At 37.5% G+C, this 72089-nt stretch overlaps 1 long non-coding RNA gene across 1 annotated transcript; it reads left to right on the top strand.

The window, feature by feature from the left end:
* The first annotated feature begins 26598 nt into the window (after positions 1 to 26598).
* On the top strand, positions 26599 to 66889 carry LOC134484712 (uncharacterized). Its single transcript, XR_010062402.1, has 3 exons — positions 26599 to 27623; positions 59613 to 59670; positions 62206 to 66889. It is a non-coding gene; the product is annotated as an uncharacterized LOC134484712 (long non-coding RNA).
* Positions 66890 to 72089: the final 5200 nt, after the last annotated feature.

The following is a 72089-nucleotide window of genomic DNA, read 5'->3' as shown; positions in this document are numbered from 1 at the left end:
AGTCTGCTAAGGGTTTATATATCTTGTTGTTTTTCTCAAAGAAACAGCTTTTGTTGTTGTTGATTCTTTGTAAACTCCTTTTTGTTTCTACTTGGTTCATTTCAGCTCTGAGTTTGATTATTTCCTACCTTCTACACCTCTTGGGTTCACTTATTTCTTTTTCTTCTAGAGATTTTACGTGTGCTGTCACGCTGCTGATATATGCTCTCTCCTGTTTCTTCTCCCAAGCATTCAGACCTATAAGTTATTCTCTTAGTAGTGCTTTCATTGTGTCATATATGTTTGGGAATGTTGTACCTTCATTTTCATTAAGTTCTAAGGTGTCTTTAATTTGTTTCTTTATTTCTTCCTTGACCAAGTTGTCATAAAGTAGAGCATTGTTCAACTTCCATGTATACGTGAGCTTTCTGTCATTATTATTAGTATTGAAGACCAGTCTTTGTGTGTGGTGGTCTGATATAATGCATGGGATTATATCTATCTTCCTGCATATGTTGAGGCCTGTTTAGTGACTGATTGTATGGTTAATTTTGGAGAAGGTTCCAGGAGGTTCTGAAAATAATGTATATCATTTTATTTTTAGGATGGAATGTTCTATAAATATCTGTTAAATAAATCTGGTTCATAAATTCATTTAGTTTCTCTACATCTCTTTCAAATTCCTATTTTCAAGATCTCTCCAGTGATGAGGGTGGGGTGTTGAAATCTCCTACTATTATCTATCATGTGAAGTGCAATGTATGCTTTGTAATTTAGTAAGGTTTCTTTTATGAATGCAGGTGCCCTTTCATTTGGAGTATAGATATATATGATTGAGAGTTCATCTTGGTGGATTTTTCCTTTGATGACTACGAAGTCATCATCCTTCTTATCCTCCTTAGAAAGCCATGTCCATCCTTACCTTTTTAAAGACTTTTGTTTGAAGTTCAATTTTATTTGACATTATAATCCAACTTCAGCTTGCTTCTTCAGGCAATTTTCTTGGAAATTTGTTTTCCAGCCATGTACTCTTAGGTAGTATTCGTCTTTGTCTCTGATGTGTGTTTACTGCCTACAGCAAAATGCTCGATACTCTTTATGTATCCCTTCTGTGAGTCGGTGACTTTTCATTGGGGAATTCAGTTCATTGATGTTGAGAGTTATTTATTTTTCTAGTTAGAGGTAGAATTATGTTTGATTACCTCTTTTCATTTCATTGCAAGGAAATTATATTCTTGTTTTCGGTATGATGTATTTTCTCTCCTTGTGTTGGTGTTTTCCATTTATTATCTTTTGTAGGCCTGGATTTGCTGAAAGTGATTTCATAAATTTGGTTTTTTCATGGAATATCTTGGTTTCTTTGTCTCTATTACTTGAAAGTTTTACTGGATACAGTAACCAGGTCTGGGAATTGTGCTCTCTTAGGGTCTATTTGACATCTGTCCAGGGTATTCTCAGTTTCATAGTCTCTGGTGAGAAGCCTGGTGTAATTCTTATAGATCTGAATATATATATATATATATCACTTGGACTTTTTCCCTTACTGCTTTTTATATTCTTTCTTTGTCTTGCACATTTGGTGTTTTGACTATTATGTGATGGGAGGAATTTCTCTTCTGCTCCAATCTATTTGGAGTTCTGTGGGCTTCTTGTTTGTTCATGGGCATCAATTTTTTAGGATAGGGAAGTTTTCTTTTTTAATGTTGTTGAAGATATTTACTGGCCCTTTAAGTTGGGAGTCATCTCTTCTTCTATACCTATTAGCCTCAGGTTTGAACTTTTCATTTTGTCCTGGATTTCCTGTATGTTTTGGGCCAGGAACTTTTTGTTTTCCATTATCTTCATCAGTTGTGTCGATGATTTCTATGGAATCTCCTGTCCCTGAGATTCTCTCTTCTATCTCTTGCCTTCTGTTGGTGATTCTTGTATCTACAGCTCCTTGTCTCTTCCTTGGTTTTTCTCTCTCCTTCTTTGTCAACTTTTTGCTTTCTTTATTATTTCTATTTCTATTTTCAAGTCGTCTACTTGTTTGGTCATGTTTCCTGTAATTCTTTCATGGATGTTTGTGTTTCCTCTCGAAGGGCTTCTACTTGTTCACTTGTGTTTTCCTGCATTTTTCTAAGGGAATTCTTTAGGTTTCTCTCAAAGTCCTCCATCATTATCAATGACTGTGATTTTAAATCTAAATCTTGCTTTTCTGGTGTGTTTAAATATCCAGTATTTTCTTTGGTGGGAAAACTGGGCTCTGCTGATGCCACGTAGTATTGGTTTTTGTTTCTTAGGTTTCTATGCTTGACCCTCTTCATTGGGTTGTCTCTGGTATTTGCTTGTCATGCTGCTTCTGAGAGTGACTTGACCCTGCTGTAGTCCTCTGTGTCAGCACTGTTGTAGAACTTTTTTCCTGTTTTCTTTTAGACTTTCCTGTGAACAGGTGTTCTGTTCTCATGGGTGTAGGCACTCCTGGAGACATTCGTCCAGCTCTAGCTGCAGGCAGGAATCAAATGATCATGACCCTGGTTGTTTCTGTATGACCTTGCCCTCCATGGCCAAAGTTGGACTGTGGGAAACACTCTTGGGACTGTACGGTGGGAAGGTGGGTATTCTCCTCTGACTTTTCAGGAAATCCACACTCTTGAGGGTCCAACTCTCACCCCTATGGGATTTGGATACAGGGAACTGTTTTGCCATTCAGTGCAGTCCTTGGTACAGACCAGAACTGTGGGTACAGGTAGCTGACTGTTCCTATATCCCAGTGTCCAGAAGCACTGTTCAATTTCTCCTTGCATCAGGGATGTGGGCTGGGGTGGGCCGATGTGTGAACCTGTCCTGCAGCCTCAAGATTTCCTGCGAATAATTTTTATTGCACAAATTTAAATGTAAATATAACATTCTGGTTCTTGAGGTGATTTTCTGGATATTTAACTGGCAGAGGAAAGGCCTTACTCTCTAGCTAGAGAGCTACCTATACAAATACAGAAACTACTTATGAAAAGGAAGTTTCAGTTCTCTGCACCCAAATCCTGTGGGAGGGAGAGCTAAACCTACAGAGAGGCAGACACGCCTGGGAAACCAGAAAAGACTGCACTCTGCGCACATCCAGATGCCAGAGGAAAACACCAAACGCCATCTGTAACCCTGGTGCACAGAGGCTCCCAGAAAGAGCGGCGCAGATCTTCTCGGTTGCTGCCGCCGCAGAGAGGACTTAGGCAGTACCCCACGAGCACACTTGATCCTCGGAACCTCATGTAGGACCAACTTTTCCCCTGCAAGTCACCTGCTGGTGAACTCAAGACACAGGCCCACAGGAACAGCTGAAGACGTGTAGAGAGGAAAAACTACACGCCCGAAAGCAGAACACTCTGTCCCCATAACTAGCTGAAAGGAAACAGGAAAACAGGTCTACAGCACTCCTGATGCACAGGCTTATAGGACAGTCTAGCCACTGTCAGAAATAGCAGAACAAAGTAACACTAGAGATAATCTGATGGCGAGAGGCAAGCGCAGGAACCCAAGCAACAGAAACCAAGACTACATGGCATCATCGGAGCACAATTCTCCCACCAAACTAAAAATGGAATATCCAAACACACCAGAAAAGCAAGAACTAGTTTCAAAATCATATTTGATAATGATGCTGGAGGACTTCAAGAAAGACGTGAAGAACTCCCTTAGAGAGCAAGTAGAAGCCTACAGAGAGGAATCACAAAAATGTCTGAAAGAATTCCAGGAAAACATAAATAAACAAGTAGAAACCCTTAGAGAGGAGACACAAAAATCCCTGAAAGAATTCCAGGAAAACACAATCAAACAGTTGAAGGAATTACAAATGGAAATAGAAGAAATCAAGAAAGAACACATAGAAACAACCCTGGATATAGAAAAACAAAAGAGGACACAAGCAGCTGTAGATACAAGCTTCACCAACAGAATACAAGAGATGGAAGAGAGAATCTCAGGAGCAGAAGATTCCCTAGAAATTATTGACTCAACTGTCAAAGTTAATGTAAAGCAGAAAAAGCTACTGGTCCAAAACATACAGGAAATCCAGGACTCAATGAGAAGATCAAACCTAAGGATAATAGGTATAGAAGAGAGTGAAGACTCACAGCTCAAAGGACCAGTTAATATCTTTAACAAAATCATAGAAGAAAACTTCCCTAACTTAAAAAAGATATACCCAAAGGCATACAAGAAGCCTACAGAACTCCAAATAGATTGGACCAGAAAAGAAACACCTCCCGTCACATTATAGTCAAAACACCAAACACACAAAATAAAGAAAGAATATTAAAAGCAGTAAGGGAAAAAGGTCAAGTAACATATAAAGGCAGACCTATCAGAATCACACCAGACTTTTCGCCAGAAACTATGAAAGCCAGAAGATCCTGGACAGATGTCATACAGACCCTAAGAGAACACAAGTGCCAGCCCAGGTTACTATATCCTGCAAAACTCTCAATTAACATAAATGGAGAAACCAAGATATTCCATGACAAAACCAAATTTACACAATATCTTTCTACATATCCAGCACTACAAAGGATAATAAAAGGTAAAGACCAACATAAGGAGGCAAGCTGTACACTAGAAGAAGCAAGAAACTAATCGTCTTGGCAACAAAACAAAGAGAAGAAAAGCACAAAAACATAACCTCACATCCAAATATGAATATAAGAGGAAGCAATAATCACTATTCCTTAATATCTCTCAACATCAATGGCCTCAACTCCCCAATAAAAAGACATTGATTAACAAACTGGATATGCAACTAGGACCCTGCATTCTGCTGCCTACAGGAAACACACCTCAGAGACAAAGACAGACACTACCTCAGAGTGAAAGGCTGGAAAACAACTTTCCAAGCAAATGGTCAGAAGAAGCAAGCTGGAGTAGCCATTCTAATATCAAATAAAATCAATTTTCAATAAAAAGTCATCAAAAAAGATAAGGAAGGACACTTCATATTCATCAAAGGAAAAATCCAACAAGATGAACTCTCAATCCTAAATATCTATGCTCCAAATACAAGGGCACCTACATACGTAAAAGAAACCTTACTAAAGCTCAAAACACACATTGCACCTCACACAGTAATAGTGGGAGATTTCAACACCCCACTCTCATCAATGGACAGATTTTGGAAACAGAAATTAAACAGAGATGTAGACAGACTAAGAGAAGTCATGAGCCTAATGGACTTAACGGATATTTATAGAACATTCTATTCTAAAGCAAAAGGATATACCTTCTTCTCAGCTCCTCATTGTACTTTCTCCAAAATTGACCATATAGTTGGTCAAAAAACGGGCCTCAACTGGTACAGAAAGATAGAAATAATCCCATGCGTGCTATCAGACCACCACAGACTAAAACTGGTCTTCAATAACAGTAAGGGAAGAATGCCCACATATACGTGGAAATTGAACAATGCTCTACTCAATGATAACCTAGCCAAGGTAGAAATATAGAAAGAAATTAAAAACTTTTTGGAATTTAATGAAAATGAAGGTACAACATACCCAAACTTTTGGGACACAATGAAAGCTATGCTAAGAGGAAAACTCATAGCGCTGTGAGCCTGCAGAAAGAAACCGGAAAGAGCATATGTCAGCAGCTTGACAGCACACCTAAAAGCTCTAGAACAAAAAGAAGCAAATACACCCAGGAGGAGTAGAAGGCAGGAAATAATCAAACTTACAGCTGAAATCAACCAAGTGGAAACAAAAAAGACCATAGAAAGAATCAAGAGAACCAAAAGATGGTTCTTTGAGAAAATCAACAAGATAGATAAACCCTTAGCCAGACTAACGAGAGGACCCATAGAGTGTGTCCAAATTAACACAATTAGAAATAAAAAGGGAGACATACCTACAGATTCAGAGAAAAATTAAAAAATATCATCATATCTTACTATAAAAGCCTATATTCAACAAAACTAGAAAATCTACAGGAAATGGACAATTTCCTAGACAAATACCAGGTACCAAAGTTAAATCAGGAACAGATAAACCAGTTAAACAACCCCATAACTCCTAAGGAAATAGAAGCAGTCATTAAAGGTCTCCCAACCAAAAAGAGTCCAGGTCCAGACGATTTTAGTGCAGAATTCTATCAAACCTTCATAGAGGACCTCATACCAATATTATCCAAACTAATCTACAAAATTGAAACAGATGGATCACTCCCGAATTCCTTCTATGAAACCACAATTACTCTTATACCGAAACCACACAAAGACCCAAAAAAGAAAGAGAACTTCAGACCAATTTCCCTTATGAATATCAGTGCTAAAATACTCAATAAAATTCTGGCAAACTGAATCCAAGAGCACATCAAAACAATCATCCACCATGATCAAGTAGGCTTCATCCCAGGCATGCAGGGATGGTTTAATATACAGATAACCAACAACGTGATCCATTATATAAACAAATTGAAAGAACAAAACCACATGATCATTTCATTAGATGCTGAGAAAGCATTTGACAAAATTCAACACCACTTCATGATAAAAGTACTGGAAAGAATAGGAATTCAAGGCCCATACCTAAACATAGTAAAAGCCATAAAATCCAACCAGTTGCTAATATTAAACTAAATGGAGAGAAAATTGAAGCAATCCCACTAAAATCAGGGACTAGACAAGGCTGCCCACTCTCTCCCTACTTATTCAATATAGTTCTTGAAGTTCTAGCCAGAGCAATCAGACAACAAAAGGAGGTCAACGGGATACAGATCAGAAAAGAAGAAGTCAAAATATCACTATTTGCAGATGACATGATAGTATATTTAATTGATCCCAATAGTTCCACCAGAGAACTACTAAAGCTGATAAACAACTTCAGCAAATTGGCTGGGTATAAAATTAACTCAAATAAATCAGTAGCCTTCCTCTACACAAAAGAGAAACAAGCCGAGAAAGAAATTAGGGAAACGACACCCTTCATAATAGACCCAAATAATATAAAGTACCTCGGTGTGACTTTAACCAAGCAAGTAAAAGATCTGTACAATAAGAACTTCAAGACACTGAAGAAAGAAATTGAAGAAAACCTCAGAAGATGGAAAGATCTCCAATGCTCATGGATTGGCAGGATTAATATAGTAAAAATGGCCATTTTTCCAAAAGCGATCTACAGATTCAATGCAATCCCGATCAAAATACCAATCCAATTCTTCAAAGAGTTAGACAGAACAATTTGCAAATTAATCTGGAATAACAAAAAACCCAGGATAGCTAAAACTATCCTCAACAATAAAAGGAGTTCAGGGGGAATCACTATCCCTGAAGTCAAGCAGTATTACAGAGCAATAGTGATTAAAAACTGCATGGTATTGGTACAGAGACAGAAAGATAGACCAATGGGATAGAATTGAAGACCCAGAAATGAACCCACAAACCTATGGTCACTTGATTTTTTACAAAGGAGCCAAAACCATCCATTGGAAAAAAGATCGCATTTTCAGCAAATGGTGCTGGTTCAACTGGAGGTCAACATGTAGAAGAATGCAGATTGATCCATGTTTATCACCCTGTAGAAAGCTTAAGTCCAAGTGGATCAACGACTTCCACATCATACCTGATACGCTCAAACTAATAGAAGAAAAACTAGGGAACCATCTGGAACACATGGGCACTGGAAAAAATTTCCTGAAGAAAACACCAATGGCTTATGCTATAAGATCAAGAATGGACAAATGGGATCTCATAAAACGGCAAAGATTCTGTAAGGCAAAGGACACAGTGGTTAGGACAAATCGGCAACCAACAGATTGGGAAAAGATCTTTACCAATCCTACAACAGATAGAGGCCTTATATCCAAAATATACAAAGAACTCAAGAAGTTAGACCGCAGGGAGACAAATAACCCTATTAAAAAATGGGGTTCAGAGCTGAACAAAGAATTCACAGCTGAGGAATGCCGAATGGCTGAGAAACACCTAAAGAAATGTTCAACATCTTTAGTCATAAGGGAAATGCAAATCAAAACAACCCTGAGATTTCACTTCACACCAGTGAGAATAGCTAAGATCAAAAACTCAGGTGACAGCAGATGCTGGCGAAGAAGCGGAGAAAGAGGAACACTCCTCCATTGTTGGTGGGATTGCAGACTGGTACAACCATTCTGGAAATCAATCTGGAGGTTCCTCAGAAAATTGGACATTGAACTGCCTGAGGATCCAGCTATACCTCTCTTGGGCATATACCCAAAAGATGCCCCAACATATAAAAAAGACACGTGCTCTACTATGTTCATTGCAGCCTTATTTATAGTACCCAGAAGCTGGAAAGAACCCAGATGCCCTTCAACAGAGGAATGGATACAGAAAATATGGTACATCTACACAATGGAATATTACTCAGCTATCAAAAACAACGGCTTTATGAAATTCGTAGGCAAATGGTTGGAACTGGAAAATATCATCCTGAGTGAGCTAACCCAATCACAGAAAGACATACATGGTATGCAGTCACTGATAAGTGGCTATTAGCCCAAATGCTTGAATTACCCTAGATGCCTAGAACAAATGAAACTCAAGACAGATGATCAAAATGTGAATCCTTCACTCCTTTTCTAAAAGGGGAACAAGAATACCCTTGGCAGGGAACAGAGAGGCAAAGATTAAAACAGAGACTGAAGGAACTCCCATTCAGAGCCTGCCCCACATGTGTCCCATACATATACAGACACCCAATTAGACAAGATGGATGAAGCAAAGAAGTGCAGACCGACAGGAGCCTGATGTACATCGCTCCTGAGAGACACAGCCAGAATACAGCAAATACAGAGGTGAATGCCTGCAGCAAACCCCTGAACTGAGAATAGGACCCCCGTTGAAGGAATCAGAGAAAGAACTGGAAGAGCTTGAAGGGGCTCGAGTCCCCAAAAGTACAGCAATGCCAAGCAACCAGAGCTTCCAGGGACTAAGCCACTACCTAAAGACTATACATGCACTGACCCTGGACTCTGACCTCTTAGGTAGCAATGAATATCCTAGTAAGAGCACCAGTGGAAGGGGAAGCCCTGGGTCCTGCTAAGACTGAACCCCCTGTGAACTAGACTGTTTGGGGGAGTGTGGCAATGGGGGGAGGGTTGGTAGGGGAACACCCATAAGGAAGGGGAGGGGGGAGGGGGATGTTTGCCCGGAAACCAAAGAATTATTATTAAGTATTAAATAAATAAAAATAATTGAAAAAAATGGGTCACAATGTATACCGACCTTTCCATGCTGCTATGCAAATGGAATATTTTGATAATGTGACAGGTTTATAACTATTTCATCTTAGCTTCTCAGTAGTCTGTACTTTATGCCTCTGAACAATAAATATGTTGCCCTATTATACACACAGAATAAAAGAAAAGGAAGTTTCTTTAAAAATATTTCAAATTATAAAAGTATTCATTTTCTGTGTTAGCTGTGGGAAGGTTGTTTATTTGTTTTTGTTAATTTGTTTGTTTTAATTGAAAATTGAGACATATTTACAATACATCAAAATAAGTGTGAAATCCATCACAATAGAATCCTCTGCATTCCAGTAATTTTTCTACAAGAGCAAAGTCCACTGAGAGGTCAACTATGTACAACAAACCTACTGCTTAATAATTGTCAGAGCTTTAAGTCTGTCTCATGTTCTCTACACTTAGATTTTTATAACTTTTGCATGAATGGGTGCAGATCTAATGTAATAGATCTAATAAGCTAGTATACGTGATTATGTCTCCTGCCCCCATGAGAAAGTACGTATTGTTTTGCTCTTTAGTTGTTGATGTTTGGGGAGCTATCTTTTTCATTATCCCCAATAGAAAATTAATCTAGTGATGAATTATTGAATAGAAACGAAAATTATGTATGATGATGAGAAGTTCCCCAAAACAGAGTGTACACAAAGTTAAATCTGAAATGTGTGTTGGTAGACATGCACACATGCTCTTGACTCATGTAGCTGACAAGCATTCAACTCCAGATCAACTTAAGTGATTTGGGAAATTAACTTATTTCACATAGAAGCAATCCAATGGGGAATATATTTTTTCTTAGTCGCTTCTTTAAGTGATCTAATGGTGAAATGGGATGTAAACAAATACTGTTACCCTGCATTTTTGTTTATACTAACATTTTAATTCATGTACAATCTCGATGTGCTCTTTCTCTATTTTGTTTCTCTGTGTCTGTGTTTTGCATGAATATATAGGCACACATGTGTATGTGGCATACATGTGAGTGCATGTGCATGTGTATGTGTGTGTGTGTGTGTGTCTTATATGGTATTTGTAAACATAGGTAACATGTGTATATATAATTTGGATATACTGAAACTCACGTTTGATTTGTGGATCAACCATGTGACTGATCTACTCACAAATCTCTGAAATCCCATTATATCAAGTGAATAGAGAGAGAAGCTAATAGGCAGGTGGTATCTCCTATTCTACCCTTGTAAGGAGAAAGTATTTTTTGTCAAGAAAAGCCAAACTTCAGCAAAGACATACACACCCCAAAAAAACAGGTAAGGTTATGTCATTTGAAGAGAAAAGATATCAACTGGGAGAAAAATGAGTTTGACACATCTTCAATGCTTGAGAGACATGAGATTGAACTTCAGAAGATATAATGGGATGGGACCGACAGAATCTCTAAGGAGCCAAAATAAGCTAAACACTGGAAATTCTCATTACATGAGAGCTCACGGATTGGTAAGTATGGTAAAAATAATGATAAGAACTTTGCAGACCATATTCAATATCCATATAAGGCTACAATTTGAACAAGGTGAAATGTAGTCACCACCACAGTGCTAACAACTACTTTATCAGTTACAGTGTGAAATACAGAGTTTAACTGTAGACAGAAGAGAAGGATGTTATCTGAAAACAGACAAGGCTGTGCTGGAACTGAACAGTTTTCCATGTAAGTAACCAAGCAAGAATACAGCAGCTGCCTGATGCAAAAGTGAGCAAAGAGGAATGAACTGCATAGATACTATGTGTACAGAAATACAGGCAATTTGGTAGAATTTTAAGATGTTGAGATGAAAGAATAGGAAGAAATTTCTATCAAGCAAGGCACCATGTCTTGCTCTTACAATACCCACATTTAAGAGACCGATGGAGAGGAACTAGGAATTTCAGGTTAGCCTGGAATACATATCAAGACACCACCTCTTTTTTCTCTTTTTTTAAATATAAATCAATAGTCTGATTGATAGAATATCATGAACAATATTAAGAAAACAGTAATTTAAAGCCTACGCAAGCATACTCTCTCTAAGAAAACATGTTCTATAAAGAGACTGGAGGGGTTGGGGATTTAGCTCATTGGTAGAGCGCTTGCCTAGGAAGCACAAGGCCCTGGTTCGGTCCCCAGCTCCAAAAAAAAAGAACCAAAAAAAAAAAAGAGAGACTGGAACTATTAAGTTACAGATAACAGCTGCCATATTGAACGATGCATCATGAAGAATTATGGTGTTGTTTGGTTGATTCTTCTTCTCTTTCATGGCTCATTTTACACTTCTTAAGATTTGTTTCTGTCCACATCATTATTGTGCAGACATCTAGATGTTCACTGCCTTTAAATTTATGTATGTAAACCAGTAATTATTTATTTATCCAATGATTATTTGATTTTAATTCATCTTCAAAAATGATGAGTCTTGAGGAAATGATAACTTTATTGTGTGGGTTTGAATATTCATAATGGCAAACAGAGAAAAATCTGGGCCCAACACACACACACACACCCACACACACACACACACACACACACACACACAGACACACACACAGGGTGGTTGGAGAGACTATACCTGTGGCATCAGGAAAGCATAGAGATGAGTGGGTGGATCAGTTTTTCTGTATAACATTGATAACTAGTTAATGATAAGAATGTGTAAAAATCGAGATACACTCAAGGTTTTCTTTTCCTTCGTTTGAATGATAGCTTATACAGCCTGTGAAACTGAACTTAAGCCGAAGGTAAATCTTCCGCCTGAGCATCATTAGTCCAGGACTACATGTTTCCAAATTCTTTTGTAAATATTTGGACACTTGGCTCAATGCTTAGCACACTTTGAAAAATTCCCTGGTGTTAAGAGAGAAAGTATAAGATATGAAATTATGTGAGAAAAAATTCTTTTCTAAGCTTTGATTTTTGTAACTGCAGACTGACTTTGACTCTGAAGTAACTGAGGCTTTAAAATACTAAAAAATTAATATCTCTCATCTACAATAATCCTAAAAATTGCTTACTGTTCTGTGTTTCTGGAGATGAGTGTCAATTATGTCAATTGCTCTTTGTGGCAGGAGAAGGGCTTGACTGTCAAATGCTTTGCAAATGCCAAGTTCTCTGAGGTCCCTGGAGAATGCTTCCTTCTGTTCACCCACATTCTTCTCTCATTGCCTTAGCTATCTTCACCAGTCCATCTCTACACACCCCCATGTACTTCTTTCTGGTGAACTTATGTATCCTGGAAATTGGTTACATGGGCTTTGTCACACCTAAGGTGTGGAGAGCCTTGTACTTACGACTCTCTCAGGAGGGATGTACCACACAGATGTTTTTCTTCACACTTTTTGGTATAACTGAGTGATGCATATTGGCACCCATGCCTTTGCCCAGAGTATGGCCCAGCTTCACTATGCAACCCAAATGAGTCGCGGTCTGTGTGTCCATTTGGCAATTATTTCATGGAGAATGGGATGCCCTGTAGGTTTGGGACAAAACTACTTGAGGCCCAAATCTAATCACCCATCAGGAGTTGATAATCTCTTGGTCTATACAGCAGTGACATTCATGATGAACACCATCATCTAAAGCCTAAATAAACAAGAAGTCAAGGCTGCATTGAGAAAAACTCTGGGTCTGAAGAAAGTTGTGATAACAAATAGGTAATTGAGGATCACAAAGTGCTTTTTCAAAAAGGTGCATAGTCTGTGAAAGAAAGAAAACAAAACCACTGTGCTCTTTCTGGCTGTCTTGAAACAAACTTTTAGAAACATAACTTTGTTTTAGAGTGTTCTCTACATTCACCATCATTCTTAATTGCAAACAGTGGTAAAGTACGATTACTATTAAATAAGTTTAGTAGATTAGTCCAGTACTTAAATATTTTGATCTGGGCAGAGTTTAAACCACATGCTAATGTCTCAGGGTCCTTGAAAGTTCTCTGTATCCTTTCTTAGCTATTTGGAGATCTTCCAAGAAATACTTCCAAGTGATCTCAGCTCATTTTGCTACAATTCCATACTCCTCAGTACATGTAAATTCATTTCACTGGACTGGAACTCCTAAGTAGTTCTCAGGGGAGTGAATTGTTAGACTCTGCTTTGTGTACCATTTGGTCAGTCCACATGTCAGATTTGGGCACCCAGCGCCTATGATTTTGGAACAGGAGTAATCATTCTTCCCTTTTATGATTTCTAACAGGGTGTTGGAAAAGAATTTCAGCCAGGTGATTCTCAAAATCAACATCATAGTTTCAGATAAACACAAACACACACACACACACACACACACACACACACACAAACACATCTGCATGCATGCACACATTATAAAGGAAAATAAGTGAGTTTACAAGTGACAGAAGACTAATATAAAAGGTCAGCTAGTGTTAGAAAATTAGATACTGGTTGTTATTCCCCAATAAAATAAAATTAGAATCTTGGGTCTTTATGTGTATAATGAAAGAAAAATAGAATTCCATTTTGGTGTGCAGACAATATGGAAGATTTTAAAATATAAATTACAGTGATACTAAAACTAGAGTATTGTTTGAGTCATGAGTCACCCAAACATTAAGACATTGATTATATTTTCCTCAGAAGTCTTGTTTTGAGTCTACTTAGAGGTAGGAAGGACCATTAAGGCCAAAGTTTTGGAAAAAAAATGACCGAGAAACTGAAAACAAAGCCTAAAATTTTGAAGAGACACACAGTCTTTTCATAGTATTTAAGTAATTCTTCTAAAACTTCTATTACTTTAAAAGGAAATCCAATAGAAAAATACATTAAAATATTTTTTAACTATCAAAGGAAAATAATTTAAAATAATTTCATTGCTCCCTAATGGGGCGATATTAAGATGCCAGGTGTCCACCTAGTGCTGAACTGAGACAAAAAAAGCAGGAAACAATTTTTGGTATCTGCATCAAGTACATACAATCTCAACCTAAAAAAGAAAAAAAACGCTAGGCAAATCCAAAATCAGAGACATTCTACCAAAGTAATTATTTCTCTTCAAAGGTCTGGTCATAGAAGATAAAAATAGTAATGAATTATCACAGAATAGAATAACGTACAGTATGTAATAATTGAATGTCAATGGATTTCTGGATTGGATATGGGCATAGAATATAGAAAGTGTACAGTAGTACAAACATTGCTTTTATGATTTGGTCAACCTACTGTGGTACTTGTAATATGTTTTTTTTCAATTATCTAATTTTTGAGAATTAGTTATTAGATGGATTATGTAATATAAAATTCAGGAGTGGGGTACTATACAAAAGAGTATTGTTTCCTATCAATTAAATCTGATATTTTTCTGTATATTTTGACTTCTGCTTATTTTTTGTATTTATTCATTTTATTAATTTCTTTATGTCTCAAATGCTGCCCTCCTTCCTATTTTCCCCCTCAGAGTCCCTTACCTCAACCCCCATCCCTTTCACATTTCTTCTTTTAAAAAGACAAAACAACAGTAACTAAGGCATGTTTACTCCCTGAATAGCCATTCATTTGAACATGTATTAGAAAGTCTACAACATTGATAGTGCAGATATCAGAAATAGTTCCTAAAATGATCTTCAAAAATTATATATTCTCCAGTTATCAGCTATCAGCTATCAGGTATCAGCTTGACAAAACTGGAAGAATTCCAGAACATGAATATCCTTGTTCATATATACATAGAGAAAAATGATCAGACAACAAGAAAAACAGATAGCAGCATTCCTGGATTCAACAGAAGAGGACCTCAGTTCCTGTAATATATTCTGCATGAGTTTAGAGAGTCTATGAGCTAATACCTGAAAATAAACACCTACAATATCCAACAAAAACTAACCACAAACTGTAAACTTTATAAAAGTTAAACAAATATGTGGAAAGTATAATTTTTCAGCTATGTATGAGTATACTAAGGTATATTATATGTATATTAATAAAATTTAAATTTTATTACTGCAAATTTTTATTACAATTTTTTTAAATAAATAGATTTAAAGTGACTCAGGTGATTGCTAACTTTTTCTGGCTTTGATTATTATGGATCAATACAATGTTTATTTGACTGTGATTATCACTTTGAATATTCACGTAAATCAAATGATTTCAACAAGGAACAGCTTAGTACTTTTTGTTGTACTTATGTAAGTGTATTACCTGCTTGTCTACATGTGAGACATATGCATGCCTTCTGCCCAGGAGGTTGAAGAGCATATGAGATTCCGTGATGCTGAAATTACAGCCACCTGTAAGCTGTAACATGGGAGCTGGGGATTGGCCCTGGGTCCTCTGCAAGTACAGACAGTGCTATTAATCACCGAATCATTTCTTCATATTCAGCAAACGCCATTTTTTTGTAAATATAGTGCCTAAGCTGCCTGTCTTTACACTTTACATCCAAAAATCGGTGCTCCGTCTTCATGGGATGGCAACACTCATTTTCGATGGCACCTGTAAAAAGACAAAGCTACACACTTGCTACCTATGTCATGGGGGCTCAGGTTCTGTCCACTTTCACTCTCTGATTGGTGGTTCAGTCTTTGGCAGATCACAAGAATCACTGTGAGTTGACTCTATAGTTCTTCCTGTGGAGTCCCTCATATCATCTGGGCCTAAATTCTTCACCTGTTTTTCTTTGTTTTTTTTTTTTTTTTTTTTTTTTTTTTTTTTAAGATTCCCCAAGCTCCAGCTAGTGTTTGGTCATGAATCTTTACACTTGTTTCTCTCAGCTGTTGGGTGGAGTCACTCAGAGGACAGTTATGCTAAGAATCTGTCTACAATCACGATAGAGTATCTTTAATAGTGTCAGGGATCGGTGCTTGACCACGAGGTAGTTCTCAATCTATGCTAACCATTGGTTGGACGTTCCTTCCATGTCTGTTGTATCTATATTTGTCTCAGAAGATCTTGTAGGCTGTGTTCATTTTGGTTTGAACGTTTTGTGGGTGTGTTTTCTTCCGTGTCACATCATTGGGAGTCATGCCTGGCTACAGAAATGGCAAATTAAGGTTCTGTATCTCTATTTCTAGAGTCACCCCAATAGACACCCTGGGGATTTGCCTTTTACCATTCTCTGGCAATTTCTAGAGATGTGCACCCCACACTTGTGATTTCCATTCCAATTTCCCTGCAATCACTATACCTAATTCTTCCAAACTCACTATACTTAATTCCTCCTACATACTCCCTTCTCTACCTCCCCTTCTATTCAGTTTCCTCCCTCCCTCCATCCGAATCAATATCTATTCTGCTGAATGCATTTTAAAGTCAATATTTAGGAAAAAAACACTAAGTAAGTATAGGAAGTATTCCATAAGTACTTGTGGTGGAAGTTTAGGCAAGACATGAACATATTTAATTTTATAGAGGCCAAAATTACAACATATATTGTTAGAAGAGACACTGTCTACATTATATTCAACATGAAGGAAAACCATTTATATATTCTTTTAAGTTATACAAGAGAATCTATTAAAAGTGTTACACACATCACACAACTTTATTACTTTGAAAACTCTCTTTATTGCAAATATTTACACAATGAAAAGTACAAAGGTTTAAACTCATGTGAGTGTACTTTGTTGTAAAGTTAAAGTTTATATATACGGGTTGATGACAACAGCCATCTCAGATTCACAGGGGATAAATACATCAGGGAGTTCTCTATTACCTTACCTGTCTTCTTTCCTTTATTCCTGATGAAGACTCAACTCATCGGCAGCCCCTGCTGTGAGAGATAGATCATAAAATGCCTAACGGTCTACAACCCAGAGTACATCGATAGAAAAGATAAAAGACAACATCTCCAAATAGTATATGCAATCGAAACTTTCTTGTAGTTTTAAAAAAAAAATTCAAAGAACAAACCACATCCGAGGTTATAACCACATATTGGAAACGGTAGCTGTAGGAAGCATTCAGGGGATTTTAAACATCTGCACCTAAGATCGAAACTGCCTCCGTGAACATGAAGATTTATTCCTTTGGCAAGAAAGTCAGTCTGTCTCTTGACAGTCGTGCAGTCTGTCCTTCACTAGAGTGACGGCCATGCTCTATGAATGTGTACAGATAAACACATACCGGTTTTCACATCTTCAAATAATTTCAAGAAGAACCTGAAAGAGAATATATAATGTTCCAGAGAAAAAAATACAGGAATTTAAATTAGCCAGCATTAATATGTTGTTAAAATTTTCTGCCTACAATATTTTAATAATTTTGACTCTTCCTGCTATGAATGAAAAGATGGTTATGTAATGTCTACCAACCCCCAAAACCTGTAATATTGTGAAAACTGTCTTATTTCTCCATAACTTGGGTCTTTGGTCACCAACCTTCTCATTGCCTATCTAAATTCTGTTCCTCAAATAGATCAGAAGACTATGTGAGGGTGTCACTCTCATGTAGAAGACCAAGGAACTTTCTGTACTTGCATGTATTTGCTCTTGGGAACATGTAAATGAAACTTTCAGTTTCAAGAACTAAAACATGGCCGTCGAATGGGACACACATGGAAAATAATCTTCCTGCCATCAGTGAACATTAGCACACTGGTAACAGCACAGACAATAAAATAATGTAATAATCCTGGAATAGTAATAATAATAATAATAATGATAATGATAATAATATAATGATGATTATTTTAATAATAATAATAATAATAATAATAATAATAATAATAATAATAGAATAATCCCCTCAAGGGATCACAGACTAAGTAAAGTAAATATTGAGACATGTTTTTCAAGGGTTATTTTACCCATGAAAGCTATTTTCACTAGGACAGACTCCTCATACTTGAAAATCACTCAACCTGTCATGACTTCACAGAGAGATTTGAGAATCAGGGTGGTCTTTTCTTAGGACAGGAGAAAGATTTGCCAACTTTCCAAAAAGAAAAGCAAACCAGACAGTCTGTGTGAGGATGGTTAGCTTGTGCATGACTAACACACACACACTCACACACAAACACATACACACACACACATAAACACACATATCCACACACACACAGACACACAGACACACACACATACACACAGACACACCAAGAGAGACACAGACAGACAAACAGACAGATACACACACACAGATACACACACATACACACATAAACACACATACACACACATAAACACACATACACACACAGAGACATACACACATACAAACACTCACACGCATAAAAATACACACACAGAGACACAACACAGGAACACACATACACACACATAAACACACATACACACACATACACAGAGATAGACACACACAGATGCAAACACACACAAACACTCACACACATAAAAATACACACACACAGACACACAGACAGACACATAGATACACAGACAGACACACAGATACACAGACACACACACAGACAAATAGACACACACACAGACACACACACACACACACACACACAGACATCTCTGATGTATGCTTCTTAGAGTGTCCAGGTGCAAAAGGATGAAGTGGCCTCTCGAACTATTCGGTCAACAGAATCTTGGTCTGCCTGCAAGTGAGTTGGGGGTTGCTCCAAGGTATTCAGTGTCACAACTCTGTTAGAAGGTATTCAGGGATGCGCTGTGTGCATATATTTTACTCAGGTTGAACAAGGGCTACACAAAACTTGAAGAGCAGGAAGGGGTTTTCGGGTGGATTTACATAGATGGAGGCTTAAGGTACCAGAAGGGCTCATTTGCTTGAGCTTTTATAATCTCTGTCCCAGCATCGGTCTGTTATTCAGGGATCTCCATTTGACCTCCTCAGAAACCGACTCCACTGAATGTGCCCCATCCCAAAACCTGAGGTTCCACTTGCTTGATTTCAAAAGATTGAAGGTTCGGACTCTGCGTTCTCTATCAGATTAAATACTCGGGAGGTTGTTCTCTAGACGCCATGAACTAACAAGTGCATCCATTGAGTTTCTGCATTAACCCATATGTCCCCTAATTCTGGCCGGTTCTCTCTGCACAGCGCTATTCCTCCATCTTCCCCACCAACCTTCAGCTCCTGTCTCAGTCGTCCGAACTTCAATCACAGAATCTGTTACAGTTTTCCTTTCAGAGAGGTTGATGCTTTCCCTCTCACCGGCCTTCTCCTTTCCTTTGTCCTCTCTCCATTTGTGGATTGTAGATAGAATATGATTTGCCTCACACCTGATACCATCCATAGGTAAACACGCGCCATGTTTGTGTCTCTAGGTCTCAGCTCGCTCTCGGGCTGTTTTTTTTTTGTTTGTTTGTTTTTTTGTTTTTGTTTTTGTTTTTGTTTTTTTTTTTCTAGTTTCAACTATTTTCCATGAAGCTTCATGATAGCATGACCCCATCCCCATGAGGATATGCCCAACTCCCATGATGTCATGCCCCACCTACACGATGTCATGAGCCACACCCATGATGTCACGCCACCATCCCCGTGATGTCATGCCTTTGCCCCTTGCAAGAATGGTTGTATATATTCACCAGGTAACAGTCTGAATGCTGCACTGTCACCACACTCCTCCAGGCTCCCACCATTTACAGTCCCTCTTTCTATCCTCTCCCCACCTTCTCTGAGCGAGTGGAGTGCCCTAATGAGTGCACCCTCTCCCCTGGCACATCAAGTCTTTGCAGGGTTAGATTCATCATCTCCCACCAGGTCCTGAAAACGAAGCTCGAGTAGGAGAACAGGATCCAAAGACAGGCGACGGGTTTAGTGAACCCTCGTGAAGACCACTGTGCTCCTCTGCCTCTTTCAGTCCTTTCCTCAGCTCTTTGGTTAGACTCTCTGAGCTCTATCCGATCTTTGGCCGTGCACCTCTGCTTCTGTGTCAGTCGGCTGCTCGGTGGAGCCTTGCAGAGAACAATAATGCTATCCTCCCGTCTGCAAAAATGTCAGTGTTTGAGGTTTGCCCGTAGGATAAGTCTCACATCCGGCTACTTATCCTTTGTCCATTCCCTCATTTCTCTTCCATCTCTGTACCTGTGTCTTTTATAGAGAGGGCAATTTCTGTGTCAAAATTTTGGGGGTGGCTTTGTGTCCTTATCCTTCCACTTTTGGTCCTCTGTGGCTATGGAAAGTGACCATTTCAGTATTTGTATCCCCACTGCTCCGAGTCTCAACTAAAGTCACCCTCATACACACTAGGGTAGCCTCACCAATCCCAGATTGCAGGCAAATCTTAGAGATAGCACCCACCCTGGACAGTCACTGATTTCTCTTTATTCTCTTGGCCCTCTGTCCCTCTTGCTCGTCTCTCTCAAGAAATGATTCTCAAACCCCATTTCCCGTCCCATCCCCTCAGCCACCCATTCCTTTCCTTCCATCTGCCTCCTCTCATTATTTTATTCCTCCTTCTGAGTGAAATTCAATAATTTTTCTTGGGTCTTTCTTCTTGTTTAGCCTCTTTGGTTCCTTAGATCTTAGTGTTTGAATTCTGTACTTTATGGCTAATACCCTCTTTTAAGTGAGTATGTACATGTTATTTTGGGACTCAGTTACCTCATTCAGAACAATACTTTCTCATTCCATCTACTCCACTGCATCTTCACAATGTCCTTATTTTTCATAACTGTGTAGTATTCCATAGTGTAAATGAACCACATTTTCTGTAGCCATTCTTTGGTTGAGGGGCTTCTGGGTTATTTATATTTTCTGCTCATTATGAAGAAAGCAGTTAGAACGTTATGGAGCACATGTCCTTGCGGTATGGCAGAGGTTTTTTCAGATATAAGGCCAGGAGTAGTATAGCTGGGTCTTTAGGAAGAATATTCCCCATTTTCTCAGAATACACTGGATAGATATGCAAAGTCATTATTCGAATTTGATCTTCCCCCAGCAAATGTTATTTGTATCCTGATATTTATCTGCTTCCTCAAAGGAGGTTGCCCCTGACTAGTCCTCTTTCATGGATTAAGGAGATCGCAATTGAACCTTCTGTCCCTTTTAACTGTTCTTTAAATGTTAAAGCCTATGACAGTGAGCCAGAGGGGAAAGTTGATACTGGAGTACTGAGGGTGTGGTTAGGTAGAGAGTCAGAAGAGGGTAAGAGAGGTATAGTTTATTACTATATAATAATTTAATATACTAACATAATATATTAGTATCAATTATATTTTATTATGATATAAATATATAATAATATAATGTATTAATAAAATATGACTATATTATTTATTTTAATAATAATATTCTTTAATATGTTAATATAGTATATTATTAATTATATTATTATAATGATTGTACATATCACTTTAATATATTAATTTATTATAATAATATTTTATATATGTGTATATATATATGTATTTATATACAATATAAATATATATGTGTATATATATATACTGCATGGTATGCAACATCCACAAAGTTAACTCCAGGTGGAGCTCGCACGTTAATGTGAAATGCTGAGGGCAGAATATTTTTTTTTCAGTTCAGTTTGCTTATATAGTGGATCACTTTGATGGGTTTTCATAGATTGATCCACTCCTGCAGCCTCAGGAGGTAGCCTACATGATGGCACTGAATGGCGGTTTTGATATGCCCTTGGATTTTATTTTCGAGCATTTTACCTAGTATTTTTTCCACCAATGTTGGTAAGGGAAATTCTTCTGAAATTCTTTCTTTGTTGTGTCGTTTGTGATTTATGTGTCAGGGCGACACTGGTGTCATGGAATCATTTTGGCATTTTCCTCCTGTTTCTGTTTTTTTGGTGTAGGTTGAGAATTCTTTGAAAACCTGGTAGGAGTCTGCACTCAAACAATCTGGCCCTTGGGCTCTTTCAGTAGGGAAACTTAATTACTGTTTGTGTCTCATTAGGTGTTGTAGAGCTATTTACAGAGTTTATCTTACCTAAATTTACCTGTGGTCAGTGCAATCAGTCTACACAATCATCCACTTTAAAGTGAGAACTAATGATTATGTGACTTTCATCATTGTACATTGATACGGCTCCCTGTTCATTTCTGAATTTGTTATTTGGATGCTCTCTCCTCCTACTACATTATCTGTCTGAGGATTTGTCTGTCGGATTGATGTTCCCAAGGAACCAGCTCTTGTTTTTTTTTTTTTTTTTTTTTTTTGATCTTTGTATTCTCTTTGTTTCTGATGGATCACTCTCACCCTGAGTCTGATCATTTCTTGCTGTCTCCTCCTTTAATATGTATTTGCTTCTTTTTATTTTAGAGATCTAGGGTGTGCTGGGAAGTTGCTAGTGTGGGGTCTCTCCGGTTTCTTTATAAAAGCACCCTGTGCTGCATATGCAGGTAAGTTTGGAGAAGTTGTGCCTTCATTTTCATTAAATTCTAGGAGCACTTTTTGTTTTTCATCTCTTCCCTGAACTGGTGGATCTTAAGTTGCCAGCTATTGAATTTCAATGAACTTTTTCTTATTGTTGAAGTCCAGTTTTAATCCATGGTGATCTGAGAAGATCCAATGGTTAGTGCAGTATTTCTGTATCCATTGTGGCTTCTTTAGAGTGGGAGAACATGTTCATTTTAGGATAAGGTTCCATGAGGTACTGAAAAGAGAGTGTGTACTTTTGTGTTTGTGTGAACTATTCTGTAGATATCAGTGAGGTCAATTTTATTGAACCCCGTGTTTGTTAAATCATTTATTTATTTATTTTTTTTAATTTCTGTCTCAATGGCCTGCCTTTGGTGAGATGGGACATTGATGTCACCCACTATTAATGTGTGAGGTTCGATGTGATATTTACACTTTAGCAATATTTCTCTCACCAATATTTCTGCTTTTTGTCTTTGGCCTATAGACATCCAGAATTGAGATGTCATTATGGTGGATTTTTCCTCTGATGCATATGAAGTATCCTTCCCCGTCTCTTTTGATTACTTTTGGTAGAAAGTCTGATTTGCTGGATGTTAGAATGGCTACACCATCTTGTTTCTTGTGTCCATTAGGTTGGAAAACTTTTCCAACCCCTTGGTCTGAGGTTGTGTCTATCTTGGTTGGTGGATTGTGTTTCTTGAGTGCAACAGAAGGATAGATCCTGATTTTACATCCATTGTGTTAGCCTGTGTCCTTTTACTGTTGAGTAGAGGACATTAATGCTTAAAGATATTAATGAGATGTTGCGGGAGCAGGGTTTTTTTTTTTTTTTTTTTTTTTTTGCTTGCATGTTTTTTTGGTTTTTGTGTTTTCGATTAGGATGTTTGAGTATGTATGTGAGTATTACATCTGTTCAGTAGGGTGCATGATTTTTTTTGTTTGTATTTTTTTGTTTTTTGTTTTTTTTGGGGGAGCTATTGGAGTATGCATGTGAATGTGAGATCCTTTCTGTAGGTTATGCTGTGTAATTATTAATTTCTCGGGGGAGGCAGAGATGTTTCAATTTCTGAAAATCCATCAATATAGTTCACTATATAATGAAACTGAAAGAGAAAAATCACATGATAATCTCATTAGATATTTAAAAAGCTTGCAAAAATATTCCAACCCACCTTCATGTTAAAAGGGTGAGAGCAATCAGGGATACGAGTCCTATGCAGAAACATAATAGAGGCAATGGACAGCAGGCCGGTACCCAGCATCAACCTAAATGGAAAGAAATGTAAAGCAATTCCATTAAAGTCAAGGACAATGTAAGGCTGCACACTCTCCCTAATTAGTATAGTATTTGAAATTATATCTAGGGTAAAAGCATAGTTCAAATTTGGTTCTGAAATGGAGTATTGCCAAGGCCTGTGAAGGAGAAATGGCACAGAGCTTTAGAAATCCTGGGGTATGGCCCACTCTTCAGCACAGTCTCGTTGGACCTTGGTGAGTCATGAACCCCACGAGGATTTCAGGCAGAGTGGTGCTCAGTTATTGCACTCATTCTCTCTTAATCTAAGAAGTGCATGAAAATACTCATGGAGCTTTCTACCACTCAGAGGGCAGTGCCATTGGCATTTGCAATAAGAGTGATACAGGTCTTTTAGCAAATGCCTCTGGGGTAGATCATTGCTTCTATCATTGCCCAAGGAAATGTAGAATGATTAGCGAGGACCACAACCCATTAAAAGCATTTGGAAAAATAAAATTGTTTGTGAAGCTGGCTAAGATCTTTTCCCTACTGACTCTGATATAAAAAACAATGTATGGAACAATTTGTTGTTCGGAAAGGCTGGGATCTTTTAAGGTCAGGGATCAAGAACAATGGCGGCACAGACTAATGGTGTGACTGTCACAAATGCTGGACTCTTGATGACTGCTTTCTGAACCAGTTTTACCCTCAGCTTCATGATAGGATTTAATAAGGTTTGCCAATCACAGATGTGCATTCTGATCATTTAAAGCAGGTATAACATTTTTATACAGATGTTTAGATTTCTGTTTCTAAAAGATTCTTACAAGTATCCTTTTAAGGATAAATAATACAATACTTTAACATTTCTCTGTGAATTCAAATTGCTTACTTATGAAGTTACGTTGACCTTGGGAGCAATTTGTTTTCTTTAGGTGTACTATATAATGTTTGTTCTAATACAGTACTGGGTATCACTTTTTTCATCACTAAGCAAGAGAAGAAAACTAGAATATGATCACATTTGTAATACAATATTCAATAAATTAAAGGTCTATAGGGAAAATACTGCCCGTTGCGAAACAGAGAAAACCTAGAAAATTGAACTGTATGTCACAGGAATAATCCTGGGAGTATAAATATTATCTAGAAGAATCACCTCCACTCCATCTTCCTAAATCTTTTCTACCCGTGACGTGCCCCAGACTAACTTTCACCATTCAGAGCATTTAACCACTAATGAAGAAAAGAGAAGTATCTAACTTTATAGAGAGATGGAGTACGTAAATGTTTCCACTGTGACAAAAGAGACTCTCCTGGAAAAGGCACTCTTGAAACTGGTCAATGTAAGGAAAGCTGTTCAGCATGTAGGCCATGGGCGTTCTAAGAGACATTATCATTAGGCCCTCTCTGAAAAATCTCTTGTAACCTAGAGAGCCCTAGCTCCTTTTGTGAGGTCACAAGTGTTGTCCTGATAGCATCTGCCTCTCAGATATTTCTTCAGTACCCCTAGAGCTTACTAATTGGCCTTTAATTCAGAATAAACAGACATTTTTGAAGGGAGAACAAAGAGGATGAAGAAATCAGAGATGTGCAAAGAAAGCTTCCCTTCTGTTTTGGTATCAAAAAGGAAGAATTACCTGGTCCATTTGAGAGCTCAGTGAGTCCGGGGTAGGTGTTTAGTGGGTTCCCTGAAGAGACAGCCTTCATCTCAGCTTTCCACATATGGGAATGAGGACATGGGAGCCTCTCAAAATCATCTGGACTTACCTGTTCTTATGGTTCCTGGAAGTCAGAGAGTTTATATCATTCATTTCTTTATTCCAAAAGCCAAGGGATGGAAAGGGCACAGTTGTTTTCCTGAGAGTGCATGGCCTTTATTCTTTTTGACAAGAAGAAAAGGGACTTAAAGAACACGGGAAGGACAAGTTTTATAACCCTAGCTCTGTGTAAACTCCTCCATGCTTTAGATTCCTATAGTGCAGTTTGTGCCTGACCCTGATATCTGGAATAGAGAAGAGCTTCTATTTTAAACATCATCACCTCAGTCCTTCAACTATTATTTCTATGACTGTCATTACCTGATAGTGACTCATTAGATTTCTGAGTCAATAGCTGTAATTAGCTGGTAGTTTTCTCTTCTTTTATTTCTTATATCTTTTATTTTTTACAAATTTTATTTCTTTTTTTAAAATGTATATTTATATATTTATATTTAAAATACTGTTTCCTTTTAGAATTTACTCCCGTAAGATCCCTAACAGGTCCCTCTCCACTTCTTCTATAAACCATCCCATTACTGTCCCTTCACATTCCCTTTAAATGCAAGTCAAACCAAGGGAGGACCAAGGGCTTAACATTCCTTTGGTGCCCAACAAGGCTATCCTCTACTACAAATGCAGTTGGAGCCTTAGGTCTTTCCATTTTCCACCTTTGAATATTGGTCTTGTACCAGAAAGATCTGGTTCATTGGCATTTTTGTTCTTATGGGTTGAAAGCCTTTTCAGCTCTTATTATCCTTTCTCAGAATCTACCAACTGGAACTCCATTTCCAGTTTACTGGTTTGCCATTGACATTCACTTTTGTATTTGACATGCTCTAGCTTTGTCTCTCAGGAAATATCTATATCTGTTTCCTGGCAGAATGCATTTCTTAGCTTCATCAATGTTATCCAGTTTTGGTGGTTGAATATATATATATATATATATATATATATATATATATATATATACTTTAGGTGATTCCTACACCTATTAGGTTAGGTGGAATGATTACATGGATTCTGCACAACTAGGTCAAGAATGTAGAGTTTGCAAATGAGTATATCAAAGAGACTCCCTCCTGTACTTATGAAGGTATTGAGTTTAGGTTTCACTGTTCCTCAAGTCTTTCTTCCCCCTGCCCATGCTCCTGTTTCTTATATATGACATTAAGGAAGAATCATGGCAACACATCTAAAACCTTCAAGTCTGGCCATGGGAACACAGGAAGTAGATAGTGTAGTACAGATATCAAATGTGAATAGAGAAAAGAATTGTATACTCCATGTGGTCCTTTGCTTTATTGATGTTGGTAATTTTTGAATAACATAAGGATTTGGGAATTTATAATTGAAGTAGGTACACCATATTTACACTGTTATTCTCAGTCTATAGATGGGCCCACTTTGTTTCCAAAATCATAGCAGAGAATGGAATTTGAAAACAGAATTTTTGAGTACATATTCAGGAATATTTATAATGTCCCCTATGAAGGAATGTACAATAGGAAAGTGAAATACAATATTCATTCAACGAAAGGTGTGTAGGTAAAGTACTGGCCTTTATAAAATTAAGAAAACCTAGAAAATTGAACTGTATGTCACAGGAATTGACCTGGGAATAAAAATATTATCCAGAAGAATCTCCTCCACTCCAAGTTCCTAAATAATTTCTATCCATGCCATGCCCCTGACTCATTTTCTCCATTCAGAAGTCACTAGCTTTAGAGAGATGGAGAACGAAAGTTTCCACTGTGTCACAGGAGACATACCTAAATTGGCACCCTCAAAACTGGTTAATGTAAGGAAAGCTGTTTAGAGTCAGGCCATGGCAGTTCTCAGTGACAATATCATTAGGCTCTCCCTGAAAAATCTCTTGTATCCTTGAGAGCACTAGCTTCTTCTGTGATGTAATAAGTGTTGTCCTGACTGCAAATGCCTCTCAGATATTACTTCAGTACCTATAGGTTTTACTAATTGGCCTCAAATTCAGGGGAAACAGTCATTAGGGAGGGAGAACAAAGACGATGAAGAAATCAGAGATGGGGAGAACGAAGCTGGTCTTCTGTCTTGGTATAAAAGAAGGAAGAAATACATCATCCCTGAGAAATCTCACTGAAGCCTTGGTAGGAGTGGAATATGTAAGTTGAAGAGATAGAATTGATCTGATCCTTCCACACATGGGATCAGGAGCTGGGAGCCTCTCAGAAGAATCTGGACTTCCCTGCTTCTAATGGTTCCTGGAAGTCAGAGAGTTTATATCATTAATTAATTTCTCCCAAAAGCCAGGGGTTTGGAAGGACACTGTTCTTTTCCTTAGAGCTCATGGATTTTTGTTCTTATTGCCCAGAAGAAAATGGTCCTAAGGAAGAAGTGAAAAATAAGTATACTTTCCTCAGCTCAGAGTAAACTCCTCAATTATTTGGATACTTATAGAGCAGTAAGTGTCTGATACTGGTATTTGGGAGAGAGAAGTGCTTCAAATTTGGACTTCATCATCTCAATCTTTCCACTAGTATTATTCTGACTATAAATCCCTGACAGGAACCCTTTGGATTACTGACTCAATAGGTCTGATTAGCTGCTAATTATCTTTTGTTTTTTTTTTTCCTTTTTTTTAGCAAATTTTATACCTTTTTTAATTGGATATTTCTATATTTCCATTTCAAATGTTATTTCCTTTCCCAGTTTCCTGTCCTTAATATTCCTAGCTGGTCCCCTTATCCTTATCTATAACCTTTATTGTGCTTTGACATTCCCTTGAACTAGGGAGAACCAAGGGCTTCTCCTTCCATTGATGATCAACATCGCCATACTCTGCCACATATGCAGTTGGAGCCACAGGTCTGTCCATAAACAGTCTTTGAATATTGGTTTAATACCAGAAAGCTCTGGTTAATTGAACTTGTTGTTCTTATGGGGGTTGAAAGCCCATTCAGCTCTTGTAATGCTTTCTCAACATCTACAAACAAGGGGTCTGTATTCAGTTCTCTGGTTTGCCACTAGCAATCACTTCTGTATTTGACATGCTCTAGCTGTTTCTCTCATGAAAGATCTAAAACCATTTATTGGCAGAATGCACATTTTATCTTCATCAATCTTATCTAGTTTTGGTGCCTGATATATATATATATATATATATATATATATATATGAATACATACATACATACATACATATATATATGAATACATACACACATATAGATATGAATATATACACACATATTATACATATATATATACATATATATATACATATATATATATACATATATATATGTATATATATATACACACTTTTGGTGGATCCTACAACTAGGAATTTTGGTTTAATATTTGGATGGATTCTGCATAACAAGGCGAAGACTATAGGATCCACAAGTGACAATTGCAAATAGACTCCCTCCTGTTTTTTATAACCTATTGAATTTGAGGTTTCATTGGACCACAAGCCATTCCTATCACTGCCCATCACTCAGAAACTGATGTGTGGCCTGAAGAAAGAATCATGGTAAAACATCCAAAACCCTCAAGCCTATCCCTGGGAACACAAGAAGGTAGATATTAGAGGGCTGATATCTAATAGAACTTCAGAACCACATTCTATACTCCATGTTGTCCTTTGCTTTACTGATGTCTTTTAATTAATGGATAAAATATGGATTTGGGAGTTGATCATTAGAAGTAGGTGCACAATATTTCCACTCTTATATTCACTCTATAGCTGAGCCACGTTTGATACCAAATTCATTGCAAAAAATGGAATTTGAAAAATGAAATTTTGAGTACACATGCAGGAACATATATAATGTCCCCTGTCAATGAATTTACAATCAGAAAATATAAAACAATATTCACTCAATTAAAGTTCTGTAGGGAAAATACTGGCACCAGTGAAACAGGGAAAACCTAGGGAATTGAACTTTATGTCACAGGATTTGACCTGAGAATAAAAATAATCTCCAGAAGAATATCTTTCCTTCTGTGTTCCTAGATCTTTTCTACCCATGACAAGCCCCTGACTAACTTTCTTCATTCAGAGCATGTAATCACTAATAAAGCAGAGAGAAGGCTCTAGCTTTAGAGAGATGTAGCATGTAAATGTTTCTACTGTATCACAGGAGACACTACTGGAAAGTGCACAACCAAATCTGGTCAATGCAAGGAAGCTCTTGAGCAGGTAGGCTATGGCAGTTCCATCATCATTAGGCCCTCCTTGAAAATTCTATTGTGTCCTGGAGAGCCGTAGCTTCTTCTGTGATATCACAAGTTTTGTTTTGACAGCAACTACCTCCTTCCATATGTCTATGGTTTAGTAATTGGCATCTAATTCAGAGTAAAGAGCGATTTGGGAGAGAGAACAAATAGGAAGAAGGGATCAGAGATGGGGATGAGGAAGCTGGCCTCTTGTCTTGGTATAAAAGTAAAGGTGAAATAAGTGGTTTTTGGAAAACACCCTGAGCAGATGGCTTTAGTTCTTTTGTTCTTCTATGGGTTAACCGAGCTCTTGGAGAAGTTGGTGAACATCCTAAAGACCTTTTGGCAGATGGTAAAGTTTCTAGACACCCCTTTTTGTATTTCAATGATCCTAGGGATTGTATGACTAAAGGTAATTGTTTCCTAGGATGAGTGCTAGAGCAAGATAGATTTTTAGGTGCTTTAAAAGACATGGAATTTTTCTGATATACTTGGACTAATGGCACAAGGTCTAAATGATTTTTTTTTCGATGTGGACTTTCCCTCAGACCTTTGGTAATATAAAAAAAAGCGTTTTATATGTTTGAAGTCTAATTTGCACAATGACAAACCACTTTGAGCATGGAGAACACTTTCTGGAGCCCTAGAGAGGGGTGAAGAAATTCTCTGAAACCCTAGGGTAGACGGTGAACATGCCTTTTTTGTAGAAGGAGGAGTTACTTGAGCATCTTGGGACAATATGGAATGTCCAGCAAGTCCTTTCAAGGAATGGCATCTTTGCACAATTCCTTCATATTTTTTGGAAATTCCATGACCCTTTGGACAGATGGAGAAGGTTAGGACTCACCTGAGGAGAAAATGTAGCTTTTGCTGTCTCTTTGGCTGCAGAAGATGGCACAAGATCCCTTTTGGCAGAAGGGGGATGTTTGAAACTATCTTCTTTAGAGGAAATTTCTCAAGACTACATCAGAAGGATCAAATCTTAACCTTTTTTTTTATAGAAACTGGATGCCTGTGGTCCACTTTGGTAGAGGGAGAATGTCGCCTCTTTATCCCCAGAGTGGACATGTTAAATAAATCTACTTAGGTATATGGGGATAGTTCTAAAACATGCTGTTCAGATGCAGTAGATCCTAAGACATCCTTCTCAGATGAGGAAGGTCTTAATGTACCGTGTATACGTGTAGAATCCTTACTGTGATATCAGAATGGAGAGTATGTATTAGAGCTCCCTCTGAAAATGTGACCTCTCCCTGAGCATCATAGACATATTCTAGATATTGTTTTGTAACTGTGGAAGTTCCAAGAGAAATTTCTTCTGCTGGAGAAGTGGAAACCGACTTTCCTATAGAAGTGTCAGGTTCCCTAGCCTGCTTGAGAGGCAAAACAGGCTCCAAAGCCCCTTCAGAAGATGAGGTAAAATCCAGAGCTTTTGAGGTATTTGGCAGATGTTCTGGGTCTGCTTGTGGGTATAAAGAAGGAATGGCAATCCTTTCTGAATATTTGGAAGAGTGTGTAGCATCTTCTGTAGTTGGGGAAGATGGCTGATTTTGAGGAGATAAGGAAGTTCCTATAGCCTACTGTGGAATTTGTGGAGGTCGTATTCATTCTTTTACACTAATGGAATACAAGGAATCCCTTTCCTCAGTTGTCGTGGATGCTACAGACTCTGGTGTTCGCATTTCATGGTTCACATATGGTTGGGTCCATAAACTTCTCTACAGATGGAATCTGTCCTAGAATATCTTTTGTATATGTGTCACATCCACAAGACATTTCTAAAGATGTGGCTATGGGTAGACCTCCTTTTGTAGAAGTTTCTTGTCCCACAGTTTCTTTATGAGATAGAGTAATACTCAGAGAATACTGCTCAGTTTTGGGAAGTTCTAGCATCTCTGATGTATATGTGGAAAATTTTGGAGCCTCTGCTTTCAGGACAGAACGACTTAGAGTCCCCTGAGGAGGCAGGGGATATTTTATCTTCTCTGCACATTGTATAAATATGGAGTCTGCATGGCTCATTGACAGTATGTTTTGATAAACTTGGCTTTTTTGGGCCTAATGGGATGTTAGGAGGGTCCCTTCAGTGGTAGAGGATATTTGAATAATTCTCTATTATATAGGGACATTTGAAGTACTGGGGGATATGGTGAGGCTGCTAGAACATATTTTTTATGTGCAGAAGGCACAGGAGTTCCATCGGTGGATTCAGAAATTTCTACCACATCTTGTGTGGGTGTGGAACTCTCAAGAGCCCCTTCTGAAACTGTCAATGGTCCTTGATCTAATGGTGTACATGCAGAAAATTTTGTCTCTTCTTGGGCTGGTATGTGTGTTATGAGGTTCACTTGGGTATTTGTAACTGTATTTTGTACGCCTTGGATCATAAGTGATGATTTAAGCGCATTTTTAATAGTGGAGGACTTTGAATGTCCTCTTGGCTTAATAGGGTAGTTCTGCAATCCGCTTTGTCAGCAGAATCAGGTTTCAAACTCATTTTACCCGAAGCAGATTTCATAAGCACGTTGGTGGAGATAGGGCACATCTTTGACTGTCTTTGTGAATGGACAGAGCTCTCTGCCCTGCTTTGGCAGCTAGCAAAGGTATTAAAGTCTCTTCTGGAGAAGGGGCAGGACTTATTCCACTTGTGGAATATGAGAAATCACTGAGATTACCTTTAAGAGAAGAAGATTTCCAGCCCTTTTTTTTCTGATTGGGCCTGTTGTACCTCCCCTTAACCAGAGGCGTCTTCTCCAACAAAATATGGAGGAGAACTGGAAAGACTGAGGACCTGTAAGATAGGGAATGAACATTTAAAATCTTTGGAAAGTCTGTGGTACAAGAGCTGAACACCCAGAAGAGTGTGCAATACTGAGACCTCAGCGAGGAGACCCTGCTACTTCTTCCCACATGTGCTCATATCCCTAGCCCAAGAGGAAACTGCATAGTGCCACTGGACACATGAATATAGGAGCAGTCAATCTGCAGGAGCCCTGCAGTCCAAACTGCAGCTGAATCTGAACTTGTCCAAACAGTATTCTACACCCAAATGTCATGAGGGGTGGGGAAGTATTACACTGTCAGAGGGGCAGAAACCCGTGAGAACTCTGCTCAAATTCCTGACTCAAGAAAAAAACACCTAGCTCCATCTGGGCCTCCTGTGCATAGGAACGTAGGAGCAGTAGGGTCAAGACACTTCTGGTTGCAGCCCTTATGGAAAGCTGAAAGTCAGCCCAACAAGTGAGTTCAGGCCTAAGAGAAGAGGTGATTCCAACTTTTCTGCTTGAAGGGAGCTCACTGGTTGACTCAGGACATGCCAAGGCAGAACTCCTCTGGGATCAGGCATTTCCAGTTTCAAGCTGGCTCCTGAACCTTGCTGATTCCAGCACAAAGCTCCCTTCTCCTAGAAACTGTGGGAGAGAGAGCTGATCACCCAGGAGTGTGGGCAATACTGAGCATACAATGCACACAGACTACCACTTCTGCCCACAATTGCCCACATCTCTGGCCCAAGACAAAATTGCATAGTGACTCTGGAATAGAGGAGGAGTAAATCTACTGGAGCACCATGTTCCAGACTGTGCCTGGATCGGAACTGACCTTGTCAAACAGCTCCCTGTACCCAAATCATGATGGTGGGGTAACTAGAGCCTCAGAGAAGCAGACACTCCTGGGAAATCAGAGGAGACTACTCTCTGCCCAGATTCCTGACTCAAGAGGAAAACACCTTGTACCATCTGTGCCCCCTCCCCCCACAGAGGGACCTAGGAGAAGTATGGGAAGTTCCTTCTGGTTCCCGCCCACAGGGACAGCTGAAAGTAAGTGGACAGGAGCAACTACGTGCCTGAGAGCAGAATACTCTGTTCCCTTAACTGGGTAAAAGAAAACAGGAAAACAGGTCTACAGCAGCCCTGACACACGAGCCTACAGGACGGTCAAGCCACTGTCAGAAAGAGCAAGACAAGCTAATTCCAGAGACCACCTGATGGCCACAGGAAAGCACAGGAACACAAACAACAGAAACCAAGACTACTTGGGCTCAACAGAACCCAATTCTCCCATCAAAACAAACATTGGATATCTAAACACACCAGAAAAGGAAGATCTAAATTTAATTTCACATTTATCATGACGATGGAGGATGTTAAGAATAATAACTCCCTTAAGAAAATGCAGGACAATAGAAAAAACTGAAGTAAACAAATATAATGCAAGAAAGAGGGAACACAAAACTACCTTAAAGAACTACTTGAAAAACAGCATAACAGGAGAAGGAAATAAACAAAACCACCCAGGAGTTAAAAATGGAAATAGAAACAATAAAGTAAGCACAAGGAAGATAACCCTGGAAATGGAAAACCTAGGACAGAGACCAGGAGTCATAGAAGTGAGAATCACCAACAGGATAAAAGACATAGAAGACATAATCTAAGGAGCAGAAGAATCACACAACTGTCAAACATAATGTAAAACAGAAAAGACCTAGCTCAAAACATAAAGGATATCCAGGACACAATGAGAAGATCAAACCTAGTCTTAACAGGTGTAGAAGAAAGTGAAGACTGTCAACATCAAGGGACAGTAATATCTTCAACAAAATTATAGAGTAAAACTTCCCTAATCTAAAGAAAGAGATGCCCATAAACATACACAAAGCCTACAGAACTCCAAATAGATTGGACCAGAAAAGGATATCCTCCCATCACATAATAGTCAAAACACCAAATGCACAAAACAAATAAAAATGTTAAAAACTGTAAGGAAAAAGTCAAGTAATATATAAAGACAAAGCTATCATAATTAAATCAGAATTCTTTCCAGATACTATGAAAGTCAGAAGATCATAGACAGATGTCATACAGACACTAAGAGAATAAAAACACCATCCCAGGGTACTGTATCCATCAAAACTCTCAATTAACAAAGACGGAGAATCCAAGATATCCCATGACAAAACGAAATTTACACAATACCTTTCTACATATCTAGTCTTACAAAGGACACTAACTGGCAAGACCGAACACAAGGATTCAAGTAAAACCATAGATAAAGCAAGAAATTAATCTTTTCACAACAACACATAGAGAAGAGAAGCACACAAACATAAACTAACCTCCAATTATGAAAATAACAGAATGTGACCATCACTATTCCTTAATATCTCCAACATCAATAGACTCATTCCTCACTAAAAATACACAGATTGACACACAATATGTAATGAGGACCCAGCATTTTGCACTACAGGAAACACACTTCAGAGACAAAGACAGACACTACCTCAGAGTAAAAGGCTGGAAAACAATTTTCCAAGCAAATGGTCTGAAAAATATATAAAATCGACTTTCAACCAAAAGTCATCAAAAAGCATAAGGAAGGACACTTCATATTCGTCAAGGGAAAAATCCACCAAGATGAACTCAAAATCATAAATGTCTATGCTCCAATTACAAGGGCTCCTACATACACATAAGAAACCTTACTAAAGATCAAAGCACATATTGCACCGCAAAAAAATAATAGTATAAGATTACAACACCCCATTCTCATCACTGGACAGATCACAGAATCAGAAATTAAACAGAGATATAGACAGACTAGCAGAAGGTATAAACCAAATGGACTTAACAGATATTTACAGAACATTCTATCCTAAAACAGAAAGATAAACCTTCTTCTCACAGCCTCCTGGCACTTTCTCCAACATTAATCATATAATCAGTCAAAAAGCAGGCCTCAAAGCATACAGAAAGATAGAAATAATCCAACGCATCCTATCAGACCACCATGGGCTAAGGCTGTTCTTCAATAAAAATTAGGAAAGAACGCCCACATATACATGGAAGTTGAACAATTTTTTTTTACTCAATGATAACTTGGTCAAGGAAGAAATAAAGGAAGAAATTAAAGACTTCTTAGAATTCAATGAAAATGAAGGTACAACATACCCAAACTCTAGGAACACAATGAAAGCTGTGCTAAGAGGAAAACTCATAGCTCTGAGTGCCTGCAGAAAGAAACAGGAGAGAGCATACATCAGCAGCTTGACAGCACACCTAAAAGCTCTAGAACAAAAAGAAGCAAATACATGCAGGAGTAGTAGAAGGCAGAAAATAATCAAACTCAGGGCTGTAATCAACCAAGTAGAAAAAAAGGGACCATACAAAGAATCAACAGAACCAATACCTGATTCTCTGAAAAAATCAACAGGAAATATTAACCCATAGCTAGACTAAGCAGAGGATACAGAGAGTGTGTCCAAATTAACAAAATCAAATATTAAAAAGGGAGACAGAACAGCAGAATCAGAGGAAATTAAAAAAAAATTACTGTACTACAAAAGCCTAGGTTCAAAAAACTTGAAAATCTGGAAAAAAAAGACAATTTTCCAGACAAATACAAGATACCAAACCTAAATCAGGAAAAGATAAACCATTTAAACAACCCATAACTCCCAAAGGAATACAAGCAATCATCAAAACTCTCCCACCCAAAAAGAGTCCAGGATCAGATGGGTTTAGTGCAGAAATCCATCCAAAATTCATTGAAAAATTCATAACAATACTGTCCAAACTATTCCATAAAATTAAAACAGATGGAGTACTACCAAATTGCTTTCATGAAGTCACAATTACTCTTATAACAAAAACAAAGAAAGACTCAACAAAGAAAGATAACTCAGACCAATTTCTCTTATCAATATCAACACAAAAATACTCAATGAAATTATTGCAAACATATTCATACAACACATTAAACAATCATCTACTATGTTTAAGTAGGATTCATCCCAGGCTTGCAGGGATACTTTAATATACAGAAAACAAACAACATAATTCACTATATAAACTCCAAGATAAAAACCACATGATCCTTTCATTAGATGCTGAGAAAGATTTTGACAAAATTCAACATCACTTCATGAAAAAAGTCCTGGAAAGCACAGGAATTTAAGGCCCACACCTAAACATATACAGCAAATCCGTAACTAACATTAAACTAAGTGGAGAGAAACTTAAAGCAATCACACTGAAATCAGGGACTGAACAAGGCTGCCCACTCTCTCACAACTTATTCAATATAGTTCTAGACATCTTAGTCAGAGCAAGCAGACACTGAAGGAGGTCAAAGGGATATAGATTGGAAAAGAAGAAGTTAAAATAGCACTGTTTGTAGTTGATATGATTGTATACTTAGTGACCTCAAACATTCCACAAGAGAATTACTAAGCCTGATAAACATTTCAGCAAAGTGGCTGAGTATAAAAATAACTCTGCACAAAGCTAAACAAGCAGAGAAAGAAAGTAGGGATATGACACCGTTCACAATAGCCCCAAATAATATAAAATGTCTTGGGGTGACATTATCCAAGTAAGTAAAAAATATGAGCATATGAGCAGAACCTCAAGTCTCTGAAGAAAGTGAAGGAGATTTCAGAAGATGGAAAGATCTCCCATGTTCATGGACTGGCAGGATTAATACAGTAAAAATGGCCATTATATTAAACGCAACCTACATATTCATTCCAATCCCCATCAAAATTCCAATCCAATTCGTCAAAGATTTAGACAGAACATTCATTAATTCATCTGTAATAAAAAAAAAACACAGAATAGCTAAAACTGTCCTCAACAATAAAAGGACTTCCATGGGAATCACTATCCCTAAACTCAAGCAGTATTACAGGGCAACAGTGATAAAAAAAAAAACAAAACTGTATGGCGTTGTGACACAGGCAGGCAAATAAACCAGTCGAATAGAATTGAAGACCCAGAAATGAACCCCTACAACCATGGTCACTTAATTTTTGAGAATGAAGTCAAAACCATCCAATGGAAAAAAAGACAGCATTTTCAGCATGTGGTGCTGGTTCAACTGTGGGTCAGTATGTAAAAGATTGCAGATCAATCCATTCTTACTGCCCTGTAGAAAGTATAAGTACAACTGGATCAAGGACCTCCACTTCAAACCAGATACACTCCAACAAATAGAAGACAAAGTGTGGAAACATGTCAAACACATGGGCACTGGAGAAAATTTTCTGAACGAAACACCAAAGGCTCATGTTCTAAGATGAAGAATCAACAAATGTGATCTTAAAAAAAACTGAAAAACTTCTGTAAGGTACAGGACACTGTTGTTAGGATAAAATGGAAACCAATAGATTGGAAAAAGATCTTTACCAATCCTACAACTGATAGACAGCTTATATCCAAAATATACAAAGAACACATGAAGTGAGACTACAGGGAGACAAATAACCATTTGAAAAATGGGGTTCAAAGCAAAACAGAGAATTCACAGCTGAAGAATATCAATTGGCAGAGAAATACCTAAAGAAATATTCAACAACTATAGTATAAGGGAAATGCAAATCAAAACAACCCTGATATTCCACCTCACACCAGTGCGATTGGCTAAGATCAAAAACTCAGGTGACAGCAGATGCTGGAGAGGATGTGGAGAAAGAGGAACACTCCTCCATTGTTGGTGGGATTGCAGACTGATATAACCATTCTGGAAATCAGTGTAGAGGTTCCTCAGAAAATTGGACATTGAGTTATCTGAAGACACAGCTACACCTATCTTGGGCATATACCCAAAAGATTCCCCAATATATAACAAAGACATGAGCACCACTATGTTCATAGTAGCCTTATTTATAATAGCCAGAAGCTGAAAGAACCCAGATGATCTTCCACTGAGGAATGAATACAGGAAATATGGCACATCTAACCAATGGAGTGTCATTAAGAGATACATTGAAATGCTAGCATTCTATACAACAGGGTTTTAGAGTCCCTTAGTGAGAGAATGGCCTTTTACAGCAAGGTCTTCATTATCAGACTTTGATTTAACCCATCTACCAATGAAGTGAAATTATCACAGACATAAAATAGTGCCTCTCCAGAAACAGCTTTTATCCACAAATACGCATCTACTTCTATTTCATAATTGTAATGTTTATATGGGTTTAGGATACAATATGTTCTGATTTATTAATGATATTTAAGTATTATTTGGGGTAATTTTGAAATTTTCAAAGGAACAAACCTATTTTATGATTGTATTCCATACTACTTGTAATTTGATCTTGAAGAATTTCATGAAAACTGAAGTATCGAAAATGTATATCTTCCCATTGAAAATTTGTAACATCAATCATGTGAAACTCCCGCTGAACCTCAGTGGATTGATTTCTCTGAAAGCATTTATAGACTCTCCTACTGCATTATTGCAACTCTACAGAAGCTTCACTCCCATAGTGGCAGTTCCAGATCAGATGTAAACAAACAATTTTCTTTGCCTTGGAAAAGATTTAAAATATTTTCATTAACTTTTTATATGAAACTAGTAAGGATTTTGAGAAAAGGGGGCAGACAGGCCCCAGAAAGTATGTTTTTAAAATTCTTTTCTTAAAATTAGACTTTTTCATGCAATATATTTGAATTATGATTACTCTACCCTCTATTCCCCCCTTCTATTCCTCTCCTGTCATCTGTATCTACATCCTTCTGACTCTCAAAACAAACCATCATCTAAGGGATAAAAATAAAATGAAAGTTAATGAATAGGAGTAGAACAAAACAAGCATATAGAAAAGAGCCAAAACAAGGTTCAAGAATCAGATACAGACACGCAGACGCAGACTTCCATTCACACACTCTGGAATTCCATGGAAACATAAAACCAGGAAAAATATATACACAAAACATACAGAGCAAAAATTAATAGATAAATAAACATAAAACAAAATGAAAAAGACATTCTGAAGAAAAAGTCCTGACCCATTATGACACAAGGATCCTCCAAAGATGATGTTCAGTTCCCTTAGTGCTTTATACGCAGTCTACCCTTAAAATTAGTTTGTGTACCCAGTGATATTCCCTTGGAGAAAACTAAGTTTTCATTTTCACATGATTATCCAATGGAGATAACTTCCAAATTAGAGATAAGGTCATATGCAGGCCTTGGGTTCTTTCAAGGGCTTATTAATAGGTAAGGAGATCTGTGAGGTGCTGTCCACTGAGCATGATACAATTGTGGCCCTCCAGAACTCAAAATACTTACATCTATCTGAACAGACCCTATATAATATTGACACTGCCTATTCAAAGGAACTAAGTGAAGTGCTGGAGAAGAGAGAATGATGTAGCCATGGGTGTCTTACTTCATGAAAAAAGATTTTAAGAGACTAAAATTTACTATGAGTTGGTGTCTCAAAGTAACACCAGAAATTACATTGTTAACGTCTCACTAACACAACTGCCTAAACAACAGCTGAGGAAGAGAGGGAATGGGGAAGAATGGAAGTTTAGTTCTCTTTCTTTTTAAATTCCTTCTTCCTCTTCTTCTTCTTCTTCTTCTTCTTCTTCTTCTTCTTCTTCTTCTTCTTCTTCTTCTTCTTCTTCTTCTTCTTCTTCTTCTTCTTCTTCTCCTCCTTCTTCTTCATCTTCGTCTCCTTTTCCTCCGTCTCCTCCTCCTTGTCTTCCTCCTGTTCCTCCTTCTTCTTCTTCCTCTTCTGCTTCTTCCTGCTCTTCTTCCTCCTCCTCAATCTCTTCTTCTTCCTGTTCTCCTTCCTCCTCCTCTTCTCCTTCTTCTTCTCCTCCTCCTCCTCCTCCTTCTTCTTCTTCTTCTTCTTCTTCTTCTTCTTCTTCTTCTTCTTCTTCTTCTTCTTCTTCTTCTTCTTCTTCTTCTTCTTCTCCTCCTTCTCCTCTCCCTCTGGTTTGATGTGTAGGTCCTTGATTCACTTTGACTTAGGCTTTGTACATGGTCATAAAAATGAGATAATTTGCATTCTTCTTCATGCTGATTTCCAGTTGAACCAGAATTATTTTTGGATAATGCTATGTTTCTGCCTTTGAATGGTTTTTATCTACTTTTCCAAATATAAAATGATAGGTGTGTGGGTTCATTTCTGTGTCTTCACTTCTATTCCACTGGTCTATCCATCTGTGTCTTTACCAATACCATGCAGTATTTATCACTATTGCTCTGTAATACTGCTTGAGTTCAGGGGTGATGATTCCCCCAGAAGTTCTTTTCTTGTGGAGGATAGTTTAAGCTCTTCTAGTTTTTTCTTATTCTAAATAAATTTGGAAATTTCTCTTTTTATCTCTATTAAAGAAGTGAGTAGGAATTTTGATGGAGATTGCATTGAATGTGTAAAATTAAATTGAATGGCAAAATGGTCATCTTTACTATATTAATCCTGTCAATCCATGAGCATGTAAGCTCTTTCTATCTTCTGAGATAGTACTCAATTTCTTTCTTCAGATACTTGATGTTTTGTCATACAGATCATTCACTTGCTTGAATAAACTTAAACCAAGATATTTTATATTATTTGGGACTATTGTGAAGTGTGTGATTTCAATATTTTCTTTCTCAGCCTGTTTATCCATTGAGGAGAGGAAGGCTACTGGTATGGTTGAGTTAATTTTATACCCTGACACTTTGATGAAGTTATTTATCAGGTTAATAAGTTCTCTGGTGGTACTTTTGGGTCACTTAAGTATATACTATCATATCATCTGCAAATGGTGATATTTTGATATCTTCCCTTCCAATTTGTGTCAGTTTGACCCCCTTGTGGTCTGGTTTCTCTGACTATAACATGGAGTCCTGTTTTGAATGACTAGGGAGAGAGTGGGCAGCCTTGTCTAGTCCCTGATTTTAGTGGGATTGCTTCAAGTTTCTTTCCATTTAGTTTGATGTTGGCTACAGGTTTCCTGTATATTTCTTACACTCTATTTTGATATGAGCCTTCAGTTCGTGATTTTGCCAGGACTTTTATTCGCATGGGTTGTTGAATTTTGTCAAATGCTTTCTCACCATCTAATGAAATGACCTTGTGCTCCTTATCTTTGAGTTTGTTTACATGATGGATTACATTTATGAATTTTCCTATATTAAACCATCCTTCCATCCCTTGGTTCAAGTCTACTTGATCATGATGGATGATTTTTTTGATGTGTTGTAATATTCGGATTGCAAGAATTTTATTGAGAATTTTTTCATCAATATCCCTAAGGGAAATTGGTCTGAAGTCCTCTTTCTGTGCTGAGTCTTTGTGTGGGCTAGGTATAAGAGTAATTGTGGATTCATATAAGGAATGTGGTTGTGCTCCATCTGTTTCAATTTTGTGGAAGAGTTTGGACAGTATTAGTATGAGGTTATCTTCCATTCTCATTTCCCTGCTTTCCCTATACCTAATTCCTGCAAAGGCCACTCCCTTCCCAACCTCCCCTCTCATTCAGTTTCCTCTCTCCCTCCATCCTCCTCAATATCAATTCTGCTAACTGCATTTTAAAGTCAATATTTAGGAAAAAACACTGAGAAAGTATAGGAAGTATCCCATAAGCAATTGTGGTTGATGTTTTGTCAAGATATGAACATATTTAATTTAATAGTTGTCAAAATTACTACATATACTGTTAGAAGAGACACTGTCTTCATTACCTTCAACATGAAGGAAAACCATTTATATATTCTTTTAAGTTATACAAGGGCATCTGTTAAATGAGTAACACACATCACACAACTTTATTACTTTGAAAGCTCTCTTTATTGCATATATGTACACAATGAAAAGTACAAAGGCTTAAACTCATGTGAGTGTACTTTGTTTCAAAGTTAAAGTTTAGATATACAGGTTGATGACAACAGCCATCTCAGACTCAGAGGGGTTAAATACATAAGGGCATCATCTATTACCTTACCTTTCTTCTTTCCTTTATTCCTGATTAAGACTCATCTCATTTGCAGCCCCTGCTGTGAGAGATGGATCAGAAAATGCCTGAGAGTCCACAAACCAGAATCCATCTATAGGAAAGAAAAAAGACTACATCTACAAATAGTACACGCACTCAAAACTTGTTTGTAGATCTTAACACTTGAAATAAAATGCAAAAAGAAACCCATTTTCTAGGATATTACAATATACAGGAAATGGTACCTGTAGGAAGCATTCTCAGGGGATTTTAAACTTCTGCACCTAAGAATGAAACTGCCTCCATGAAGGAGAAGATTTTTTTCTTTGGCAAGAAAGTCAGTCTGTCTCTTGACAGTTGTGCAGTCTGTTCATCACTAGAGCAACGGTGATGCTTTATGAATGTGAATAGATAAACACATACCAGTTTTCACTTCTTCAAATAATTTCAAGAAGAACCTGAAAGAGAATATATAATGTTCCACAGATGAAATATGGGAATTTAAATTAGCCAGCATAAATATGTTGTTAAAATTTCTGCCTTTATTAATTTTGACTATTACTGCTATGAATAATAAGATGGTTGTGTAATGTCTACCAATCCCCAAAGCCTGAAACATTGTGGAAAACTGTCTTATTTCTCCCCAACTTGGTTTTTGATCACCCTACTTTTCATTGCCCATCTAAATTCTCTGTTTCTCATGTAGATCTGAGGACTATGTGAGGATGTCACTCTCATGTAGAAGACCAAGGAACTTTCTGTACTTGCATGTATTTACTCATGGGAGCATGCAAATAAATCTTTCAGTTTCAAGAACAAAATCGTGGCTGTCCAAGACCCACATGAAACAAAATCTTTCTTTCTGCCATCAATGAACTTTAGCACACTGGTAACAACACAGATAACAATATAATGGAATAATCCTGTAATAATAATAATAGTGGTGATGATGATGATAATGATGATGATGATGATGATGATGATGATGATGATGGAAAAATCCCCTCGAGGGATCACGTTATAAGGAAAATAAATGTTGAGATGTGTTTTTTTAAGTGATATTGTATCCAGGAAAGCAATTTTCAATAGGACAGACTCCTCTCACATGAAAATCACTCAAACTGTCATGGCTTCACAGAGAGAGTTGAGAACCAGAGTGGTCTTTTAGGACAAGAGAAAGATTCGCCAACATTCTATAAAGAAAAGCAATCCAGATATTCTGTGTGAGGATGGTTAGCTTATGCATGGCTAACACACACAACATATACACAAACACACAAACACACACACAGACACATATGCATGTACACACACACAGATACACAGAGACACACAGAAAGAGACATAGACAGTTAGACAAACAGACATTCACACAGAGAGACTGACAGTCACAGACAAACACACAGACACAGACACACATACACAGACACAAACACACAGACACACACACGTATACACACAAATATACAGAAGCACAGACACAGAGACGATAACCAATATACAGATACACACACAGACACAGACAGACACACACACACACACATACACACACACACACACTCACACACACACACACACACACTCATCTCTTGTCTCCTACCTAGAGTGTCCAGGTGCATAAAACGTGTGAAAGGATGAAGTGGACCCAGGAAACAGTTAGTCAGCAGAATATTGGTCTGCGTGCAAGTGAATTTTGGTGTCTTCCAAGGATTTCAGTGTCACAGCTCTGTTAGAAGGTATTCAGGGACACGCTATGGTTGTGTGCATATAATTTACTCAGGGTCAAGAGGGCTAAACGAACCTTAGAGCAGGAAGGGGTTTTTGTGTGCACTTACATCAGTTGCAGGCTTAAGGTACCAGGAAGTCCTCTATTGCTATATCTTTATAATCTCTGACCCAGCATCGGTCTGTTGTTCAGGGATCTCCATTTTACCTACTCAGAAATCGACTCCACTGAATGTGCCCCATACCCAACCCTGAGGTCCTACTTGCTCGATTTCAAAGGATTGCAGGTTCATGTTCTGCATTCTCTGTCAGAATAAATCCTCAGGAACGTGGCCCTCTAGACATCATGAATTAACCAGTGCTTCCATCGAGTTTCTGCATTAACCCGTATGTCCTCTATTTCTGGCCGGTTCTCTCTACACCCCGCTATCCCTCCATCTTCCCCTCTGAACTTCTGCTCCTGTCCTCAGTCGCACTCACTCACTCACAGAACCTGTTCCAGTTTTTCCTTTCAGATAGGTCGATGCTTTTCTTCTCAAGGTGCCTTCTCCTTTCCTTTGTCCTCTCTGCATTTGTGGATTGTAGATGGAATATGATTTATCTCACAGCCGATACCATGCATAGGTAAACGCCTGCCATGTTTTTGTCTCTAGGTCTCATTTCCCTCTTGGGCTGATTTTTTTTTCTAGTTTCATCTATTTTCTCTTTGGCTTCAGGATATCATGCCTCGACCACTATGATGTCATTCCCCCACCCCTATGATGTCATGCCCCACCCCCATGATGTCATGCCTTGGCCCCTTGTTAGAATGGTTGTATATATTCACCAGGTAACATTCTGAATTCTGCCCTGTCACCAGACTCCTCCAGGCACCCACCATTTACAGTTCTTCCTCCTATCCTCTCCCCTTCTACTCTTATTGAGTAGAGGACCCCTCTGGGTACACCCCGTCCCCTGGCACATAAAGTCTCTGCAGGACTAGACTCATCGTCTCCCACTAGGTCCTGAAAACGCAGCCCGGGTAGGAGAACAGGATCCACAGACAGGCGACGGGTTTACTGAACTCATGTGAGAACCATTGTGCTCCTCTACCTCTCTCAGTCCTTCCCTCAGCTCTTTAGTGAGACTCACTGAGCACTGTCTGATATCAAGCCCTGTGCCTGTGCATCTGTATCAGTCGGCTGCTCGTGGAGCCTTGCAGAGGACAATAATGCTACACTGCCGTCTGCAAACATAAGAAAGGACCATTAATAATTTCAGTGTTTGCCGTCTGCCCATAGGATAAGTCTCACATCCGGCCACTTTTCCTTTGGCCATTTCCTCATTTCCTCTTCCATCTCTCTCCGTGTGTCTCTTATAGAGGGGGCAATTTCTGGGTCAAAATTTTGGGGATGTGTTTGGTTCCTTATCCTTCCACCTTGGGTCCTCTGTGGCTACAGAAATTGACCATTTCGGTGTCCGTATCCCCACTGTTACGAGTATCAGCTAAAGTCACCCTCATGGACGCCAGGGTAGCCTCACCCATCCCAGATTGCTGGCAAATCATAGAGATAGTACCAACCCTGGACAGTCACTGATTTCAGTTTATTCTCTTGGCGCTCTGTCCCTCTTGCTCGTCTCTCCCAAGAAATGATTCTCAAACCCTATTTACCTTCCCATCCCCTCAGTCACCCAATCCTTTCCTTCCAATTGCCTCTTCTCATTACTTTGTTCCTCCTTCTGAGTGAAATTCAAACATTTTTCTTGGCCCTTTCTTATTGTTTATCCTCTTTGGTTCCATAGAACTTAGTGTGTGAATTCTGTACTTTATGGCTACTACCCTCTTTTAAGTGAATATATACATGTTATTTTGGGTCTCAGTTACCTCATTCAGGACAATACTTTCTCACTCCATCTTCTTGACCGCAGCTTCTCAATGTCCTTATTTTTCTTTCTTTTTTTTTTTCTTTTTTTCAGTGCTGGGGTCCTTATTTTTCATATGTGTATAGTATTTCATTGTGTAAATGAACTAAATTATCTGTAGCCACTGTTTGGTTGAGGGGCATCTGGCTTATTTCTATTTTCTGTTCATTATGAAGAAATCCACTAGGAACATGATGGAGCACATGTACTCTCTGCATGGCAGAGGTCTTTTCAGATATAAGACCAGGTGTAGTATAGCTGGGTCTTTAGGAAGAATATTCCCCATTTTCTCACAATCCACTGGACAGATATTGATAGCATTATACAGATTTGCTCTTCCCAAGCAAATGCAATTTGTATCCTGATATTTATTTGCTTCCTCAAAGGAGGTCTCCCCCCACCAACTAGCCCTCTATCATGGACACTGGTGATCACATATGAAACTTCTTCCCATTTTAACCGGTCAGTAAATGCTAGAGCCTGTTACAGATAGCCGGAGGGGAAAGTTGGTACCGGAGGTATGACAGTGGGGTTAGGTAGAGAGGCAGAAGAGGGTAAGAGGGGAAGGGAGAAGACTGAAGAAAAAGAGGAGGAAGTAATGATGGAAACAATCCATGTGGCCTGAAGAATGCACATGTAGCAGGGGTTTTATGGTTGGAGTATAAGTTACGATAACATTAGATCTACCCAATACACGTTTATAGATTATAATTATAATAACCAAATTGTGTGTTTTCTTTATGGGTCATTGGGTTTGGAAATTCCAACAAGCTTTCCTCAACAGTATTTCTGAATCAAATTTTCTGTTAATAGAGATCACCCCTTGTAGGGGCTCTAACCATTGCTCCATAGTCCAGTAGATACAGCTGTTTCTTCCTCAGTCATGTCTCTTGTATTTTCTGTGGATATCTGTTTCTTCAGTGATCCATGCCCAGTGTTCCTTTTTCTCAAGGTTTTCAATGATCTCACCCAGAGGAGTTTCAGGTTTCTCAACTTGTTCCACTTAGTTAACCGCAGCTTCACAATGTCCTTATTGCTCATACCTGCATATTATTCCACTTTAAAAATTTTCTGATAACAGTGAACCGTCCTGAGTAGGCTAAAATTTCCCAAGAAAACATTAAACATTCAGTCTCTAAATCTAGATCTCCTCATCCCATTATGCTTGCTTTGCCTGAATGGCCATGGCATGAGCAGTTTTTTCTTAGGGACATCAAAGCCATTTCCTTCTCCAGTAATGGCTGCCATCCCTCTGTCACAGGTTTTTACCCTGGTTATTTTTGGTGATTGATGTGATTTAGAAATTGTAACACCATCTGCATGGTAGAAAGCCAGAGATGTTTCAGGTTGACCCTGCTTCCACAGCCAATGATGTCACATGTGCACAATGAGCAACCATGTGACACCCAAACAGCAAGATGATGTCATCTTTGACTCCACATGTGACTGCAAGATTGCCTCTTCTCCTGCATGCACCTTGGCAACCATGTCATCCTGACTGCAAGATAGGAACTTTGAATCTACACCCAAAATTAAGATGGCCTCTTTAACTCTCTTAATCCTACCCGTCTGTGAGTATGGGAGGTCTTTCTGTCTTCTGCTACCTTCCTCAGTGTCTCTTTTCAGAGACTTGGAGTTCACACCAGATATGCTTCTGATGTGCTAGGTTAGAGTTAATTTATATTTCATAATATATATATATATATATATATATATATATATCCATTGTGATTGGCATGTCTTCCATAATTTCTTCTCAGCCTCTCTGTCATTTGGATGGCATATTATTTTCATTTAATTTTTCATCCATCCACTTGGCTGAAGGTGTTTTTCATATGTAGGTCATTTCTGGTAAAACTTTTGGATCACATATGTTCACTATTATATGATGTGTGAATGGTGATACACTGAGTTCTCCTTTTGCGATATCATCCCCTTGACCTCCTTTGGTTGTCTTATTGCTCTAGCTGGGAATTTAAGGACTTTACTGAAAGGATGCTGCGAGGTGTGCAGTCTGTTCTCATTCTCCAATTTAGTAGAATTGCCTTTTGCTTCCCTACCCCTTATTTAGATATTAACTGTTGGCTTGCTATATTGCATTTTATGTAATATTTTTTGTATTTATTTTAGTATTTTATTACATTAGGTATGTGCCTGACATCCCTGGTCTCCCTGAGACCTTAAATATGGAACGACGATGGATTTTGTCAAAAGCATTTTCAGCATTTAAGAGATAGTCTTGCATTTTTTCCTTCTTTCTTTAATTCTGCTCCTTCACACCATTGAGTAATAGTGAATATTAATAATATTAATAAATCATATTAAATATGTTAATAATTAATATATTATTTTTGATATATTAATGTAATATATCAGTTACATTATTATATCAATATATATTAATTTAATATAGTAAAAAATATATTAATATTAATTATATTTACCTTATTAATATAATAATTTAATGTATAAATACATGTTAATATTAACATAGTATATTAATATTAGTTATCTATTATGATGTTAGGATATAACAATTTAATGTTACTTTATTAAAATATATATGTATTTTATTAAAAAAATATATATTATGATATGCAACTACCAAAAAGTTAAATCCAAGGGGAGCTCCCACGTTAATTTGAAGTGCAGAGGGCACAATTTTTTTTTCAGTTAAGTTTGTTAATATGGTGGATCACTTTAATGGGTTTTCATAGATTGATCCACTCCTGCATCCTCAGGAGAAAGCTTACATGATTGCACTGAATGGCAGTTTGAAATGCTTTTCATTTTGTTTTTGAGCATTTTACCTAGTATTTTTTCCACCATTGTCTGTAAAGAAAATTCGTCTGAAATTCTTTCTTTGTTGAGTCATTTTGTGATTTCGGTGTCAGGGCGACAGTGGTGTCGTGGAATCTGTTTGGTGATTTTCCTTCTGTTTCTGTGTTTTGGAGTAGGTTGAGAATTCTTTGAAAATCTGGTAGAAGTCTGCGCTCAATGAAACTGGCCCTGAGAATTTTTCAGTGGTTAAACTTTCAATTACTGTTTGTGTCTTTTTAGGGGTTGTACAGCTATTTACATAGTTTATCTTACCTTAGTTTACCTGTGGTCAGTGTTATCCATCTACACAAACATCCATTTAATTCAGAGATTCTAATTTTGTAGAAAGCAGGTTTTTGAAGTGAGACCTAAGGATTCTGTGACTTTCATCTTTGTCTATTGATGTGTCTCCCTGTTCATTTCTGATTTTGTTATTTGGATGCTGTCTTACCTCGTATTACATTATCTATTTAAGGGTTTGTCTGTCTGGTTGATTTTCCCAAGGAACTAGCTCTTGTTTTTGTTAATATTAGTATTCTTTTTGTTTCTGGTGGATCACTCTCACCCTGAGTCTGATCATTTCTTTCTATCCCCTCCTTTAATATGTGTTTGCTTCTTTTTATTCTAGAGATTTCATGTGTGCTGGGAAGCTGCTAGTATGGGGTCTCTCCAGTTTCTTTATAAAATTGCTCTGTGCTGCATGTGCACTTTCCTCTTAGCACTGCTTTCCTTATGTACCTTAAGTTTGGAGACGATATGCCATCATTATCATTGAATTCTAGGAACCTTTTTTTTTTTCAAGTCTTCTCTGAACTTGTGGTTCTTCAGTTGCAAGCTATTGAATATCCATGAGTTTATAGACTTTTTGTTATTGTTGAAGTCCAGTTTAAATCCATGGTGATCTGAGAAGATCCAATGGTTAGCACAGTCTTTCTGTGTCTGTTGTGACTTGTTTATTGAGGGTGAAAATGATCAGTTCAGGATAAGGTTCCATGAGGTACAGAAAAGAAAGTGTGTACTTTTGTGTTCATGTGAAATATTCTGTAGATATGAGTGAGGTCAGATTAATTGAAACCCCTGGCAGTTATATATTCTATTTTTATTGTTTTATTTTTAGTTTCTGTCTCAATGACCTGCCCTTGGTGAGATGGGACATTGATGTCCCCCACTATTAATGTGTGAGGTTCGATGTGATATTTGAGCTTCAGCAATATTTCTCTCACCAATGTTGCTACTTTTGTCTTTGGGATATAGACATCCAGAATTGAGATGCCATTTTGGTGGGTTTTTCCTCTAATAAATATGAAGTGTCCTTCCCCTTCTCTTTTGATTACTTTTGTTTGGAAGTCTGATTGCTGGATGTTAGAGTGGCTACACCATCTTGTTTCTTGTTTTATTTCTTGGAAAATATGTTCCAACACCTTAGTCTAAGGTTATGTCTATCTCAATTGCTGGAGTGTGCTTCTTGAATGCAACAGAATGACAGATCCTGTTTTTACATCCATTATTTTAACCTCTGTCCTTTTGTTGTTGAATAGAGGCCACTAATGCTTAACGGTATTAATGACCAGTGATATTAACTTCATGCTATTTTGATGTTGTGGGTGCAGGGTTTTCTTGCTTGCATGTATTTTTGTTTTTTGTTTTTTTTTTTGTTTTTTTTGGGTGGGATGTTTGAGTGTGTATGTTAGTATAAAATCTGTTCTGTAGGGTGAATGATTTTTTTTGTTTGCATGTTGTTTTTGTTTTTTTCAGGGGTGGGATTGTTAGAGTATGCAGGCGAGTACTTCCCTTGGTTATGCTGTGTAATTTTTAATTTCTAGTCGGAGGTTGGGATGGTTCAAATTCTGAAAATCCATCAGTATAATCCACTATAAGTGAAACTGAAGGAAAAATTACATGATAATCTCATTAGATGCAGAAAAAGCAATTCCAGCCCCACTTCATGATAAAAGAGTGTGAGTGATAAGGGAGACAAGTCCTATGGAGAAACATAGTAAAAGCAAGGGAGAGGAAACCTGTAATGACCATCAAGCTAAATATAAAGAAACTTAAAACAATTCATTAAAGTGAAGGACAAGGTAAGGCTGCCCACTCTCCCTATTCAGTATAGTATTTGAAATTCTATCCAGGGTAAAAGCATGGTTCAAATTTGGTTCTGACATGGAGTATTGCCAAGTGCTGTGAAGGAGGAATGGCACAACATTTTAAAAATCCTGGGGTATGGCCCACTCTTTAGAACAGCCTCATTGCTCTTTGGTGAGTCATAGCCCCAAAGACCAACTGTACTGAGAACTTCATGCAGCGTTTCGCTCGGTTGTTCCCCTCATATCTCTCTAATTCTAAGAAGTACATAAAAATCCTCCTGGAGCTTACCACCACTCAGGGAGCAACATCATTGGCATTTGCAATAATAGTGGTCGAGGTCTTTGAGGAATTTCCTCTGTGGAAGACCAATGCTTCCACCATCACCAAAGGAAATGTAGAATAATTAGTGACGACCAGCACCCTTAAAAAGCATTTGGAAAAATAAAATTGTTTGTTAAGCTGGCTAACATGTTTTAACTACTGCCTCTGATGTAAAAAAAAAATTAGGTAACAATTTGAAGTTCGAAAAGACAGGGACTTTTTAAGGTCAGGGATCAAGAACAATGGTGGCACAGGCTAATGGTGTGACTGTCACACATGCTGGACTGTTGAGGACTGATTTCTGTCCCAGTTGTACCCTCAGCTCCCTGATAGGATTTAATAAGGATTGACAATCACAGGTGTGCATTCTGATCATTTAAAGTAGATATGACATTTTTATACACATATTTAGATTTGTGCTTTTTAAAAGATTCTTATTAGAGTACTTTTAAAGATAAATGATACAATATCAACCATTTCTCTGTAAATTCAAAATGCTGCCTACAGTGAATGGAAACCGAATGAGAAAACTACTTTGCTTACTCTTTGTTACTCTATAACAAATTGCTTACTTATGAGCCTTGTTGGCCTTGGGAGTAATTTGTTTATTTTACGTGTACTATGTAATATTTCTTCTCATACACTATCACTCTTTTCAGCATCAAGCATGAGAAGAAACTAGAACATTATCACATTTGCAGTTTTACTTGGCTTGAAAGATTTCACTAGGATATCAAAGTTATTTGCTGTGGTTTGCCCTGAAGTTATCTGTATTTTGATGCTAATTCCACTGCCCCAAGGACAGCTGCCTACTCATGTACTCAGAACTCAGGTGACTTCACCAAAACCACCTCCCATTGAATTTGTAAAGTACAAGTGTGGGGCAGGTACATGATAGAAGGAGGCTTTGGGAGTAATTTGTTTTCTTTACTTGTACTATGTAAAGAACTTTTCTTTACCATGTAAAGAAGGAGGTCATTGGAGGAGAAGGAAGAATGGGTGAGAGAGATGTTTGAAGGAAGAGGAGGAGACTGGAGGAAAAAGGGGAGATAGGAAGAGGAGAGGGTGAGAAGTCATGGCAGGTGAGTTTACGATTATGGTCTGTGTATTTACAGGTTATTATTAATGTTCCTAAGGGATGGATGGTAAAGGGCTTTGTATATTTAAGTGCGCAATTATATCTTAGCAATTGGGTCAAAATTTTTGTGATGTGTGTTTTCTATGTGAGGGATTGAGTATAGGAAAGTGTGTGGCGGCAAGGGACACTGGGCTGACAGGGAGTAGGGATGTGTTTTCACCAAGATATCTACCTATTATATTAGGACACTACGGTGCTAGTGATAGCATGGTAAAAGACAAGTTTTCTTTTCTTTTTACAACAACAGATGGCAAAACAAGGTGATGGGCAAGAATCCACTAGTAATCAAAAAGTTGAGTGAACCTTTTTATTTTCTAAGTAAGAGGACACCTGTGCCATATTAATTCTTGATAACTTAAGAGCAGAATATAAAACAAAAATGGGGAAGAAGCAAGGGCTGACAGGCTGTTGGTCCCCTGCTGTGTGATAAGTAATGGCAATTCAGAGAGTTAAAAGATTAAAGCTGCTTTTTAATGAGAGTTGTTTAGTAAATCTTTCAGGATACACATTTTCTTTTTAACATAGGCTCCACAGGGGAATTTTTTGTGGAAATCCTAGTTACACAAGATACTTCTTCTATTAAGGTATTATTAACAAGTGATTAAGTTTTATTTAAGAAAGAAGAGAGTAGAGAGATTACCTGAATCAGGTGGGGATTTTCATCTACTGCTCAGAACTTAGGGAAAAATTAGGCACTACCAAGTAGAGAGTTTTGATGAAATGTCTGTAACAACAGGGAAAGTGAATGCAGACATATATTGTAGAAGTTATTAACGATAAAGAAAAATCTGTGGCTTCAGGTAGAGAGCTTAACAGACTGAGATATTTTGGGCAAAAGTCCTGGTTTGAAGTTTTCTTATTGATATTAGAATTGATAGAAGGTATTTGATTAGTTTTATGAATTATCCCACTATATGGCTCGTTGATGACGCTTAGCGATGATTTGTGGTTACTTTTGATATTTACGACAATAGCAAGTTCAAATTCTCTTAACATGGGCTCCATGGGAACTTTGGGTTTATTTCCTGATATCACCAAGTACTGAGTTATATCAGGCTCATTTTATACATAAATTCCTTTTTTAAAAATTGTTTAATCTTCAGGATGGGTGTGACTTTGAGTTTTATGCTTATATTATTACTCTGGGAGAGAGTGCAAGATACAAGCTTCTCTGGTTTCAGATTAAGAAACAGAGTATTTTGGAAGAAAGATTTTGTCCTTGTCTTTTTAAAAATTGTGATTAGGATTCTGGAAACCTCACAGAGTCATACTGATCAGGTTTGATATCAGTAGACGGCTATCAAATATATATTCGGGAGAATCAAACAAAAGATATATCGATTCTTAACCTTTTTCCTGAGAGTTGTATTTTGTAGAGTGTACCTACTTGGAATCCTGGTTTCAGTGAATTTCAGCTGGGTCCAGTCAGGACATATCGGCTATCGCATTTGTTTCATTTTTCCTACCCCCTACACCTAAGGATATCTCAACGCCCATGTACAACTTGAAGAAGTTATGGTGGATCAGTTGTCTCAATTACCTGGAATTTGTGGGGTGGGGCTGGAAGTGGTTATTCTAAAGATGTTTTTATAAAGAATTGAAAATTGGTTGAAATTTAGCAGGGAGGAATAAGCTAGATTTAGTTACAGTCATAATCGTATTTGGTAACTAAGCTTAATCTTATCTTTGTTTGGGTATAGAAATAATTGGAAAAAAATTTAAAATTACAAGAGCCAGTTCTATTATTTTTGTCATTACACACTTCTGAGTTGATTAAACCTGTGAGTCAAGATTGAAATATTAAAGTCATGCATCTGACTTTGTAAGAGTACTATCAAGAAAAAATTAAGATATAAAGACAACAGTCCAGATTGTCTTAGATAGATAGATGCTTTTCAAAAATGTAAGAAATCCACAAAATTTGAGATTTAAAGTTATTACGTATCTTTTGTTGAGTCATATCTTCTCCTAACTGTTCCCCTTTGGCAAATTTAATGAAGAATTTGAACATCTCTACCTCCAAATGAGGCAATACTTTGTGGTTAGGCAGTCACTGGAAAAAATGCCTGTTTCATATGCAGATTAATACTATCCAGAAAAGGACAAATTATGCAGAGGATTTGAGGGATAAACCCTGCCAATACAGGGTAATCAGCCCTTCCAAGTCTGCCTTTCAATAGGCTGTCAGTTGATCTTGTGTCAGGAGGCTGAAGACTTAAGCTCACATGTTGCTAACAGGGGATTGTGCTATTGGAGATTTGTCTCTACAACCGCTCAGTTCTAGAAGCCCTCTAAGACATCCTATGTGTATAGATATTTGGTCACTCTCAGATTTCTGACGGGGTAGGAGACGGATTATAGCCTCATTGCTTATCAGGCTGTATAACTCTGAATATACATATTTTACTGGATAGTTATCAGATAGTATACAAGCTAGCCAAGACATAATATAGATTTTAAGCCTTTCTGAAGCTGGAATGAAGAACTAAATGCTCTTTCTAACTGATATAGTGACAGACTGGGTTTTGAGTATATCAAATGCTTTATAAATTGTAGAATAGTAATAATCTTACTCAATTGATATATATAAATGAAATGTCTGTTTAACTGGACAAAAAGGGGGAAACGTTGTTTACACTAAAGTTATCTGTATTTTGATGCTAATCCACTGCTCCAAGGACAGCTGCCTTGTCCTGTACTCAGAACTCAGGTGAATTCTACAGAACAGATTTCACATTAAATTTGTGAAGTACAGGTGAGGGGCAGGTACAGGATAGAAGCAGGCCTATCATTGGAAGAGAAGGAAGGATGGGCAGGAATGAAGTTTGAAGGAAGTAGAAGAGACTAGAGGAAAAAGGAGAGACAGGAAGAGGAGAGGGTGAGAAGCCATGGCAGGTGAATTTAAGATACTGCTCTGTGTATTTACTGGTTGTTATTATTGTCCCTAAGGTATGGATCGTACCAGGCTTTGTATGCTTATGTGGGCTACTATATCTTATCAATTGGGTCAAAGATTATTGTGTTGTGTGTTCTTTCATGTGAGGTTTTGAGTGTAAAAACATGTGTGGCAATAAGAGACACTGGGCAGCTGAGAAGTGGTGATGTATTCAACCAAGATATCTTGCAGAGACTTGGGAAACTACAGTGCCAGAGATAGCGGGATATAAGACAACTTTTTTATTTTTATATTTTTGCAACAACACATTCACTTCTGTATTTGACATGCTCTTTTTGTGTCACTTAGGGAAGATCTATATCTGGTTCCTGACAGAATGTGCTTCTTAGGTTCATCAATCTTATCTAGTTATCTAGTTTTGGTGGCTGATTATATATATATATATATATATATATATATATATATATATATATATATATATATATATATGTGTGTGTGTGTGTGTGTGTGTGTGTGTGTGTGTGTGTATATATGTGTGTATATATATATATCAGTGGTTCCTACAACTATGAGATTACATGCAATTTTAACATGGATTCTGAGCAGGTATGTCAAGAAGGTAGAATCCACAAACGGCAATGCCAAATAGACTCGCTCCTATTCTTATGACCCTAATGAAGTTGAGGTTTCATTGGACCTCTAGTTCTTCCCTCCCTGCCAATCCTCCTGTATCTTATCTTTGGAATGAAGAAAGAATCATTTTAAAACATCCAAAACCCTGAAATCTCACCCTTGGAACACGACAAGGTTGATATTACAGAGATCATATCTAATGGGACTACATAGTCCACGCTGTCCTTTGATTTACTCAGGCAGTTATTTCTTTGCATAAAATAAAAATTTGGGAGTTTATCATTTTAAGTAGGTACACAATATTTACACTGTTAAATTCACTTCATAGCTTAGCCACGTTTGTTGCCAAAATCATTGCCAAAAAACTGGAATTTGAAAACAGAATACTTGAGTACACATTCAGGAATATCTATAAAGACCCCTTTCAAGGAATGAACAATTAGAAAATGAAATATAATATTCACTCAATTAAACATCTGTAAAGAAAAAATGGCCTGTGGGAAACAGGGAAAAAATAGGAAATTGATCTGTTTGTCACAGGAATGGAACTGGGAATAGAATTATTATCCAAAAGAATCTCCTACATCCCATGTTCCTAGATCTTTTCTACTCAATACAAGCCCCTAACTGAGTTTCTCCATGTAGAGCCTGTAACCACTGATGAAGCAAAGAGAAGTTTCCAGCTGTAGAGAGATGTAGTACATAAATGTTACCACTGTGTCAGAGTAGACATTCCTGGAAAAGGCAAACTCGAATCTGGTCAATGTAAGGAAAGCTATTTAGGAGGTAGGCCATGGCAGTTCTCACTGACATCATCATTTGACCCTCCCTGAAAAATTTCTTGTACCCTGGAGAGCCCTAGGTTTTGTGATGTCACAAAAAACTGCATCACATATATTCCTGCAGTACCTCTAGGGATTACTAAGTGGCCTCTATTTCAGTGCAAACAGCCATTTGGGAAAGAGAACAAAGAGGATGTATATAACAAAAATGAGTAGAAGAAAGTTGGCTTTCTGTTTTAGTTTGAAAAAAATGAGAAAAAAAATATGTGGTACATGGGAAAGTGCAGTGAGTGCCGTGTAGGGTTTGTGAGGGTTCACTGAACACATGAGCCTTCCACATATGGGATTCAGGAAGTGGGAGCCTCTTAGTAGCAACTGGATTTCCTTGCTTGTTATGGTTCCTGAAAGTCAGAGGTTTTTTTTTTTTTTTATCATTAATTTCATTATTCCAAAAGTCAGGTGTTGGGATGGGTACAGCTTTTTTTTTTTTTTTTTTTGAGAGCACATGGCTTCTGTTTTTTCTTCCAGAAGGAAAACGTCCTGAGGAGGAAGGGAAAGACAAGTATTGTATCCTCAGCTCAGAGTAAACTCCTTCGTGTACATGATTTCTACACTGTAGTTTGTGTCTGACACTGATATCTGGGAGGGAGAAATGCTTCTAGTTCAGACTTAATCATATCAGTCTTTCGACTAGTGTTATGCTGACTACCATTCCCTAACAGTGTCCCTCTAGATTTCTGAATCAATATGTCTGATTACCTTGCAGTTTTATTTACTTTTATCTCTTTCATAATTTTTTTTTAATTTAAGCTAATTTTAATATTTTTTGGATATTTCTATATCTACATTTAAATGTTATTTCCTTTCCCAGTTTCCTCTCCATAAGAGACCTAAATGTTTCCATTCCATGACATTTAAACCACCCTTACTCTCCCTTGACATATCCTTGAACTGGGAGTCAAACCTAGGGAGGACCAAGGTCCTCTCCTTTTTTTGGTGCCCACCAATGCCATCCTCTGCTACATATGCAGTTGGAGCAATAGGTCTGTCCATGTACAGTCTTTGATTATCTGTATAGTACCAGAAAGTTCTTGTTCATTGTTCTGATGGGGTTGATAGCCTCTTCAGCTCTTGTAATCCTTTCTGAAAATTTATCAACAAGAGGTCCGTTTATAATTCTCTGATGTGCCACTAGCATTCACTTCGGTAACTGACATGCTCTAGTTGTGTCTCTCAGGGAAGATCTATAACCTGTTACTGGCAGCATGCACTTCTTAGCTTTATTAATCTGAATTGTATCTAGTTTTGGTGTCTGATCTATTTATCTATCTATCCATCTATCTATCATCTATCTATCTATCTATCTATCTATCTATCTATCTATCTATCTATGCATATATTTATCTATCTATCTCTGCCTCTGTCTCTAGCTCTATCTCCTCTCTATCTCTATATATCTATATCTATTTATCTATATCTATTTTTATATATATGTACATATATTTGATGGCTTATACATCTATGAAGTTAGTTGAAATTTTAACATGGATTCTGAGGTCCTAGGTCAAGAATGGAGAATCCACAAATGCCAATACCAAATATACTCCCTCCTGTTCTTATGCGCCTATCGAAGTTGAGCTTTTACTGGGCCTCAAGGCATTCCTCTCCCTTCCCATCATCCTGTATCTTTTGTATGGCCTGAATAAAGAATCATGGTAAAATATCTAAAAGCCTGAAGTCTCACCCTTGGAACACAGGAAGGTAGATATTCCAGAAATGATACCTAATGGGACTACAGAACCGCATGCTATAGTCCATGCTGTCCTTTGATTTACTGATGTCAGGTAATTTTTGCATAAAATAAAAATTTGGGAGTTTATCACTTGAAGTAGGAACACAATATTTACACTATTACATTCACTCTTTAGCTTGAGCAGCTTTGTTGCGAAAATCATTGCAAAAAACTAGAATTGCAAAACAGAATTTTTGAGTACATATTCAGGAATATCTATAATGTGCCCTATCAAGGAATGAACAATTAGTAAATGAAATACAAAATCCACTCAATTAAATATCTGTAGGGAAACAATGGCCTTTGGGAAACAGATAGAACTTAGGAAATTGAACTGTTTGTCACAGGAATGGAACTGGGAATAAAATTATAATCCAGAAGATTGTCCTACATCTCATGTTCCTAGATCTTTTCTACACATGCGAAACCCGTAATAACTTTCTCCATTTAGAGCATGTAACCACTAATAAAGCAAAGAGAACTGTCTAGCTTTAGAGTGATGTTCTACATAAATGTGTCCACTGTGTCAAAGGAGACACACCTGGAAAGGTCACCTTAGAATCTGGTCAATATAAAGAAAGCTCTTTAGCAGGTAGGCCATGGCAGTTCTCAGTGACATCATCATTAGGCTGGCCCTGAAAAATCTCTTGTATACTGGAGATCCCTAGCTTCTCCTGTGATGTCACAGTGTTTTCCAGACTGCAACTGCCTCTCAGACATTCATTCAGTACCTCTAGGGTTTATTAATTGGCCTTTATTTCAGTGTAAACAGCTATTTGTGAGGAAGATCAAAGAAGATGTAGATATCAGAGATGGGGAGAAGGAAGTTGGCCTAGGAAGTTTTAGTTTAAAAAACGAAGAAATATGTGGTACATGGGAAAGCACAAGGAGTGCTGTGTAGGGGTTGTGAGGGTTCACTGAACACATAGCCTTGATCTGAGCCTTCCCCATATGGGATTCAGGAGGTGGGAGCCTCTCGGTAGCATCTGGATTTCATTGCTTGTTATGGTTCCTGGAAGTCAGAGGTTGTTTATCATTAATTTCTTTATTCCAAAAGTCAGGTATTCGGAAGTTTACAGTTGTTTTTCTGAGAGCTAATGGCTTTCATTCTTTTTCCCCAGGAAAAATAGTCCTGAGGAAGGAGGGACAACAAGTATTGTATCGTCATGGCATCTCAAGGTAAACTCCTCCTTGATTTGAATTCCTATAGTGCACTTTGTTTCTGACACAGATATCTGGGACAGAGATGTGCATCTAGTTCAGACATCATCATCTCAGTCTTTCCACTAGTATTTCTCTGATTACCATTCCCTGACAGTTACCCTTTAGATTTCTGTATCAATATGTGTGATTCATTGACAGTTTTCTTTTCTTTTAACTCTATCATTTCTTTAGGAATTTTTATTGCGTTTCTAATTGGATACTTCTATATTTACATTTCAAATGTAATTTCCTTTCTCAGTTTCCTGTCCATAAGAGCCCTAACCTGTCCCCCTCCCCTTTTTCAATAACCCCCCTTACTGCCTCTTGACAGTCCATTGAACTGGGAATCAAATCTAGGGAGGACCAAGGGCCTCTTTTTTCATTGGTGTCACGAAGGCCATCTTCTGCTACATTTGCAGTTGGAGACATTGGTCTGCCCATGAGCAGTCTTTGAATATTGATTTAGTACCAGAAAGGTTTCGTGTATTGGCATTGTCCTTGTGGGGATTAAAGCCCCATTCAGATCTTGTAATCCTTTCTCAACATTTACCAACAAGAAGTCCATTTTCAGTTCATGGGTTTGCCACTATCATTTACCTCTGTATTTCACATACTCTAGCAGTGTCTCTCAGGAAATGTCTATATATGATTCCTGGCCGATTGCAGTTCTTAGGCTCATCAATTTTATATCATTTTGGTGCCAGATGTGTGTATATATATATATATATATATATATACATATATATATATATATATATATATATATATATATATATATATATATATATATATATATATATATATATATATATATATATATACACATACACTTTTGGTGGCTCCTACAGCTAGGTGGTTCGTTGGAATATTAACATAGAATCTGCCAAACTAGGTCAAGAATGTAGAATTCAGAAATGACAATGTCAAATAGACTCCCTCCTGTATTATGAACATATTGAGTTTGAGGTTTGACTGATAAACATGTCATTCTTCTCCCTGCCTATCCTCCTGTATCTAAGGTTTCTACTTAAGGATGAATAATGATAAAACATCCAAAACCCTTAATTCTGGCCATGGGAACACAGGAAGATAGGTAGTGCAGGTTTGATATCGAATGGGACTAGAGAACCGAATTCTGTAGTCCATGTTGCCCTTTGCTTTTCTGATGCCTGGTAATTTTTACATAAAAGAAGCTTTTAGGAGTTTATTAATTGAAGTGAGTACACAGTACTCACACTGTTATGCTCACTCTATAGCTGGGCACACTTTGTTGCCAAAATCACTTTGTTGCAGATAATGGAATAGGAAAAAAGAATTTTTCAGTACACATTCAGGAATATTTATGAAGTCCCCTGTCAAGGAAAGTACAATAAGAAAGTGATATACAATATTCATTTAATTAAAGGTCTGTAGGGAAAATACTGGCCTTTGTGATACATAGATAACAAAGAAAATTGAACTCTATATCTCAGGAATGAACCTGAGAATAAAAATATTATCTAGAAGAATCTTCTACACTAGATGTTCCAAAATCTTTTCTACCCATGCCAAGCCACTGACTACCTTTCTCCATCCCAAGTTTGTAACTGCTAATAAAGCAAAGAGAAGTCTCTAGCTTTAGAGAGATGGAGTACATAAAGGTTTCTACTGTGTCACATGAGACATACGTGTAATGGGCACCCTTGAATCTGGTCAATGTAAGGAAAGATGTTTTACAGGTAAGCCATGGCACATCACAATGACATAATCAGTAGGCCCTCCCTGAAACATCTATTGAAACCTGGAGAGGACTAGCTTCTTCTGTGATGTCACAAGTGTTGTCGTGACTGCAACTCCCTTCAGATATCCCCTCAGTACCTCTAGTGTTTACTAATTTAACTCTAATCGAGAGTAAACAGTCATTGTGGAGTGAGAAGGAAGAGGATGATGAGATCAGAGATGGGAAGAAGGAAGGTGGTCTTCTGTCTTGTTATAAAAAAAGGATGAAATACATGGTACTTCGGAAAGCTCAGTGTGTCCTTGTAGGAGTTGAGTAGGATCACTGAAGAGATAGACTTGTTCTGAGCCTTCTGCATATGGGAATCTAGAGCTGCAAGCCTCTCAGAAACATCTGGACTTCGCAGTTCTTATGGCTCCTGGAAGTCAGAGTTTTTATATCATTCATTTCTTTATTCCAAATGCCAAGAATTTTGAAGGTAACAGATGTTTTACTGAGAGCTCATTGCATTTATTCTTTTTGTCAATTATAAAAAGGTCCTAAGTAAGAAATAAAAGGCAAGTATTGTGTCCTCTGCTCAGAGTAAACTTCTCCATGCTTTGGATACCAATAGTGCAGTTTCTCTCTTACACTAATACCTTGGAGAGAGAAGTGCTTCTAGTTGAGACTTTATGATCTCAGACTTTCCACTAGTATTTCCACTGACTAACACTTTAGATTTCTGAGTCAATTGGTGAGATATACTTGCCGGATTCCTTTCTTTCATTTCTTCCATTTTTTCTTTATTTTTTTAGAAAAACTCTCAAAACTCATCCTGGCTGACAATGTAGATTAGACGCATCAGATGAAATGAATTGAAAAACTCTCCTGGGAATGAAAGTGGTAAGGAAATCACATTGATGTATCCTAAATGCAGTGCTAAGAGCAATATTCAGACTAGTCTGTGGAGATGCTGCTGTCATCAGAGACCACAGACAATTAGTGGAGAATGATTCAGCATTAAACTGGGAATGGAAGATGATGGTTGATATTGTTCTAGTAGATCTCACTACATTAAAAAGTGTTTCTTCCAGATAACTGAATGATTATTGTAAAGCAAATCCCGGAATGAACTTATGAGACCCACCATCAGCCTGTCAAATAATGTGCGAAAGAAGAAATCTGTGTCTCTCCAGGGACAAATTGTTGCTTTCAAACCAACAGTAAAGTGTCCATTCTATGAATGATACATTGATATATACACATTATAGAAGGATGGATACAGAGTTTCTTCAGGTCCATGAATGAGGTATTCAGCAGTTGACCTGGATCAGAAATGAAGGTAATTTTTGCCAACTCTTCAGACTTGAGCTCATTCACTAGGATCCCCATGATTGAAGAAAAGAACAAACTTCAGACAACTTGTCTCAGATTTTTATATAGTTAAGATTTCCTGGTCTTGGTCCTAGGAAGGAAGGATATCTTGCTTTCCAATTCTTGTTTATCCTATAATCCTCTCTGCTGCATTCATGCAAATAGATTACTGTGCATTTCTTTAATAGGTTACAATTGCTATTTTAATTATGTTGCCAAGAACTATAGAAAAAAAGAAGGACTGTATCAAAGCATCATATGAAAATCCGACTAAGGTAATGTGGCCATTGGAAATTTGTAACTGACCTGAAACTCTTACTAGAGACAAAATGCCATAAACGGTCTTCTCTAGATATCTGGTGTAGTAGTTGGTGTTCCCCAACAGACAGTAAAGGATGAATCTCTCTGTACAGAGAAATCGGAGTAGTCACAATGATCACAGACTATGGAACACATAATTTAACAATGACTGACTATTTTTAAAGTCCTAGAATCCATTAGTTTATTAGTCCAAAAGGCAAGATGTCTTATCTGGTCATTGACATATGGATAAATATTCAGTGTGCAGGTTCTAATGTCTATGAGGATTTGGTATCACTGTGAGTGCAAAAATGAAAAAGTAAAGGCTTCTTTCTTCCATGTTTTCTACGGGGATTCAAATAGAATGCATGGTTTAGAATACATTGGGTTTGCCATTCTCAAACAGACCAATATCTTCAACTGAACATTCTTTTCTTGGAAGCTGCACCCTGTCAGCATGGCTCACGTGTATGTGAACTGCAAGATCTAGTCTGGAAGGCGGTCCTGTTCATCGATCCAACCTGCCCCTAATACTGAAATACCCAAGACTTCCTCAATCAACTCCTTTGCAAACATGGTCTTCTGGGATTTGAAGGCATTACATCTACTAACAACACCAATGCAATTCAAGATTACTTTCAACAGCTCCCTGGAGTGAGAATTGTTCCTTGGGTCCTTATATGTAGAGAAAGACTGCATAGGCAGACACAGTGATCTAATCTACCTGCAACAGAATGAAGAGATGATGATGTGGCTGAAGCAGATTGGAGCTCTGCATTTATTAAAGGGATGGCAGTAAAAGCCCATGCTGACAGCAGACATTCAGACATGCTGAAGCCATGCTGAGACTTGATGTTTGTCACTGATGATGTCAGTATTTTCTTATGACTGGGATTTTCAACAAATTGGCTTTCATTCTATTCCTCATTCCAAAAAATCTTTTGCTGTAGGCCTCAAACCATGGGGCAGGGAAACTTAAGAGACAACAGAGGATTGATAATCCAGTCTTCATTCACTGACTTGTCTCTACCTCTAAGTCCATGTTTCACAATCCAGTGCATTTAAATCTCCAGGGAATCAGTTACTGTTTCTCTACCATGCTGGTCTGCTGAAGTCATTTTACAGAAGTCCACTTCCTAGTAATTATTAAAGCAATGAATATTTTGAAGTTGTTTATGATCTACACACAGGCTTTTTACGCCCCAAGCATGTACCATCCCACTTCTGCATTTGTAGCTCTCAGCCAGTGTTCTCGACCTATCCATCCAGCAACCCTTAGATTCCACACTTTGTATGAGGATAATATTTGAAAAAACAGAAGAATAGCTGTAGCATAGTTGTTCTTCACTGAAGCCATATTAACACAGACGGCAGAGCATATGATGCATTCATCTCTGTTTGTAGTGTTTAATTCCCCGTAAAGTCCCAAACAATTGAGAGTTGATTCTGTCAGAGTATCAGCAAAGTCAAATAGGAAATGCAAAATTTCAGAATTCTCCTGCCAAAGATGTTTGTGAAAGAAGTTGTTTGCAAAACACTGTCTTAATAAATTTATTCCATTCTCACTTTGATATTTTGCTTTGATGTCTTGAAGTGACGTTTAATTATCACTGAAATGCAGGTCCCCTCTATAGTCTCCAGTAAGAAGAATTCATTCCTCAAAAGGATGTATCTGCAGATGCCTGAAAAAATAATAGAAAGAATATTTCTTGATAAAGATCTAGGTTAAAGTTGAAACATCCTACCACAAAGATACATATAAGAAGTTCATTTGACATTGACCTTATATTATGCAGAAATTCTTCACATATTCCCTCTATCGTTGGGGTTTAATTAATCTCCAATGAATAGTTGACAATGAAGAGTAGCCTTTAGAATCATTTTACCCTTTTAAGTAATAGTTTTAAGCAAATGGAACACTAAAAGATCACAAAGAAGAAATGGTTATAATCAAAAGATACATGTGGGACAGTCTAACTCTCATGGTCAAGATGACTTTGCACATGCTCCTTATGGTCATGGATTGCTCTCATAATACTCTGCAGAAGGTTGTTCCTACTGCCTCACTTTAAGCTCCAGGAATTCCAAGCTACCAGAGCTGTTCAAGTTCCCTTACAATGCACTTGAAAGCCACATATGCTTAGGAACTTTTGATGTGCTTTAGCTCTATTGTCAGGTTTTTTTAAGCCTCTACCAAATAGCAAGCTGTCCTTTTTACCCCCTTCTCAACACCTCTAAATCTGCCCTACTCAATTTCTCAATTGACATTAGTCATAGCTCAGCACCCCAAATATGCAGTCATCTTACTGTGTTTTTAACATCCTGCCTGCTACACCAATGGCCACTCCATACTAGATCTCACATGACTGGTAACTCTTGCTCCACCCTAAATCCTTTCTCCATCCTTGTGTCTACTAGCCTGTTGGTAGAAATCCACACAACTGATTGGCCAAGAGCATCTTTATTGAACTATACAGAATCAATTTGGGAACAGGACCTTCAGTGTTCGCAGTATGATTCCCGATCTACGAATCAAAACAATAGCAAACAAGACTCAATCCATGTCTCTGGTTTTGGGAGGGAGATAGAGCACTTTGATTCAGAGTTGAAATTTAAATAATTATAATATATATGTAGTATTAATTATGCCAGGATAAAAGGATCCAAAAAGTGGAAATGGGCAACATTAAAGGCAAGAGAAAAATCCCTAGTACAGCAAAAAATGTGGACCTGTTAGAAAGACTGGTCTCTTTCCAGCCATCTGAATTTGTACTTGAAATTCTTCTAACCACTCTTGATCTCTGCATGTAGAAAAGAACAAAAAGAAAAAGAAAACAAAATAAAACAAAAAATCATTAAAATGAAACCAAAAGCAAAAGAAATAGCTAATCAACCCAATCCTAAAAGAAGAGGACCGAGTGAAGATTGCTTGAGGTCCTCATTTTTAACTACAACTACAAGTCACCAATAGATTTCAATGCAAAAGTTTGTCATTATTTTATTTGAAACTTCTCTGTGGGTCAAAGAAACAAGGTTTATAAGCTGCAACAACAGGAAAGAGAAAAAAAATCATACTGTAGAGCTCAACACTGATATTACTATGGTGACTGTGGGCAATGCAGAGAATATTGGTGTTTGACAACGGGTTTTGTGGTTTTCTATATGCTGGCAATATCTATGACTCTGAAATGAATTAGAGTCATCACCAAATCATCACTAAATGAACTGCTCCTTTCTTTGGAGCACAAGATCTGGCAAACTGTTGACTGACTATGATTTTTAACTTGGATCTAGCCTCTGTGGTAAAGCTAAGGCTTCTGATGGAAAATCCTCCACCAAAATACTGGACTATCAATTGTGCTGCCAGCCAAAAACCAAGTCCTGACTCTACCCTGCAATCCAGAAGAGGTTTCAAAGTGTCAAACATAACAATATTTTAATTGTGGCTTTGTCTTTTTTTCACTTTTTATTTTAAATAAAGTGTGATTTCTGGCATAATTCCTTCTAAGTTCTTCCTCACATAGAACTTCACTTTTGACCTCAAATTCCATTCATGAAGGGGTACTCTTATCTTTCGTTGGCTAAGTTTTCTATTTTGCTTTTATGGCTTGCTGTGATTGCTTATTGTGACTGTCTAAATGATGCATTATTGAGCAACTGACTCCATAAGAATGGCTTGCGGGCATCAGTATTTTGCATTTTCTTGATGGTTAGTTTATGTAAGGTGACTTAGCCCACTGTGGATGGTAACAGCACTAGTAAGCTGAGGAGGTTACAGAGAAAAGGTAGCTGAGCAGATTAGTAAGCAGAGTTCCTCTTTATTTTCATGCTGCTGCCTTGTGTTCTTTTCATGGATTCCATTGATTATGAACTGGAACTTGTGAGGTGAATTAAACCTTCAATTTCCCACACTGGCATTTTTATGTTTACTATAACATAGTCATACTAACTGGAACATTTGGCATTTTCTTGAGATCTGATCCGATAGTCCATCCTCCTGCTGGCATGTAACCTACCCTTTTAAATTAATAAATAAATCCAAGTCACTCCAAACTTTTGACATATTCACTCTGCCAACAAAATCACACTGTGTATGTAACTTACTTTTTTAATCTCATATTTTTCCTCCCACATTTTTTCTCTTTAAAATTATCTCCCTAAACATGTTAGCACTTTGTCATTTTAAGTTATCTTATGTCCCATAGAAATAGTATAGTCAAATTTTTGATTTTCATAAAAGTGGGTGATTTGTTGTAGTAAAATATTCTAATCAATATTTATTGCATTAACTTTATTAATTAATCAAAAATTGACATTATTATACTATCTAGTTATCCTTAAAACTATAAAAGATTTGATTCATTCAAGGCTTTAAGGTCCTTCAGAACATCAGCTGGAACGTTCTTATGTATAATCTGGATGTATCATGGTTACTTCATATGTCTTCTAACTCACTGTGTTCTTTCTAACAATGCGAATTCAGGGTATTTGATATATATTTTAAGAGTGTTTAAGTGGAATATTTCCCTGATGACTCGCCCATAGTTTGAAATTGGAAAACAAAAAGATAACATGTTTTGAGTGTTCACTTTGAATTCTACTATTTCATGAATGCATTTTCAGCTTTAAGAAACTTAATCTTTTAAAGAAAAATTGTCTCTATTCAGGATCACGTCTAGCTAATTCATAGTGGTCTTTGCATTTTAAATACTTTCGTCCACAATATTTTGTGTTGTATTTTCAGAGTATTGTGAGGGGAATTTCACCCATATTTCCTCACAGTATGGTTTGGATTGGCATAAAGGAGGCTAAGGAATGTTGTGTGTTCGTATGATATTCTGCTATTATGACTGTATTTTTCAGTCTTAAGAGACTGACATATTTTTAGAGTTTTTAAAATGGTATCATGACATCTGCAAATGAGAACACTTTCATTTCTTCATTTTTCATTTGTATTCCCTGGATCTTCTTCGGTTGTCATATTGCTCTAGCTAAAATTACACATACTGTAATACATAGTTGTGAAACCAGTGTATATTCTTGTCTTCTTCCTGCTTGTAGTGGAACTGCTTTGAATTTTTCTCTCTTTAGCACGATGCTTGTGCTGGGCTTCTTGTACCTTGCCTTTATTATGTTGAACTATATCCTCCATATCTACAGCTTCCCCAGGACGAATCAAACTTTTATGTTGGGATTTGAAGAAAGCTTATCTGGTAGAAGATTATTTTTAATGTTGACTTGAATCTGTTCACAAGTATTTTATTGAGAATATGTGTGTATATGTGTAAATTAGTGTGTAATTCTCTCTCTTCCTCTCTTTGTGTCAGTCGTTTGTAACTCTTTCTCCCTCTCTCATTACCTTCCCTTTTGCCTCATTGTCCCCATGTCTCATTCTCTCTCCTTATTTTGTCTGTCATTGTTAGATAATACCAGATTCAAAATACAATTTTAATGTATTCAATCCTTTTGTCTACTTTATTGAATAGTCTTAGACACTTTAAATGCTATTTAAATGTATATTCATTTCTTTTCAACTGAATACATGTGGTCCTATGATATTTCAGGTGGGAGAAATTAAAAACCTGATTCTTTGTAATTGTTTAGTATATAGCTTTTTAAATTATGCAAAATGAGCTGATTTAATATTGGTATATAAATACATCTAGTATTTACTGTCACTTCCAATCCCGACCAGCAGGAAAGGAGAGACACCACACATTCTTCTCAAAGCAGTTTATTCAGGAACCCTTTTGTCTGCAAGCAGGAACAATGCCTCCATCCAGCCCCCGAGCCCACTCCCTTATATCCTCCCTCAACCACCTCAACCGTCCAGTCTGCGTGACCTCCATTCATAGGTCCACGTCACATGGCCTGATATATCGTCATGGTGCGCCTGCGCAGCTCTCACGATGGGGCGTGGCTTAATTTCAGGTGCTATTCATGAGACGCGGCAGCAGTCCCGGGCTCCATTTTGGGATTGCCGCTACACCCGCTCCCCACAGTAAATCACGAATGCTTTAAAAAAATTCTAGATTTTGGACTGTTAATATAAATAATCTGTGTTTTCTCCATGTTTCCGATTTTCTCTTTCATTTTATTAATTCAAACCTTTCATTACCTAACATGGCCAGAGGTTATGACGATCCTGTTAATACTTTCCAAGAGTGACCCCTTCCTTTCATTCATTATATTGTCTACATTTGTCTACATTTTATTGATTTCAGCCATGATGAGTTGGATATACATGCTATACCCCTTCCCCAAGGCTAAAAAGCCATCCTGAAACAAGATGCAAAGAGACTATAGGTCCCCAAAATTGTGGATGGGATCAGACATAAAGCGTCTTCTTGATACAAGAGGTGCTGCCCTCATGTCACATAGCAGCTGTGGTTTCCTGCAAAGCTTCAAGCCAGTCAACAGTCAAGAATGCAGTGAAAAGGCCTAAAAACTGCTGTACATAAAAAAATTATTTGTAAGGGTTTATAATAGAGTTATTAAACAGTACTTTAATGTAGAAGATATACAAATTTAGGATTCAAAGAAATAGAGTGAGTGGGTAAAATAAATGGAAAGATTATCATCAAAATTCATTGGCGGAAATTCTCAAAGAATAAAATATATGAACTCTATTCCTCAATGTTATGTACATAGAAAATATTTTATTATATAGGGATACTTCATGAAGCGACCTTATGATTTCGCTTGGTTAAAACAGATCTGCCAATTCTGTGAGTTGAATATGTACATTATATAATTTGATCTTAATAAGTTTAAAGTGGCTATTTTCAAAAATAGTAAGCATTATTTCCATGTACATGTTCAAAAACAGGCTTCTATAAATAATAATAATAGAAAAAACTAAAACACTATATATCAAGAAAACATAATTAAATTTGGCTACATGTCTAAGCAAAATATTCAAAAGTGAAGAAACTCAAGTGACTAAGAATCGAAAGTGAAATATTTATCATCCTTATACAATACAGAAATGCAAATCAAAATTATTCTGAGATTTTTTTCCTCCCTTTCAGAAATTTTAGTTTTATAACACATGAGTCAACTTATGTTTGCTGTGTTATGGGGAGAGGGGAACATTGATATTCTTCTGGTGGGAATGCAAACTTCAACAGCAACTTTGGAAATCACTATGATGTTTCTTCAGGAACATGGAAATGTATGCACCTAAAGATATAACGCGAGGAAAATATATCCAAATGTTGATTCATGCTAGTATAGAGACTCTTGAATATTTAGAAATATTTACGTTGTTTTTTAACAAATGAATGCATAAAGAAAATGTGGTGCTTTTACAGATTGGAAAAGGAAAGCATGTAATTTTCAGGATAATGAATGGATCATGTGAAAGTCATCATAGATGAGATAATCTGGACCTAAGAGAAAAATGGGATATATTTTCACTTTAATCTGAATATTAATTCTCCACACTGTATCAGTTTGATTAGTTTAGTGTAAAAGTCAAGGGATGTGGTCCAGACTGTCCTCACTTTGTGATATACAAATGTACTTATGGATTGCAGAGGAACACTGTCAGGTACAGGAATGTCAAATGTGAAGAGAGTGGGAAGAGTATGACAATGGATAGAATGTAGAGATGTACAGTTAAATTGGGAGACGTTTGAGGCATTGAATGAAAACCATATGCAACAGAAAAAAAACCTATTTTTTTATTTAATTATGTTTTTTGTCAAACTAAAGATTTAAAGCTATAAGGACAGAAGATAAAACATTGATTGGGTGTTTCTATGTGAAATTTCAATAATAAGAAACTCACAGTACTTATGGATTTCAACTTTCAATAAAGCTATAGTACAGATAGTGAAATATACAGTCCTTAAGGAGACAGATGGGAATATCTCTGCTGTTAAAAAAATATTAATTATATACATTATATATGTAAAATAATCTATTTATTTGCTTACATTTCAAATGTCATTTCCCAAACTGGTCTTTCTTTCTTGAATCCCCTAAGCTATTCTGTTCCTCATTTTTCTAATATGGTGCTCCCCCATCTACATGCGCACTTCCGCTTTAGTCCTCTAACATCCCCCTTCTCTGGGATATGAAGTCTCCAAAGGACCAATTGCCTCCCTTCACACATATGGCAGATGAGGCAGTTGTCTTCACCATATACTCTGCTATTTGTGTAGCAGAAGTCTTCGACTGGGCAAAGCATACTCTAGGATGTGGAAAATTTCCTGAGGCTCTGGAGGTTATATTTAGTTGATACTGTTATTCTTCAAATTGGGTTGCAATCCCCTCCAGATACTTAAGGCATTCCCCTAACTCTTCTTTTGTGGCTGTCAGGTGCTCTCAAATGCTTAGGTGTTTCTGCATCTGTCACAGTCAGGTGATGGCAGAGCCCCTCAGAGGGCAAACATATTAGGGTCTTATCTGTAAGCACATTTGAAATCAGGAATAGGGCCAGGATTTAGAGTCTGTGGAAGAAATGTTTCTTATGGTGGTGTGTTTCTGAAGGGCCTTTCCTTCAGTTTTTGCTCTGTTTTTGTATTTGTCTTTTTTTAGACCTTGGATGTATATAGGATAAAGATTTTGAATTGTGTGGGAAGCACCATTCCTTCACTGGTGGGCACGTCTAGCTACAGGAGGCAGTCTCTAATGGTTCTATCTCTTTGCTGCTTGGTATTTCAACTACCATCATCCCATTAGGTTTATCAGAACCTCTTGCATCCCTGGCACCTGGGACTTTCCTGGGGAAACCCAAGTTCACCACCAACCACTGATGTTTGTTGTCATTTATTACACTTTTCCTCTGGAATTCTCTCTTGTCTCTTTTCATTGTTGCAACTCCCCCCACTTTGTCCATCATTCTCTACCTCTAAATAAGTCCCTCCGTCCCTCTGCCTTCCATGATTATTTTGTTCTCCTTTCTAAGTTGTTTGCAAGGATTTGCAATCTGGCCTCCTAACATGTTACCTTTCATGTGATAAATGCTCTCAATAATGGGAGTTCTGAGCTTTATGGCTAACATCCATTTGTCACTAAG

Source organism: Rattus norvegicus, assembly GCF_036323735.1.
Source record: "Rattus norvegicus strain BN/NHsdMcwi chromosome Y unlocalized genomic scaffold, GRCr8 chrY_unlocalized_34, whole genome shotgun sequence".
Taxonomy (NCBI): domain Eukaryota; kingdom Metazoa; phylum Chordata; class Mammalia; order Rodentia; family Muridae; genus Rattus; species Rattus norvegicus.
Note: the sequence above shows the minus strand (reverse complement) of the source record. Positions and strands in the feature narration are given on the sequence as shown.